This window comes from Salmo trutta, chromosome 39 (genome assembly GCF_901001165.1).
Source record: "Salmo trutta chromosome 39, fSalTru1.1, whole genome shotgun sequence".
Classification (NCBI taxonomy): Eukaryota; Metazoa; Chordata; class Actinopteri; order Salmoniformes; family Salmonidae; genus Salmo; species Salmo trutta.
The window spans coordinates 18,745,819-18,817,907 of record NC_042995.1 but is presented as its reverse complement, the minus strand read 5'-3'; the positions used below and the strand labels follow the sequence as shown (position 1 = coordinate 18,817,907).

The following is a 72,089-nucleotide window of genomic DNA, read 5'->3' as shown; positions in this document are numbered from 1 at the left end:
AGATGCCAGACGTGGAGATCCGGGCTTTTCCCTGGCCATGGCAGAACACTGACATTCCTGTCTTGCAGGAAATCATGCACAGAACGAGCAGTATGGCTGGTGGCATTGTCATTTTATTTATTTCACCTTTATTTAACCAGGTAGGCAAGTTGAGAACAAGTTCTCATTTACAATTGCGACCTGGCCAAGATAAAGCAAAGCAGTTCGACACATACAACAACACAGAGTTACACATGGAGTAAAACAAATATACAGTCAATAATACAGTAGAAAAATAAGTCTATATACATAATGTGAGCAAATGAGGTGAGGTAAGGGAGGTAAAGGCAAAAAAGGCCATGGTGGCGAAGTAAATACAATACAGCAAGTAAAACACTGGAATGGTAGATTTGTAGTGGAAGAAAGTGCAAAGTTGAAATATAAATAATGGGGTGCATAGGAGCAAAATAAATAACTACAGTAGGGGAAGAGGTAGTTGTTTGGGCTAAATTATAGAAGGGCTATGTACAGGTGCAGTGATCTGCTCTGACAGCTGGTGCTTAAAGCTAGTGAGGGAGATAAGTGTTAACAGTTTCAGAGATTTTTTGTAGTTCGTTCCAGTCATTGGCAGCAGAGAACTGGAAGGAGAGACGTCCAAAGGAGGAATTGGCTTTGGGGGTGACCAGAGAGATATACCTGCTGGGGCGTGTGCTACAGGTGGGTGCTGCTATGGTGACCAGTGAGCTGAGATAAGGGGGAACTTTACCTAGCAGGGTCTTGTAGATGACCTGGAGCCAGTGGGTTTGGCGACGAGTATGAAGCGAGGGCCAGCCAACGAGAGCATACAGGTCGCAGTGGTGGGTAGTATATGGGGCTTTGGTGACAAAACGGATGGCACTGTGATAGACTGCATCCAGTTTATTGAGTAGGGTATTGGAGGCTATTTTGTAAATGACATCGCCAAAGTCGAGGATTGGTAGGATGGTCAGTTTTGCGAGGGTATGTTTGGCAGCATGAGTGAAGGATGCTTTGTTGTGAAATAGGAAGCCAATTCTAGATTTAACTTTGGATTGGAGATGTTTGATGTGAGTCTGGAAGGAGAGCTTACAGTCTAACCAGACACCTAGGTATTTGTAGTTGTCCACATATTCTAAGTCAGAACCGTCCAGAGTAGTTGGACGGGCGGGCAGGTGCGGGCAGCGATCAGTTGAAGAGCATGCATTTAGTTTTACTTGTATTTAAGAGCAGTTGGAGGCCACGGAAGGAGAGTTGTATGGCATTGAAGCTCGTCTGGAGGGTTGTTAACAGTGTCCAAAGAAGGGCCAGAAGTATACAGAATGGTGTCGTCTGCGTAGAGGTGGATCAGAGACTCACCAGCAGCAAGAGCAACATCATTGACGTATACAGAGAAAAGAGTTGGCCCAAGAATTGAACCCTTGGTCGGTAATCTGTTTGTTGACTTGGCTTTGGAAGACCTTAGAAAGGCAGGGTAGGATAGATATGGGTCTGTAGCAGTTTGGGTCAAGAGTGTCCCCTCCTGTGAAGAGGGGGATGACAGCAGCTGCTTTGGAATCTCAGACGACACGAAAGAGAGGTTGAGCAGGCTTGTAATAGGGCTTGCAACAATTTCGGCATATCATTTTAGAAAGAAAGGGTCCAGATTGTCTAGCCCGGCTGATTTGTAGGGGTCCAGATTTTGCAGCTCTTTCAGAACATCAGCTGACTGGATTTGGCTTGGGCGAGTAGCTGTGGGGGGTGCAGTGCTGTTGACCGCGGTAGGGGTAGCCAGGTGGAAAGCATGGCCAGCCGTAGAAAAATGCTTACTGAAATTCTCAATTATAGTGGATTTATCAGAAGTGACAGAGTTTCCTATCCTCAGTGCAGTGGGCAGCTGGGAGGTGATGTTCTTATTCTCCATGGACTTTACAGTGTCCCAGAACTTTTTTGAGTTTGTGTTGCAGGAAGCAAATTTCTGCTTGAAAATGCTAGCATTGGCTTTTCTAACTGCCTGTGTATATTGGTTTCTAACTTCCCTGAAAAGTTGCATATCACGGGGGCTGTTTGATGCTAATGCAGAACGCCACAGGATGTTTTTGTGTTGGTTAAGGGCAGTCAGGTCTGGAGAGAACCAAGGGCTATATCTGTTCCTGGTTCTAAATTTCTTGAATGGGGCATGCTTATTTAAGATGGTGAGGAAGGCATTTAAAAAAAAAACCAGGCACCCTCTACTGACGGGATGAGGTCAATTTCTTTCCAGGATACCCGGGCCAGGTCAATTAGAAAGGCTTGCTCGCTGAAATGTTTCAGGGAGCATTTGACAGTGATGAGTGGAGGTCGTTTGACCGCTGACCCATTACGGATGCAGGCAATGAGGCAGTGATCGCTGAGATCTTGGTTGAAAACAGCAGAGGTGTATTTAGAGGGCAAGTTGGTTAGGATGATATCTATGAGGGTGCCCGTGTTTACGGCTTTGGGGTGGTACCTGGTAGGTTCATTGATCATTTGTGTGAGATTGAGGGCATCAAGCTTAGATTGTAGGATGGCTGGGGTGTTAAGCATGTCCCAGTTTAGGTCACCTAGCAGCATGAGCTCTGAAGATAGATGGGGGGGGGGCAATCAGTTCACATATGGTGTCCAGAGCACAGCTGGGGGCAGAGGGTGGTCTATAGCAGGCGGCAACAGTGAGAGACTTGTTTTTAGAGAGATGGATTTTTAAAAGTATTAGTTCAAATTGTTTGGGTACAGACCTGGATAGTAGGACAGAACTCTGCAGGCTATCTCTGCAGTAGATTGCAACGCCGCCCCCTTTGGCCATTCTATCTTGTCTGAAAATGTTGTAGTTAGGGATGAAGTTTTCAGAGTTTTTGGTGGACTTCCTAAGCCAGGATTCAGACACGGCTAGGACATCCGGGTTGACAGAGTGTGCTAAAGCAGTGAATAAAACAAACTTAGGGAGAAGGCTTCTAATGTTAACATGCATGAAACCAAGGCTATTACGGTTACAGAAGTCATCAAAAGAGAGTGCCTGGGGAATAGGAGTGGAGCTAGGCACTGCAGGGCCTGGATTCACTTCTACATCACCAGAGGAACAGAGGAGGAGGAGGATAAGGGTACAGCTAAAAGCTATGAGAATTGGTCGTCTATGACGTCCAGAATAGAGAGTAAAAGCAGCCGGTTTCTGGGGGCGATAAAATAGCATCAAGGTATAATGTACAGACAAAGGTATGGTAGGATGTGAATACAGTGGAGGTAAACCTAGGCATTGAGTGATGATGAGAGAGATATTGTCTCTAGAAACATCATTGAAACCAGAAGATGTCATAGCATGTGTGGGTGGTGGAACTGAAAGGTTGGATAAGGTATAATGAGCAGGGCTTGAGGCTCTACAGTGAAATAAGCCAATAAACACTAACCAGAACAGCAATGGACAAGGCATATTGACATTAAGGAGAGGCATGCTTAGCCGAGTGATCATAAGGGTCCCGTGAGATTCAGACAGTTAGCCGGGCCATACGTAGCAAGCTGGCAGAAGATGGAGGGAGGTCTGTTTTTAGCCACCTCGTGCATTTCCGTCTGTAGATTAGTGGGGTTCCGTGTGGTAGGGGGGGACCAGTCCAATTGGCAAAATAGTTATAGTGTCCCAAGAAAATTGTCCGATAGACCTATTCAGATAGCAGCCGATAAGACAGCTAACGATTAGCGGGCCACAGATGGGCGTTCAGGTTACGTCGCGACGGAGGGGCCAGTTGGATAACTCCCTCGGGCAGATAACGTCGGTAGTCCAGTTGTGAAGGCCTGATGGGGCTCCGCATCGGCAGTAAAACGGGTCCGGATAGGTGATTGTAACCCAGGAGTGGCTGATGGAACTCTTCAGCTGGCTAGCTCCGGAATAATTGATGTTAACACCGGGACCGACGTTAGCCAATAGTCACTCGGGTAGCAGCTCGCTAGCTGCAAGATCCAGGTGTAAATGTCCAGAGCCTTCGGTAGAAATCCGGGAATATGGAGAGAAAATAGGTCCGGTATGCTCTGGTCTGAGTTGCGCTGTACAAAACTGGCGATAGCTTTTCGAGCTAAGGGATAGCTGACGACCGCCAACCGTGGCTAGCTGACCGCCAACTATGGCTAGCTGAACTCCAACGTTAGCCAGTGAACTGGCCAACCGCTGGCTAGCTTCTGTTGTGGATTTCAGATTTGAGGTAAATAATCTTTTTTTTTTTTTTTTAATTGGTGAGGCGGGTTGCAGGAGAGTGTTTTGAGGTTGAGTTTTTAGATTTTTTTTTTTAGAAAAAGATATGCGAAGAAAAGATGTAAATACATATACACACACACACACACACACACACACACACACACACACATACATACATACATACATACATACATACATACACACACACACACACACACACACGGGACACGACAAGACGAAGGACAAAGACGTCTGACTGCTACGCCATCTTGGATCACATAGTCATGCTGGAGGGTCATGTCAGGATGAGCCTGCAGGAAGGCTACCGCATGGGGGACGAGGATGTCTTCCCTGTAACGCACAGCGTTGAGATTGCATGCAATGACAACAAGCTCAGTCTGGTGATGCTGTGACACACTGTTTCAGACCATCCCGGACCCTCCACCTCTAAATCAATCTCGCTCCACAGTGCAGGCCTCAAATGTAACGCTCATTCCTTCGACGATAAACGCGAATCCGACCATCACCCCTGGTGAGACAAAACCGCGACTCGTCAGTGAAGAGCACCTTTTGCCAGTCCTGTCTGGTCCAACGACGGTGGGTTTGTGCCCAAAGGCGACGTTGTTGCCGGTGATGTCTGGTGAGGGCCTGCCTTACAACAGGCCTACAAACCCTCAGTCCAGCCTCTCTCAGCCTATTGCGGACAGTCTGAGCACTGATGGAGGGATTGTGCATTCCTGGTGTAACTCAGGCAGTTGTTGCCATCCTGTACCTGTCCCGCAGGTGTAATGTTCGGATGTACCGATCCTGTGAAGGTGTTGTTACATGTGGTCTGCCACTGTGAGGACGATCAGCTGTCCGTCCTGTCTCCCTGTAGCGCCGTCTTAGGCTTCTCACAGTACGGACATTGCAATTTATTGCCCTGGCTACATCTGCAGTCCTCATGCCTCTTTGCAGCATGCCTAAGGCACGTTCACGCAGATGAGCAGGGACCCTGGGCATCTTTCTTTTGGTGTTTTTCAGAACCAGTAGAATGGCCTCTTTAGTGTCCTAAGTTTTCAGAACTGTGACCTTAATTGCCTACTGTCTGTAAGCTGTTAGTGTCTTAACAACCGTTCCACACGTGCATGTTCATTAATTGTTTATTATTCATTGAACAAGCATGGGAAACAGTGTTTAAACCCTTTACAATGAAGATTTGTAAAGTTATTTGGATTTTTACGAATTATCTTTGAAAGACAGGATCCTGAAAAAGGGACGTTTACTACCGTCATTGGTTATTAATTAAGAGTCTATTGACACACCCATGCGTAAATCTAAGTAACATAAAAAAAACTATCCCCAACAAAATCCCTCAGTTTAGACTAGAGATTTTTGCATGGGCTGCGTCTCAATACACCGCATCCTCCTATGACGCCCTTCTACATCTGCAGTTGAAGGTGGTCGAGCTTTTTTTATATCTCCTAGACATAGGACAGACACTTCAAAACCTTATTTCTTTTTCCCATTTATGAATGTGTTATTCAATGCGTTTCAATGGGCTATAGGACTAATGGCCAAATTCAATATTTTATCAAATAATGTTCATCTTTTGGGGATACCTAAAGGGATCCAAAAATTCCAAATCAAACAGCTAAATGATCCATGGTATGATCACATTAAAACAATTCCATATGTTAGCTTAGCTTGAGAGAGACAGCGGTAGAGGAGAGGGGAGAAGGAGAAGAGAGGCCAGGCAGGCTGTGTTTGGACCGGTTCCTTGCCTGAGGGATGATACATTTCCCGGCTGTCTTCCAGCCATCAGGCTCTGTTTAATGTTTCCTTCCTCCATGCCAGAAAGATGTATTTTGGAGATGATTCCAAATCATGCTTGACATTTCAACATTGCACCGATGACAGGGCGGCAGCCAAAACTGCTTATTTAGTGTGTCAATAGGTTAAAAGAACTACACAGCTTTAACTTGCAACAAGCATGTATGAACAACCAAACATTTCTACAGCTGCTGTCTGAGCACTGTCTAATGTAAAAACGGATAAAATAACCAATCAAAACTAATCAAAAATAGACCTCAACTAATAAGGATAACTGTGCTGGAAGAATATGCCAATATTTCAAAACACATTGAGATGTGAGGTATTTGGAGTCGTGAATGATTTAGCCCTGTGAAGCGCTCCAATATGGGCCTTCAGCACCAGAGGACGTAGCTTAGGGACAAGACTTTGTGAGACACAATCACATCCAGCTGTTCTGCTGTTATGTTGATGGATGATTTTTTGGGAAGCATATGTATCCATTTACTAGTGAAAGAGTTAGGAAAAATAGATCAAACTTACAAATATGCTCTCTATCTGCTCTACCCCTCTCTGTCACTTTGTTAGGATAGGAACAAACGTGAAGAAGAGAATGAGAGTAAATAAATATCACTAAATATGGCCAGATTTCAAACTATGCAGTAAGCAAAAAACGGTGTATCTACTGAACAAAAATATAAAACGCACTCATGTTTCATGAGCTGAAATAAATAATCCCAGAAATGTCGCAAAAAAGCTTATTTCTCTAAAATATTGTGCACAAATTTGTTTACATCCCTGTTAGTGAGCATTTTTCCTTTGCCAAGATAATCTATCCACCTGACAGGTGTGGCATATCAAGAAGCTGATTAAACAGCATGATCATTACACAGGTGCACCTTGTGCTGTGGACAATAAAAGGCCACTCTAAAATGTGCTGTTTTGTCACACAACACAATGCCACAGATGTCTGAAGTTTTGAGGGAGCGTGCAATTGGCATGCTGACTGCAGGAATGTCCACCACTCTTGCTGTTGCCAGAGAATTTAATGCTAATTTCTCTACCATAAGCCGCTTCCAACGTCGTTTTATAGAATTTGGAAGTACGTCCAACCGGCCTCACAACCGCAGACCACGTGTATGGCGTTGTGTGGGCGAGCGATGCAGATGTCAACGTTGGGAACAGAGTGCCCCATGGTGGCGGTGGGGTTATGGTATGGGCAGGCATAAACTACGGACAATGAACACAATTGTATTTTATCGTTGGCAATTTCAGACCGTGACGAGATCCTGAGGCCCATTGTCATGCCATTCATCCACCGCCATCACCTCATGTTTCAGCATTATAATGCACAGACCCATGTCGCAAGGGTCTGTACACAATTCCTGGAAGCTGAAAATGTCCCAGCTCTTCCACTGATTTCCTTATATGAACTGTAACTCAGTAAAATCATAGAAATTGTTGCATGTTTAGTTTAGATTTTTGTTCAGTATTTTTTTTATCCACCAACCTCTGCATAGTGATACTACCTGGGTGGTGAATCCTTGTAGGGAACATATGTCATGTAATTGAAATCCAGACCCTTCTTAGGTCATTAACCCCTTGGCTATTGGCCCAGACATACGCTACCTCTCAAATTAAAGTGGTTCCTGCTCCATGCTCCCACTAAAATACCCCTGTCATTAAGGTCATTTGCTAGCGCAGTCCTCCATCTCAGGTATTCTATCACAACTGGCTGTCTCTGCATTCATCCACCAATAGGAGACGCTAAGTCATAATGAGTGCACCACTATAGGCTGCCATCCCCAGAGAGAGAGACAAGACGCTGAAGTCAAAATCAGTCGCTGACTGTCACCTAGTCTTCATGATGCGCTCATTCAGTGGTTAAGTCAAGTATAGCGTTGACGGTACATGTACTTGTTAGCACCTCTCAACAAGGCAGTGTCACAAGGCAATGCTAAACTGATGACAGGTGCCATTGACAATCTGACGTAACAACAATGTTTAAAGTGTCGTCAGAACGGACCTCCGCTTGTCATTAAGGGGCGGGGGGGGTATGCTCGGAGGAGAGACTAGTCTTTTACTTGGTGGTCAGGCGTCCAGGCGGGGCTCCTGTTTACGACCGCCCGCTGGTGAGAGGTTAACACTAAAGCGTGTTGTTAGGGCTCTAGCATTGTGCTAATGACAGAGCAGAGGTACCTCACAGCACTTTTGTCCTAAGGCTTGAATTTGAATTTTCGGAACGTAAATCGTTTTTGTAAAAGGGTTTAATTCAATTAACTTATTCTCAATCACTCGTAATGAGGAATGATTTCGAGTTAATTACCTTCCATGCCTAATGGGCGTCTATGGTAAGACTGTGATATGGTTGAGTCATTGTGGCCGACTGGACCCCCTCTCCCCAGTCAAACATGAGTCATCGTTAGCATCTGCTGAACAACACAGAAACATAAATGGTAAACACAGATGTACAAACATCCATTACAGTAAATAACAGGACATGAGCTGCACTGTGCAGCAGGTGGAAGATGTGATATTCCCAGACGAATACACACACACACACACACACACACACACACACACACACACACACACACACACCCACCCTTTCCTGGGATGTCAGGGAGAGTGTAAGTGTCTCAAATGGCACCCTATTCTCTATATAGTGCACTACTCTTGACCCAAGCCCTATGGGCCCTGGTCAAAAGTAGTGTACTATATAGGGAATAGGGTGCCACTTGAAAAACAGCCGCAGAGTCTCAGTGGAGTCTCTCTGATCATAAGGGATTCATTAGTCAGTTATTACAGAGGCTGCTCCACTCTGCTGTGCGTCTCTGGAGCAGTCTTGGATGTCATCACCCAGCAGGCAACACAAGGAGGTCCAGACAACACATGAGTCACTTTCCACTGTAAACACTAATGACTTTCTTGAAATAGGGCACCTTTAAAATGGTACCTTGGTGCCTGTAGATCGTACATAAGACCAAACTATACCTTTTAGATGAATTTGGATGAATGAGAGCCTTTAAGAGAGGGGATAATGAAGCTCCAGAATCGATGACTGCTGTGCGGTTTAAAGTGTTCATGCACACACACAACTCAATTTCAATGTCGGGTAGATACAGACTAGGCCGGTGAACTTATAGACAAATTACCAACCGACGGAAACACTCCGAAAAGTTACATTTGTCTGATGACTTGAAATAGTGGTAGCTAACACTTCTAAGGACAGCTAAGAGCTATTGAATCATAGACAAGATTAAAGGTTTTGATACTCCAATAGCATTTGGCCAACCAGACAACAGTCAGTCACATCACTTACGTATTGTCTACATTTACATACCAATGTGGAAATAGAAAATGACATCCTACGCCGAATTACAAATCTAACCCTGGCTCCTACCACCCCAAGTACTCTGGTATATCTGAAACGACAATTCCACCTAGCCTATCAGAAAGCAAAGTATAGCAATTACCAAATTCACCGCATCCTCCTTTGACGCCCTTCTACATCTGCAGTTGAAGGTGGTCGAGCTTTTTTTATATCTCCTAGACATAGGACAGACACTTCAAAACCTTATTTCTTTTTCCCATTTATGAATGTGTTATTCAATGCGTTTCAATGGGCTATAGGACTAATGGCCAAATTCAATATTTTATCAAATAATGTTCATCATCTTTTGGGGATACCTAAAGGGATCCAAAAATTCCAAATCAAACAGCTAAATGATCCATGGTATGATCACATTAAAACAATTCCATATGTTAGCTTAGCTTGAGAGAGACAGCGGTAGAGGAGAGGGGAGAAGGAGAAGAGAGGCCAGGCAGGCTGTGTTTGGACCGGTTCCTTGCCTGAGGGATGATACATTTCCCGGCTGTCTTCCAGCCATCAGGCTCTGTTTAATGTTTCCTTCCTCCATGCCAGAAAGATGTATTTTGGAGATGATTCCAAATCATGCTTGACATTTCAACATTGCACCGATGACAGGGCGGCAGCCAAAACTGCTTATTTAGTGTGTCAATAGGTTAAAAGAACTACACAGCTTTAACTTGCAACAAGCATGTATGAACAACCAAACATTTCTACAGCTGCTGTCTGAGCACTGTCTAATGTAAAAACGGATAAAATAACCAATCAAAACTAATCAAAAATAGACCTCAACTAATAAGGATAACTGTGCTGGAAGAATATGCCAATATTTCAAAACACATTGAGATGTGAGGTATTTGGAGTCGTGAATGATTTAGCCCTGTGAAGCGCTCCAATATGGGCCTTCAGCACCAGAGGACGTAGCTTAGGGACAAGACTTTGTGAGACACAATCACATCCAGCTGTTCTGCTGTTATGTTGATGGATGATTTTTTGGGAAGCATATGTATCCATTTACTAGTGAAAGAGTTAGGAAAAATAGATCAAACTTACAAATATGCTCTCTATCTGCTCTACCCCTCTCTGTCACTTTGTTAGGATAGGAACAAACGTGAAGAAGAGAATGAGAGTAAATAAATATCACTAAATATGGCCAGATTTCAAACTATGCAGTAAGCAAAAAACGGTGTATCTACTGAACAAAAATATAAAACGCACTCATGTTTCATGAGCTGAAATAAATAATCCCAGAAATGTCGCAAAAAAGCTTATTTCTCTAAAATATTGTGCACAAATTTGTTTACATCCCTGTTAGTGAGCATTTTTCCTTTGCCAAGATAATCTATCCACCTGACAGGTGTGGCATATCAAGAAGCTGATTAAACAGCATGATCATTACACAGGTGCACCTTGTGCTGTGGACAATAAAAGGCCACTCTAAAATGTGCTGTTTTGTCACACAACACAATGCCACAGATGTCTGAAGTTTTGAGGGAGCGTGCAATTGGCATGCTGACTGCAGGAATGTCCACCACTCTTGCTGTTGCCAGAGAATTTAATGCTAATTTCTCTACCATAAGCCGCTTCCAACGTCGTTTTATAGAATTTGGAAGTACGTCCAACCGGCCTCACAACCGCAGACCACGTGTATGGCGTTGTGTGGGCGAGCGATGCAGATGTCAACGTTGGGAACAGAGTGCCCCATGGTGGCGGTGGGGTTATGGTATGGGCAGGCATAAACTACGGACAATGAACACAATTGTATTTTATCGTTGGCAATTTCAGACCGTGACGAGATCCTGAGGCCCATTGTCATGCCATTCATCCACCGCCATCACCTCATGTTTCAGCATTATAATGCACAGACCCATGTCGCAAGGGTCTGTACACAATTCCTGGAAGCTGAAAATGTCCCAGCTCTTCCACTGATTTCCTTATATGAACTGTAACTCAGTAAAATCATAGAAATTGTTGCATGTTTAGTTTAGATTTTTGTTCAGTATTTTTTTTATCCACCAACCTCTGCATAGTGATACTACCTGGGTGGTGAATCCTTGTAGGGAACATATGTCATGTAATTGAAATCCAGACCCTTCTTAGGTCATTAACCCCTTGGCTATTGGCCCAGACATACGCTACCTCTCAAATTAAAGTGGTTCCTGCTCCATGCTCCCACTAAAATACCCCTGTCATTAAGGTCATTTGCTAGCGCAGTCCTCCATCTCAGGTATTCTATCACAACTGGCTGTCTCTGCATTCATCCACCAATAGGAGACGCTAAGTCATAATGAGTGCACCACTATAGGCTGCCATCCCCAGAGAGAGAGACAAGACGCTGAAGTCAAAACCTATCAGTCGCTGACTGTCACCTAGTCTCCATGATGCGCTCATTCAGTGGTTAAGTCAAGTATAGCGTTGACGGTACATGTACTTGTTAGCACCTCTCAACAAGGCAGTGTCACAAGGCAATGCTAAACTGATGACAGGTGCCATTGACAATCTGACGTAACAACAATGTTTAAAGTGTCGTCAGAACGGACCTCCGCTTGTCATTAAGGGGCGGGGGGGGGGGGGATGCTCGGAGGAGAGACTAGTCTTTTACTTGGTGGTCAGGCGTCCAGGCGGGGCTCCTGTTTACGACCGCCCGCTGGTGAGAGGTTAACACTAAAGCGTGTTGTTAGGGCTCTAGCATTGTGCCAATGACAGAGCAGAGGTACCTCACAGCACTTTTGTCCTAAGGCTTGAATTTGAATTTTCGGAACGTAAATCGTTTTTGTAAAAGGGTTTAATTCAATTAACTTATTCTCAATCACTCGTAATGAGGAATGATTTCGAGTTAATTACCTTCCATGCCTAATGGGCGTCTATGGTAAGACTGTGATATGGTTGAGTCATTGTGGCCGACTGGACCCCCTCTCCCCAGTCAAACATGAGTCATCGTTAGCATCTGCTGAACAACACAGAAACATAAATGGTAAACACAGATGTACAAACATCCATTACAGTAAATAACAGGACATGAGCTGCACTGTGCAGCAGGTGGAAGATGTGATATTCCCAGACGAATACACACACACACACACACCCTTTCCTGGGATGTCAGGGAGAGTGTAAGTGTCTCAAATGGCACCCTATTCTCTATATAGTGCACTACTCTTGACCCAAGCCCTATGGGCCCTGGTCAAAAGTAGTGTACTATATAGGGAATAGGGTGCCACTTGAAAAACAGCCGCAGAGTCTCAGTGGAGTCTCTCTGATCATAAGGGATTCATTAGTCAGTTATTACAGAGGCTGCTCCACTCTGCTGTGCGTCTCTGGAGCAGTCTTGGATGTCATCACCCAGCAGGCAACACAAGGAGGTCCAGACAACACATGAGTCACTTTCCACTGTAAACACTAATGACTTTCTTGAAATAGGGCACCTTTAAAATGGTACCTTGGTGCCTGTAGATCGTACATAAGACCAAACTATACCTTTTAGATGAATTTGGATGAATGAGAGCCTTTAAGAGAGGGAATAATGAAGCTCCAGAATCGATGACTGCTGTGCGGTTTAAAGTGTTCATGCACACACACAACTCAATTTCAATGTCGGGTAGATACAGACTAGGCCGGTGAACTTATAGACAAATTACCAACCGACGGAAACACTCCGAAAAGTTACATTTGTCTGATGACTTGAAATAGTGGTAGCTAACACTTCTAAGGCCAGCTAAGAGCTATTGAATCATAGACAAGATTAAAGGTTTTGATACTCCAATAGCATTTGGCCAACCAGACAACAGTCAGTCACATCACTTACGTATTGTCTACATTTACATACCAATGTGGAAATAGAAAATGACATCCTACGCCGAATTACAAATCTAACCCTGGCTCCTACCACCCCAAGTACTCTGGTATATCTGAAACGACAATTCCACCTAGCCTATCAGAAAGCAAAGTATAGCAATTACCAAATTGTTAACACTATTAATACATTACAACCACACTTCTGAGAGGAAAGAGAATCAGTTGTTGAGTCAGTGGATAGGAGGTGTTTTTAATCCTGGTTGTGTGGATCTTTTAAACAGTATCTGAAGAAGTTAAATGCAATACTGCAACATTAACAATATGAAAAGGCCATACAAAGTTTGTAAGGTAGGCTGTTAAATAATAATAAAAAAAAAATCTATACACTTTGACAAAAGGCATTGGTAAAATGGTATTGGGTATAAAATATATGCTTGTATTGACCTAAAAGTACAGTATTTTTTCTTTCATATTTGTTTTCTTTTTGCTAATACATAAACATCTTACAAAAAAGGCAAAAGGCTGAGGATTGTAAAGCAAATTCCCTAGAAACACACTTCACACACAAACAAAATGATAAAATATGTAAAAAAACAACAATACAAACAGACCAAATAAACTCACACTGAGTTTTGTTCCATGATTGGTTAAGAAAATTACATAAAACATGACATACAAGCAATCAAATTGTTCAATTCAAATAATTTAAGTTGACTAAAGGGACACAAATGACTTAGTGTTACTAAGTACGTTTTCGAGAGACAGTTTGTGATTGTCTCATGACGTGTCTAGTCATGATGTGCTTTCTACTAGCCAGTGATATGATTGGTGGAGAGAAGACAAGAGTTTATTGGCTGCCTGAAGCAGATGGACAAGCATCTTGCTGAGACTACTTCCTGCTTGGCTATACATGAAACCAGCTGGAGATCTGTATTCTACAGTTCTTTAAAGTACGTGAAAGAGACCTAGAGACAAAGATAGACATACCAGTCAATATACAGGGTCATTTTTTGTTACTGTGTGAACAGCAAAATAGGACGAGGTGGACAGAAGAAAAAGACGGGAGGAACCAGATTCCACATATAGTAGCTAGCTACACTTCTTCCACACAACAATTATTCCACATATATTATTATTAACAGTCAACGTTTTCAACAGCACAGCTCAAGTATAAACAGTGTGTGCTCTATAAATAAAAGTTGAAAAAGTACCACTAGCTTGTCAGGAGAAAAGAAGAAGACGTATAGTATGTCACATCCAAGATCCTGAAGTAAGTAAGGCACCTTTTTACAAGTGCTTTCTGGTCTGGCCTTGATGCACACATGCAAGGATGTCTGGCCGATAGATAGCCAAGTACTTACAGCTCAAAATGACAAGTTTAACAGCCTCTTTGACTAGCGGCCAGTCAATAAAATGATATTACAAAGCTTGCTTGGCATGATATTGTAGTACGTTCCTGTACAAGTTTCATACTTTCTCATTGACAAATATCCAGTACAATCTACTAAGGATATAGTAACCACATATCTAAATTCCACTTAATGTACAGCTCAATACTGAGTCTACTGTACGCGTGATCATTTTTGGATCATAACCTTTGCTCGGTTGGTTGAGTCCTACAAGTTCCAACAAAGAAAACGGGAACCTTTTTGGCCCAACAAAATATAAAATTCCTGATTATTGCATTTTAAACATATTCATTTCAGTAACAATGCCCTTTGGTTCAAAGAGGACCATCATTTTATTTTTTGCATAACAGGAGAAGGCTCAGAGAAACAAAGAAACTGAGGATTGAGGTTTTTCGTTTTTTTCAAACGAAAGGAAATGAATGTTAGATAAATATCGTGGCGATATGATGGCGCTTTTAGTTCTTTTTAGGTCAATTCTGTCCTGCTCATCCACCCAATGTGGAACACTTCAATGTCTTCAAGCAAGATAACGTTCTGGGACTTGGACGCTTGGAAGTTCTCTTGTTGACCATACAATGGTGACATCTCAGGTGATTTACCAGTCTTTCTGTTATCCAGCAAGATCCAGAAGTCTATATTTTTATAACATCTAGAAGTTTGACTCACCTTTTCCAAGGTCTAAAAGTTCTTGAGTCTCTCTCTACAAGACCTAAATGTTTTCGAAAGTATTTCTGTCGTTACTTCCGCCTTTCTAGAAGTTCTTGAAGATTTCCAAGTCCTTTGCAGGCACAGGTGCATCTTTCTTCCACTCGTCCTCGGGGTAGGCATCAAAGTTAGACGTGTCACCTTCGTGGGACACCTTGGGAACTATGGGTGGCTGAGGAAACAAAAATAATGTGACGCTGAATACGTCAAAGAGCTAAAAAGCAGGTGTTTAAAAAAAAAAAGTACATCAACTCTAAATGGTGAGTTTAATGAAAACAGTATATCCTGAAAATAAAGTGTACGTTTACGTGTGTTCCCATTGATGTGTGTAATATAGCCAATGTGACAGACCTTCAGTTTTCTCAGAGGTACGCCATCCCAGTCTATAGACTTGAACCATCTGTGCTTTTTCACATCGTCTGCTCCGTTCTGCAAGAGAAGACATTGTGCATCAGAGCCGTCTGCGGGCGCTCTATTCAACACACACTGGAATCAAGATAAATAACGTTCTTCTCGTCTGGAATAAAGGGTTTGAAATAATAAGAAGAATTAGAGCAAAACACTTCATTCTTTCTAAACACTTTGTGGTGTCTGTGGTGATTCTCCCTGTATACTGGGAGTGTGTAGCTAGACCACTCCTTGAGTCAGCTAGCTAGTCAGCTAACTAGCGCATTTTCCTCACAAAACCCTTTGAGGCACAAGTTAATAACAGACCGTGTGGTGAATTATGTGTATTTAAATCATTGTGCTTACCAACAGTTTGTTTCATTGAAAAGAGACATCATATACTCCCACATGGACTCTTATGCCTTTGAACAGTATAATTTAAAACCCTCAGAACTCATCCTTCGATTGAACGTCAGTGCCAGATACATATATGATTCCAATGAATGAATCATAAAATTGCGGTAGACTACAGGGACGAGAAGTCTGAAACAGATAAACACTTGTTTTTTTTTCCCTTTCCATCTTTGGTGGCTGAGTAAAAGCCAGGCCTGCAGTGTTCCTGAGGCACACATACAAACTGTACACAATGGAGGCAAGCAAACAAGGAATAATCAGTCCGCCATGAGAGTTAAGATGTGCATGGCGCCTACTTTGGACCGCTCAGTGTCTAGTAGAAAATAAAGTGTCTAGTAAATATAAAATCCCTCCTGTTATGACGAAGAGCCAATGCATCACAGTGGTGTAAAAAGAAATTCATTGATTCAAGAGGAATTACAGATCACTCTACTGAGTGACACTGCGTCCCAAATGGAACCCTAATTCCCTACTTAGTGCACTACTTTCGACCAGAGCCCCCCTGGGCCCTGTTCAAAGGTAGTGCACTATAAAAAGGGAATACGGTGTTACCAAGAGACCGTGTTCATTGTGGAGGGAGACTCCAGTTCTCGCGGTGCAAAAACATTTCCTGTGCAGATGGCTTGTGCATACTGGCTTCACTCCTACTACTACAGTGGACAACCTGGCTACCAAAAGGGAGCATCTTTTCAGCAAGATAGAACTGATATTTGCATAGAATGTCCAGTCGTTTTAATGGCAGGACTAAGTAATGAACCAGTACACCATGTGATTAACTACTAAACTGACTCACTGACAGTGCAGGGGAAACATGTTTCTCTGTGATCCACCCTAAACCCCTGCTGCCCCCTCCCACGCCTTTAAAGGGTGCAAACTACCTCTACAGCAACTTCCTCTGCGTATTCAACTAATTGGAACCAAATGCAGACATTCAGTCACTCCCTAGGCCCTTTCCTGTCTCAGTGTTGAGACCGTGACGTCAAACTGCAAAAGACTCACTCCACAACCTGCCCGAGTCAACAAAATACTTTCAAATTGGTTTAATTAGTGCTGTGTATCTGTTCTTGTGTAATGTTTTAGTATAGCTTGGGACAATAAACCTTTCTAAAGCTCAATAATTATTGGATCTTGAAACTCACCTTCATATTGCCTAACCTCCTGGCTCGGTCAATGACGAGGAACTTCTTGATGAGATCTCTGGAAAACAACAGAAAGACAGTCAGGGAGACAGATTGTTAGTGTGAACTCATTGTGACTGTCTCCAGACAGCAGTGTGTGTGTGTGTGTGTGTGTGTGTGTGTGTGTGTGTGTTCAGACAGCAGATCGACTGCAGGTCTGCAGTTTCAGTCAGAAGTCAAGAGGTCTGTCTCTCCGTCCAAAAGCTGACAAGATAGATGAGCTTGGCTATTGGAACAACAGATAAACTGACAGACTCAAAGGTGCCATGGGGTAACAGAGAGGTACATCCTGTGTGTGTGTGTGTGTGTGTGTGTGTGTGTGTGTGTGTGTGTGTGTGTGTGTGTGTGTGTGTGTGTGTGTGAGGTACATCCAGACAGAAACATCCTCTCTCGCTCTTTCCCGCTCCCTCTTTAAATTGAGGGAAAGTGACAGGTTTTAAAGTTAAAGTTTTCACAACTCTGAAGATGCTGACGTTGGGATACTTTAGGGATGAATTCGGGATGATTCACAATGCCTTTAAAAATGACAGTGTATGTTTTCCGATGATATGCGGCCGGCGCTGACAGAGTGAGCTTTTCAATAAAGCTGCCGTATCTCACAACCAACGAGCTGCCAGCGCAGACGGAAATATACCGGCCGAATATCGAGTCTGCATTTTAGTGTCTTAAACCCTCCCAAGTAACATCAACTTCACAATTCTACAGCCTCCGCTCTCATTCAGTGGCTCTCTGTTACAGTTCCTAGGGCAAGGACTGAAATGGGGAAACACCCCGCCCCGCCCAGAAGAAGAATACATAATAACAATCCTACTCCTATAATACTCCTTGGTTCTGGAACGAACTACAAAATACTTTAAAACTGGAGGACAGTGTCTGAGTTTAAAGCTCTGGTCAAAGAAAAGGTCACTGACCATTGTAATTGTACGTACACCACTGGCTACTTCCTGCTGACCTCTTGCTAGGTCTCCCTCACAAAAGACATTTCTAACATCAATGTTTTTTCCCCCCTGGTTAAATAAAAACATGGTCATGAAGCCTGAGTTATGAAACGTTGATGGGAAATACAACTTCCCTTAACTCCAATTGATTGCCCAATCTGAGACAGTTCTGTCTTAAGCAATATGTAAGCGATAAACAATGTCACTGTACATTTCTATGGAAATATAGCACACAGCAGAGTTTTATTCTGGATCAAAATGGGGTGGTGGGAATGGCAGGGGCGTGGCCAATGGTGAAGTCACCAACCAACATTTTAGTGGAATTCTACACATTTTGCCTTTTGGTGGAGATCATTATTTATCTATTATTTAAAGCACATTTCCTGCAAATCTACACATTTTGCCATGACTTATGCATGTCTTTATGCTATCGGAGTGACTCAAACCTAACAAAATCTACGGGGCCCAACGCCATGACAAAGGCCCATTATCTTTTCTTCATAGTTTATATCTGGTTTTAGTTGTTTAAGTTTTGTTTCTTTCTTTCTGTTTGGACTATGGCGGACCCCCGAGACTTTTCTATGCAGAAAGCCCTGCACAGTAAATACAGTATATTCTGAATGGCATATTTATAAAAAATAAATAAAAATAACTAGGCAAGTCAGTTAAGAACACATTCAATGACGGCCTACCGGAGAGCAGTGGGTTAACTGCCTTGTTCAGGGGCAGAACGACAGATTTTTACCTTGTCAGCTCGGGGATTTGATCCAGCAACCTTTCGGTTACTGGCGCAACGCTCTAACCACTAGGCTACCTGCCGCCCCCTATTTGAATGGCATATAACACTTTACAACAAGTTGGTCTTACACCTGTTCAGTAACACTGTAACACGTCTTCTCTGCGATAGAAAAGAGTTACTGCAATGGACAGACAAACACGGACAGGGCCAGAGACAGAAAACTCAGGTTCTACCCATCAGTTCTGATGGATGGGAGTGGGTCAAAGTGACAGTGATATAGCTGGAGGGAATATTTTAAAAAAGAAAACCCTTCTGTCTGTCTGGGGCCAAAAGATAGATGGCTTAAGTGTTTGGGGCTCTATTGTTAGTGTGTTATGTAGCAGCGGGACTGTGTGTGCGCGTGCGTTAGGTAACACTGTATGTGTGTGGCCTCTCCCAGGTATCCGGCTGGGCCAGTGTGTCAGGGCTGATTGAGTGCAGCCCAGGTCCTCCTCTCCTTCTAAAGCCGGTAATCTCCTAACGTTACTCCAGCCTCCAGCTGTTCTGAGGAGCAGTGTGATGGTTGTGACGGTTTTAAAGGACGAGTTCCAACTCAGCAGAGTGTGTCATTAGCGAGGGCCCGCATCCGACATTCAGCGTAGCTATCTCTTCATCTTCTGCACGGGAGGCTGATTGACCCTGACCCTGCCGTTTGGGAGGATGGTTACACTGTGTGACGCAGCCGTTAGCGCGCACACGCACATTGTCTGCGTGCGCAGGCAGGCACACACATGCGGTGGTCACACACACACGCACGCACTGGAGAGATAGGTTAAATATTGGTTTTGGTACATTCCTAGATGCACATACACAACTAAAGGTATTCACAATGCAGCCCTACCAAATTCCAATTGTCAGGTCCTAATCATGAGTATTGGTAATGCATTTCCAAAACACACTATGTTTTGCTTGCTGTTTGGGGTTTTAGGCTGGGTTTCTGTACAGCACTTTGAGATTTCAGCTGATGTACGAAGGGCTATATAAATAAATTTGATTTGATTTTGATTTGATTTATGGGTAGAGAGAGTGGAGGTGGATGCGGTTGTGTTTCCAATAACAGTCTGGAGGACTTATCTCAGGAACATTTTATTTCCTGCACGTCAAGACCTAAAATCTAAAAATCAGATTGAAATGTGATGTGAAAATCAACATCCATACATTCTCCTCACAAGTCAAAATGTTATAAGATGGCTTATCATATATTATGTATCATAATGGAATACGTTTGTGCCGAGGTAGTGGTAGACTTGAGACTTTCCCTCCATTATTTCACCCACAATCCCCTGTGTGTGTGTGTGTGTGTGTGTGTGTGTACACAACCTACTTTACATAAAAATCCAGATGCCGCGGGAATTCCAGCTTCCCGGCGAGGATCTTCTGATAAATGCCAAAGGGATTGTCATCAAAAAACGGTGGGTACCTGGAGGGAAAAATAAAAGAACATGTCAGAAAACCATGTCATCTCTCCTCAACCGGTGATTACTTGTAAATTCCTTCAAAATGTTTGTTCCTATTGGCAAACACTAATAACATGAAATCAACGTGTAAAAATGGAATCAGAAACCAGGTTTCCATCCAACCTATTTATGGGAGTCAAGCACCTCGGATTAAAATGTCACGGCAGGCATGATGGAAACAGCAAGTTTGCCGGTAAACTTTTGAATTTTTTTTATACGGACATTTGTCCGCCAAGAAAAATACACTACAAAATGGGGATCTTTTTGTCTATGTAAAATTGATAATGCGAGAAATGGCAGTAGAAATGCCTTTCATGCGCAAATATTGACAACCATTATATTGAAGTAAACTTAGTGTCACACAATTATATTTTGTGTGGTCCTGCATAGCCCAATTGGAAGAGCATGGGGCGCTTGTAATGCCAGGGTTGTGGGTTTGATTCCCACAGAGGATCAGTATGAAAACGTACTGTAAGTCACTACTGTAAGTCGCTCTGGATCGTCTGCTAAATGATGTAAAACGTCCTCCCGCTACGACATGGGAAAGCATGCAGTTTATTAGGTTACGGATGAAATAAGTTGTGATGAACATCACAGGGTGGTGAAAGTGCACGCTGATGAGCATGATGGTGACGTGATGATCAATGCATGGCTGCTGTTTGACAAATCACCTCGCTTTTCGATCCATAATAATCTCATAAATGTAGGTAGCCTACCCACACTGTATCTGAGAGCTGTTGACTAGGGGCCAGGTGCCAAGACCAGAGTGGGCACATTTGCTATATAAAACACCATTTTTTTTGTGACAAAACCATCAGTAGAGTTGAAAATGCGATGGAAACCCATTTACTAGTATTTATTTTTCGGTACATGGGAATTTAACCGCAAACGTTTTTTGATAAAAGCACAGCTTTTTATGCGCAACAAATCATTTTTGATTGAAACATCTGTGGTGGGAAAATGCACATATTTTTATGCAGATTTTTGATGGATGGAAACCTAGCTATAAAACAGGAAATTGAAAGGAGAGCAGTAAAGTAAACGACAACACAACGCAGTGAAACACATGACCCTACAGTTTAAATAACTCATCTGGTGACCTGTGTGTGCTGTTTGACTCTGTGCGTGTGTCTGCGCACATGTATGTGTGTGAACACACTCGCCTACACGTCTCCGTGTAGTACAAAGCTTCAGCTCCTCAGACCAATCGGCTGCATTCTGGTGACTCAGATGGTTTAATGGTGAGCCCTTTCCCAGCACTGCTCCAGCCTGGACAAACCATTAACCGTGCAGGCTGCTTTACATAAATGGGCCAGGCCAGCCTAGCTAAACGCATTACACATGCAGCAGAGAGCCGGATAATCACACCAGTTTGTCACAGGGGCTGCCGAGCTGAGCCAGTCAAAATGGAGACAGAAACCTCGACTGCGGAATGGAGGCCTGGAGGCTGTAAGATGTGTAACACAGACCAATATTCTTTCATGTAAAGGTCAGAGAATTGTGTAATAGATTAATTCAAGTCAGACGGTCAGACGAAAGCCAGATAAGGCCACAATCAAAACAAGAACGGCATCAGTGGATGACGGCACACATCAGTCAAAACCTGTCAATAGACTGAAATGACTAAGACGGACAGGATAAGGAAGGGAGAAATAATGCCCGGTAATGCTTTTTGGTCATGGCCTGAGATCAGAATAAAGTCCTTGAGAAAAGCTGGTTTCCAAGGGGAATGTAATGTCTTTAGCAGGGACAGGTCTCTGCAGTGAATGTCAGAGCAGAAGGGAGGGGGGGAAAAGAGGAAGAGTCAGGGCGTTGGTAGAATACGAGGGGAGCCAAAGGATGAATCAACGGAGAGCTGCTTTCCTGATGGGTCCTCCTCTTACTGGATGGTAAAGAGGGAGGCCAAGTGCAGGCTACCCACCCCGCTCCCCCAGGCACCCCCGCCAGCCTGCCGGTAGATTAGTCTAGGTCCCCAGTGATGAACAGTGAGAGACTAGAGACTCGGCTCCTCTTATGTAACACTAACCTACGGTTTACGTAACACCTGAGGTGTCGCCAAGATTCCACAGGGAAGGAGGACGGGGAGAGGAACGGGGAGAGGAACGGATGGAGGAAATGGTGAAAACAGGATAAATCAAAACAGGGAACTACTAACATGTTTAGCAGTAGGAGTTAGGATCGTCTGTATGCAGGAGTAGGTGTTTAGGAGTAGATTTAAACTAGCACAGCTACAGTAACAATCGACAAGAACACTCATCTTCCACATATTGCAGAGAAAACAGAAATTAAAACGGTTTCTGGTTAGCTTGGAACTGGAATAGGCTACATTGACCAGAGAAGAAGATGTGATGTGCGTGGGGGGGAGGACCACACACACACACACACACACACACACACACACAGGGCGGTTTTCATTAAGGAGAGCAGGCTCCCCCTCCAGGAAGGATTAGATACAGGATGATACAAGCCTACTGGACTGTCTGTGTGTGTCAGTGTGTGTGTGTGTAAGATACAGGCGGACTGGGCTGGACTGAGTGTGTGTGGAGCTCAGTGCACAGGTGACCTCGTCATGATTATTCCCAGAAGTCAGGACCCTGGGGCGGATGGATGTCTGAGTGTGTAAACCTACCACACCACGGAACTTTCAGTAGCCCCCCCCCCCCTCTACATCCTTCCACTACGGAAGATACAGGACCTTTGACAAAACAGTTACCCGGCAGGCAACCTTTAGGGCGTGTCGTTCTGAAGCGATCTTTTGTCTCCTGGAGCGCTGAGTGCACACTTCAAAGACCAGTGTGACGGATGCTAAGGAGAAGGTCAAATTTTTCTTCACTAGAAGCCCAAGGCCACTGAATTCCCCACTGGCACATGAATATACTAGGGTGATGTGAGGAGGCACGTACAGAAAGACTTTTGATTCGCTCACAACTTCACTACCACGCACGTTTCTATATTCATACAGATTTAATCAATACGGTAAATACCAAAAATAATTTAGCAAATAAAAAAATGAAAATAAATCGAGTTCATGTTACAGATGATATTTTCCCAACTGTTCAGCCATGTAGTGAAGAAAAGCAGAGTGATTGTTTTAAAACGTCTAGCTGCTAAATACTAGGTCTATCAATGTTCATTTTATTCAAAAGGCATAGATATGAAGTCAAATCTCTGATTTTACAACAAACAATACACACCCAAACCCATCCTGTGTACTGTCCTGAGGTTCTAATAACTAGTGCCCTCTAGCGGCGGCTAATTCACATGCTAGGCAGTGGTTCCCAAACTTTATTTGGTTACTGTACCACCAACTGAATTTTGCTCGGCCTGGAGTACCCCTGATTTACCCCCTCATGAGTATTTTACCAGTAGGCCTATGGACTCATGAGTCTTCTCAAGTACCCCCCTGCGGATAGGCCAAGTACCCCCCTGCGGATAGGCCAAGTACCCCCCTGCGGATAGGCCAAGTACCCCCCTGCGGATAGGCCAAGTACCCCCCTGCGGAGAGGCCAGGTACCCCCCTGCGGAGAGGCCAGGTACCCCCCTGCGGAGAGGCCAAGTACCCCCCTGCGGAGAGGCCAAGTACCCCCCTGCGGATAGGCCAAGTACCCCCCTGCGGATAGGCCAAGTACCCCCCTGCGGATAGGTCAAGTACCCCCCTGCGGATAGGCCAAGTACCCCCCTGCGGATAGGCCAAGTACCCCTGGTTGGGAACCTCTGTGATAGTGTACTGAACATAACACTATTAGAGCCCTTCTCTCTTGCTTCCATGGATTGTATGAGCCAATGCATTGTCTATGTAATATTATAAACTGGGTGGTTCGAGCCCTGAATGCTGATTTGCTGACAGCTGTGGTATATCAGACTGTATACCACGGGTGTGACAAAACCCGTGGTATATTTTTACTACTCTAATTACGTTGGTAACAAGTTTATGATAGCAATAAGCCACCTCAGGGGTTCGTGATATATGGACAATATACCACGGCTAAGAGCTGTATCCAGGCACTCCGCGTTGTGTTGTGCCCAAGAACAGCCCTTAGCCGTGGTATATTGGACATATACCACACCCCCTCGTGCCTTATTGCTTAATAATATGGCACTTGGCAGACACTTTGATCGACTCACAGTTCAGTGAGTGCATACATAGGCTAAATATGTAGGGTGTAGCCTATGTGACGCCTGCAGAAATGCATGTGGATTATAAGCAAAAAGCAAGCACTTAACTCATGTGTAGGCTGGGCTATGTAGAACAAATCATTTAACTTGGTTTCCTCGTCTCAAAGAGGAGCGGAAGAGCAGCCGGCCACATGAGTGATGCTATATGTTGCTAGCAGACATCCACTCAGTCAGTGAATCATTCATTCAAGGCCAGTGTACTCTACAGAAGCACTGCTGAAATAAGATTTCTATAGACATCAGGCCGCAGATGTACCATAGCTAAACGACCCGGCGGCACTGTCTGTCTTCCAAATGGCACCCAATTCCCTATGTAGTGCACTACTTTTGACCAGGATTCTGTTCAAAAGTAGTGCGCTACATAGGGAATAGGGTGCCATTTGGAACACAGACCAGGCGTCGTTAAGCTGTGGTACAACTACAGCCTGTCCATAGAAATCCTATTTCAGCAGTGCTTCTGTAGGCCTTGAATTAATGAGTGACTGAGCGGGGTTCTCAAACGAGAGAGCATAGCTTAAAGCCACCAGAGTTTGTTATTATGAAACCTTGGTCTCCACAGATCACACACAGGTGGGAATGTGTCAGAATAAGTTACCTTTGACCTTTCTTCAATCTGTAACCTTCCTTTCATCCTTAAGACCGTCCACCTCTGTCATCACAGAAACACAAGGCAGACTGGTCTTGGAATTAAGCCCACTACAGAGTGACGTAACCTCATAAGGTCAACTCTCTGAATAACAGCACACTTGTCTCTCCATTGACTCGCCACAGACATTCTGCTGGATACTAACCACTGTCCATAGAGGATAGCCACTCTTCATACATACTACTACACTAGCAAGGGATCAATTCTATTTCAATTCAGGAAGTAAACTGGAATTCCGATTCCAATAAAATCAATGAGAATTGGAATGTTAGTTTACTTTCTGAATATAAATGAAATTAACCCCAACCCCTGCTACTACCACACAGTCATCTTGTCCTCTGGTGGACTGGGGCCCCCTGGTGTTCAACCCTGCCCTGTCAGGAGACATTACAGTATTCAGTTAAACCCCTGCCCAGTCAGGACTCATGACCCTAGTGTTCAGCTCAAAACCAGTCCTTCCCATTCAGTCAGAGGACAGGACACGACTACTCACCCAGCCAGCATCTCAAAGACGAGGATCCCCAGGGCCCACCAGTCCACCGCCCGGCCATGACCTTTGCTCTGGATGACCTCTGGGGCCAGGTACTCTGGGGTTCCACACAGAGTCCACGTCCTGAATGGAGCGATGGAGAGAGACCGAAGGAGAAAGAGACATTAAAGAGAAACAATATTAGGTTTGAACTATTTACATTAGAGATGTTATGTTACTACAACAGAACACAGGAACATGCACACATGTACAACGTTTATTTTGGATGTGTAGCCAATAATAACTGACGGACGATCCTTCCAAGCCTAGGTTTCCCCAAGGGTCACCCTGTACGCAGCACACACTGCACATTCCAATGAGTTTACCCTAGAGAAGAGACTTCTGTTACATACAGGGAAAGATAACCCCAGTCTTGTTAAAGTAATCACCCTGCTGTTTATAGTAGTGTCCTGTATGTAGGTCGCTCTCACAATAGTATCAGCTGTCAGTCGACTGGTCCTTCAGTCAGTGGTAGTGTAGCCGACGCAGGCTGATCTCACAGTAGTATGTACACTGACGTGGTGTAACTAATACAGCGTGTGTAGCCTCACAGTACTAACGGGTGGTATATGGATCCAGCAGAGTGACGGAGCTTTAGTTTGCTGGAAGTATTGGTTCTGGTTGTGTTATTGGTAGATCAATGTCTTTGGTTCAATAGTACAGCTGATTAACACTGTTCGGAGGACATATACAACCCTGGATCACTATTCTCAGGCAAGCAGGGAGGGTATCTGAAGTGGGGAACAGAATATGACACAACAAATGGTCATTTTTAATCAGATTTATTTTTATGTTCTGAAGAAGGAAAAAAACTGGCCCTTTTGAAAATAACTTGGTCAGTTGCCGTGGTGATGGTTCATTTGTATGCAAATGGTTACTCTGTTTAAGGAGCAGGCTCGAGGTCCCTGATTTCATTTCGTACATTTCCACCATTGGTATAGATTTTGATGTGAACGACAACAGGACACCGGTTGCAATGCGGAAAACGCAGCTTGCGTTGTAGTTGTATATTTCTTTGTGGCATGCAAACTTTATCTGATAGGCATATCTACCTCAGACTCAATAGTACTCTCTGGACAGAGTGCTGCTCTACGACTGGCAAAGCTAGTCTAATAAACCGGTAACCTCCGAGCACATCCTAGAACCAAAGCGGGTCCATTCTGCCATTAGGTGGCACTGTGGAAGCATCAACAGTGTGGCGTGGTACCGTTTCACCTTCTAAAGTGATCACGCGCACAGGCAAGCACGCGCACAGACGAGGAACACCACCAGCCAACTCGCTCATTCGTTTGTTCTTCACACCCACGCTGCATTCGAGGCAATTCCTTTTGCCTTCCATTTCATTAAGTGGGTCACAAGTTGCACATCAGAGACACATCTACTCCAAATATGTTTCACTCTCCCGGCCAGAGAAAATGTAATCTTAGTCCATTTTGTTTACATGTCAGTGGGTCAGGTTTGTGTTCAGCGAGGCTCCCTGCAAAACACTAGTGCTACTGCAGTATCACTACACTACTGCGGTGCTGCAGCTTTCCAATCCTATACGGAGGTTACCGAAGAGGACTAGCTACTTGGAACGCTAATATAAAAACAAAATAACGGCAATTTCCATCTCATCTTTGCATTCTTTCTCATGATTTTGGATTCCATCTTAGATAGAGCGAGGATTCCCCCCATACACTCTGTGAATATTATATGGATGTGTAAAATGACAACTTCAGGAAGGATATCTATATCCCTACTGTACCAATCAGTTCAACTTCAGGAAGGATATCTATATCCCTACTGTACCAATCAGTTCAACTTCAGGAAGGATATCTATATCCCTACTGTACCAATCAGGCAAATGTGTCTGTATGGCTACAATTCCTAAACGTGTTATAGTCTTACAATGAGACAGAAAAACAAACAGCATTCACTCCCACAATTAACATGGCAGTCTAATAATATCCTGGTAATGACTTGTTAGGGGGCCTAATGACTAACAATTAAGGATGTCCTAGCTGTGCAGTACACCTGCTCCCAGATGGGATGATACCTGTGGGGACGAACAGCTCATACTGGGACGCTGCTCTGCGGCTGACCCAGTGCTGCTTCTAGTCTCAAGGGTGTGTGTGTGGTCTCAGGGAAGTTGGAAACGTAATAACACAGTCCAAAGACACATTTCCGTTTCTCGAAGGACAATAAAGTTGGACTCTACGGCATTACATCGTACCTGTCCGAGAGCTTCTTAGCGAAGCCGAAGTCCGTGAGGCGGATGTGTCCCTCGCTGTCCAGCAGTATATTCTCCGGCTTCAGGTCTCGGTAGACGATCTCTTTGGAGTGGAGGTACTCGATGGCACACACGATCTCCGTGGAGTAGAAGAGGCCCGTGGTGTTGCTGAAGCGCCCGCGGCTACGGAGGTAACTGAACAGCTCCCCGCCTTGAACGTAGTCCATCAGCATGTATAGTAAACGATCGTCATGGTGGGTCCAGAACCTGGGAGGTATAAACAGGAAATAAACACACCGGTACATTTGAACAAGGTGACTCTAGCCAAACGCAAATATTGGTCGGGTAACAGTGGTTGGATGTAGAGAGTTAGACCACACGGTAGTCTGGTCAGTGTTTGCTCAGCTTACAGTATGTGGCATGGGCCTTGTCAAAACGGTTGTGGAGGACAAGTGGAAAGTGGCCCTGTGTGGCTTAGTCGGTAGGAGCGCGGTGCTAGCAAGACCAAGGTCGTGGGTTTCAACACACCTAATCACATACATATTCTAGAAACGTATACACTCACTGTAGGGGAGGTCACCTTGGATAAAGACTTCTGCTTAAAGGCATATATTATTTATATATTAAATCCACTTCCAACAGATCTGTGGCTGACGATGGCGGTGGTGTTGAGGTGATCAGACAATAACAGTCTGATGAGGAAGGGGAGGTGGACTTCGATCAGGACTTCCTTCTCTTGATGTTATGACAGCCATGTTAGGCTATGTTTTGTTACGTTATGTGTTGTTGAGGTGATCAGACACTCACAGTCTGATGAGGAAGGGGTGGTTGACTTCGGTCAGGACTTCCTTCTCGTTGTGGACGTGCTGCTCCTGCTTCAGCCGGATCACGTCGGGGATCTTCATAGCCTTCAGAGCGTAGAACGCCCTGCTCTTCTTGTCTTTCACCAGGAACACCCTGCCAAAAGTCCCTGTGCCTGAAGCAACGAGAGAGAGAGGAACAGTCATTAGACAAGGCGTTAAGTTCTCTCTCAGGTCATAGAGCAACATTCAATTCAGAATATTTCTGCTACAAATCAACCACCATTATTTTTTTGTAAGTAAGCATTCACTGTAAGGTCTACACCTGTTGTATTCGGCATATGTGACAAATAACATTTGATAATCAGGAATAGATCTCTGGATCAAGTTATTTCATGAAATCAGAATGCCATATTTATTTTTGACATTCAATTCTCTCTGACATGTCTTCCACCAATTAAAGAGGTTGAACCTGGAAGAACTGTCCAAGATTCCTGGAGTTATCTTCTCACTCTTTCACAAGTCTGAGCTCATTGTTTCGGTCAACAATTCAGATTGTTTCTCTATTCCCATCCCCAGGTCAAGAGGAGTACAAAATAACACCCTATGTCTAGTCATATTTCACTGAGAGTAAGGAGAGAGGGAGTAGACAAACAGAGAGAACCGAGAGATGGACTCACAATCCCCCGATAGAGTCATGGAATGTTGGCTTCTAGCACGTTTGGCCTTACCTCGTACAAGGGATCTTTGTCCTTCCCTGTTCTCAGTCTCCATAGTAATCTAATAGGAGCAAGCAAACAAAGCCCAAACCCTTCCTTTGTCTTCTTCATCAAATCATAAGACAGAGGTTAGATAACTGTACAACTATACCTGAAAACATTGCGCCTCAAGGCAGATATGTTCTTGTAAGGTCAGCACAATCAGATGGATATTCTACGGATGTTTGTCCTCTCCTAGTGGGCCTTGTACTACTTATCTAGAGATTCCCAACAAGCAGGCTTCAGGCATACACTACTAAAGCACAAAAACAGCAAGAGAAAATCTTTTGGCAAACATAGTGAGCACCTTGCTCAATATAAGTGAACTAATAATGACATGTGTGTAGTCTTTAGGCAACAGCTCAATCAATATTTTGTTTGTATTCAGAAGGAATCTGCTGCAGAAGCCAACCGTCTAGGGAGGTTAGGCCTAGTACCTGTCGGCACAGTAAAGACATACGGTAATGTACTTTTCCAATCACCGTTTGTTGCTCCCTCAAGTAGCCTAATCTTCTTGTGGACGCAGAAAACTGACATTTTTCTTCCGCTGATTTTGTAGCTCCTGTTGCATTTTTAGATGTGTGCATGTACAGTTGAAGTCGGAAGTTTACATACACCTTAGCCAAATACATTTAAACTCAGTTTTTCACAATTCCTGACATTTAATCTGAGTAAAAATTCCCTGTCTTAGGTCACCACTTTATTTTAAGAATGTGAAATGTCAGAATAATAGTAGAGAGAATGATTTATTTCAGCTTTTATTTCTTTCAACACATTCCCAGTTTACATACACTCAATGAGTATTTGGTAGCATTGCCTTTAAATTGTTTAACTTGGGTCAAACGTTTTGGGTAGCCTTCCACAAGCTTCTCACAATAGGTTGGGTGAATTTTGGCCCATTCCTCCTGACAGAGCTGGTGTAACGGAGTCAGGTTTGTAGGTCTCCTTGCTCACACACGCCTTTTCAGTTCTGCCCACACATTTTCTATGGGATTGAGGTCAGGGCTTTGTGATGGCCACTCCAATACCTTGACTTTGTTGTCCTTAAGTCATTTTGCCACAACTTTGGAAGTATGCTTGGGGTCATTGTCTATTTGGAAGACTCATTTGCGATCAAGCTTTATCTTCCTGACTGATGTCTTGAGATGTTGCTTCAATATATCCAGATAATTTTCCTTCCTCAAGATGCCATCTATTTTGTGAAGTGCACCAGTCCCTCATGCAGCAAAGCACCCCCACAACATGATGCTGCCACCCCTGTGCTTCACGGTTGGGATGGTGTTCTTCGGCTTGCAAGCCTCCCCCTTTTTCCTCCAAACATAACGATGGTCATTATGGCCAAACAGTTCTATTTTTGTTTCATCAGAACAGAGGACATTTCTCCAAAAAGTACAATCTTTGTCCCCATGTGCAGTTGCAAACCGTAGTCTGGCTTTTTTATGGCGGTTTTGGAGCAGTGGCTTCTTCCTTGCTGAGCGGCCTTTCAGGTTATGTCGATATAGGACTTGTTTCACTGTGGATATAGATACTTTTGTACCCGTTTCCTCCAGCATCTTCACAAGGCCCTTTGCTGTTGTTCTGGGATTGATTTGCACTTTTCGCACCAAAGTACGTTAATCTCTAGGAGACAGAACGCGTCTCCTTCCTGAGCGGTATGACGGCTGCATGGTCCCATGGTGTTTATACTTGCGTACTATTGTTTGTACAGATGAACGTGGTAGCTTCAGGCATTTGGAAATTGCTCCCAAGGATGAACCAGACTTGTGGAGGTCTACAGTTGTTTTTCTGAGGTCTTTGCTAATTTCTTTTGATTTTCCCATGATGTCAAGCAAAGAGGCACTGAGTTTGAAGGTAGGCCTTGAAATATATCCACAGGTACACCTCCAATTGACTCAAATGATGTCAATTCACCCATCAGAAGCTTCTAAAGCCATGACATAGTTTTCGGGAGTTTTCCAAGCTGTTTAAAGGCACAGTCAACTTAGTGTATGTAAACTTCTGACCCACTGGAATTGTGATACAGTGAATTATAAGTGAAATAATCTGTCTGTAAACAATTGTAAAAATTACTTGTGTCATGCACAAAGTAGATGTTCTAACCAACTTGACAAAACTATAGTTTGTTAACAAGAAATTTGTAGAGTGGTTGAAAAATGAGTTTTAATGACTCCAACCTAAGTGCAAGTAAACTTCCGACTTCAATTGTATATACTATTTTCATTATATTGAGTGATTACCACCAGAAATGTCCCGTGATTTAATTTGGCAATGTGACATAGGTTTTCCCCTGCAAGTGGGTCAAGCCTGGTTTGTCCTTCTCTCTCCAATACAGCAACGCCTGAGGCAAAGGGATATGCACCAAATACTGCACTGGATACTTGCATGGTGTACTGAATAGTGTTTCCCAAAAAAATTTAAACAGCTAGGCTTTATGATAATAAATGGCACAAAATGGATGTTTCTCTCAACACCAATGTGAGGTATTTTGCATGGAAGCAAACCAGAGGTCTAGCTCACTAGGAAAAGTGAAGGGGAAATGACTGACCTATTTCTGCTCCACAACTGAACTGAATCAATTAGAGTGAGAAACAGTGACACCTCTTTTCCCAGCGACACTTAAGGTGTGCTATTTGGTCAGATTCTTGGTTTGCTGGATGCTAGCCTACATGTATTTGAATAGAATACAGAATGCTTCTTGTTCTAATTTTGTGGGAGCAGACATAGATAGCCCCGTGTTTTTATTTGATTTGACGGAACAAGGCCAGACGTGGACTGATAAGAGCCTAGCTTGTTGATGCTACTCAATGCACTTGGCCAGTGGCCACGTATCTTGATGTAGGCTTTGGCCCCACCATTTTTGCCTCATCAACAAAAAACGTTTCCTATGCATGAAAGACGGGCAAAATGCCTGTAATGACTGTAAGCTTCAAATGTCACGTGAGAGCAAGGTGCCTCATTATTTCAATGACCATTAGACAAAAGCAGTCCTCAAGACATACAACTGATTTGTCATAAGAAGTAAATCCCTCTCATCATCATGTAACAAAAGGTTTTGCAAATTGGATGATTTTATCTTCGGCCTATAAGCTTCATCCTTTCCCTGATCGTGTGGGCTTAGAATGATGGGAATTCTCTATTAGCTAAGTGTCCTCCTTGTCATGAATCAAATATGAGAGCGCTGTAAAAGATGAAGTGGTTTTCGTGATCAGTAGCCTGTGTTCGGTGTTGAAGTAGCGCATGTTGTTTAACATTCTTGGTTTCTGGCATTAGACTCACCACAGAGGACTCCACCCATGTGAAAAAAACACACTGTTCAACAGCTGAGCCTGCTGACACATTACCCATGCAATGAAAGGACTTACATGCCCATACAAGAGTGAGCAGAGCCAAACGCGAACTTTGACATTCCTTTGACATTCACAGGGCACTGCTCACAATAACAGGAACATCTGACACCTGCATTACTAATAAAGCCATTTCCTTTATTATTTTTTTTTACAAATAATATATACTCATCCTCTCTGAACTAGTCGAAAGGGTTTCAATGTTGCAAAATTCTGATGATGAGGGAAGTAAACGTTTCCTCCATTAAGCTTTCACTTCTCAAGCTGGTTATTTCATGTTTGCAACGTGGCCATTTCTCCTGCTTGATCCCTGAGACGTACACAGATATTTCCCCTATTGTCATGTCAAGAAAATGTTGACCATCCCAGCAACTGTGTGGGATGATGAATTCCTCAATGATTGGGCCACAGGGTGGACTTTAAACCTATGGGTGGGCATGACTGAAATGGAGAACGTCTTTGTCCCCATCCGGCTGACAGATGAAGTAGCAGACCGCTATCTTCTGACTCCATAGTTGAATGATGTTTCATGTTCAGCACATCACCACGTCATGATCTCATATCCCATGGAATGGCTGATCACATAGTCGCCTTGGCTTTCATTGCTTGTGCTGTTGTGCACGAGCCAAACATGTACCAGTAGTAGTAGCCTATGCCCTATATAGCCTAGTTGATAGGCAGGATGGTGTGAGAAGCCCTGTGATAGACAGACCAGTTTCACCAGTGTGTGTACTGCAACATACTGGCTTGCTGCCTAAACTTACCAACTGTGGCAATGGTGTCCAGGTCATCGAGTGAGTATGTCCTGTTGTTCAACGTTAACGATGCTGCTCCGGCCAATAACATGGGACTGCTCGCGCAGGTCTTGGCACTCTCACGAATGGAGTTGCTTTCATTAATTATCCCAACCTTTGCCGATGCCATTTTCCGTATGCATCCAAATGTAGCTATGCTAGCAATCACTTTAGCCAGCTAGTTAGCTACCAAACCGGTTTCGCCGAGGATAGATAGCCAATGACGGCTACAGTAGCCAATTCTCAAGATCAGTATCCGCCTTATTCCCTAATACCAACTATGGTTTTAAATCAAATGTTGCTACTTCCCTTGGACAAGCGAGCATCTTGTCTTGATAGCTAGAAAACAGGTGACGATCGTATCCTTGCGGAATCGCATGATGTATCTCGAGCGGTCACTGCTGTCAAATGCAGAAGCTAGCTAGCCATAGCAAACAGAGTAGCTAGCAATATATAGCGAACACAAAAGAAAACCATCCCATCGCTAGCGACTGAATGAATGACCAACCACCTATAGCTAGCTAATGTCAAACTACAAACGGATGCTGCCCATTTCCGCTTGAGCAGCTAGGGGGTCTCGTGTTATCTCGCTAGTTTAACTCCCGTCATAGGAAGCTAGTTGGCTAGCAAGAAAGATATGAGACATTTAAATTATTTACTTCTCTGCTTCGTTCGCATGCAGAACCTCACCCAGTTCAACAACACACATACAGCGCAAAGGAGAGGTGGGGAATGCTTTGTGTTGACAAAAAAACGACCAATGAGTAAACACCCCATGTGCATATTGACCAATGGTATGATTAAAGGGGCGGAGACCCGTTTGACAGACAGCTGGAAAACAGCCGTAACTGTTCTTTCCACATGTACAGTTTGAAGACATGCCAATCAAATGAAACACGGTCTGCTTTCCACTGTGAGATTGAATTGATACAGACAGTAAAGAGTGCCAGTACACAGCACCAGCTAAATGTAGCCTAATATCAAATGGCAAGGTTTTAGATAGCGGACTGAACTCTACTCTCTCTGTAAACCCTTGATACAGTAAAACCTGAAAGCTCTGAGTAATGGGGTGTGTATTATTTACTCATGGGCTGTGGCGGGGAGGGTGGGGATGAGATGCTGGGGTGTGGAGAGAGACTGGTGGAGTGCCTCACTGCCTTCTCAATTTTCAGAGGAAAACCCAAGACATGTTTGCTAATGACCTACTGTCAAAATACCCAAATGAGAACAACTGTTTCCGGGCTTCAGATTACTTTTCACTTGACACATGGCACACTAAGGGGCCTGGCTCAGGCTGGCTAACACACACACACACACACACACACACACACACACACACACACACACACACACACACACACACACACACACACACACACACACACACACACACACACACACACACACAGTTATGTATGATACACCTCTACCCACAAGTATCATAGGAGCAATAAGTGTCTGCACCTACTTTTTCCCCACATAAAAAATACTACTGTTTACTATAGAACACTACAGTTTAATATAAAATACTACTGGAGGCTGAAGAAATTTGGCTTGTCACCTAAAATCCTCACAAACTTTTAAAGATAGACAATTGAGAGCATCCTGTCAGGCTGTATCGCCGCCTGGTACGGCAACTGCACCACCCACAACCGCAAGGTTCTCCAGAGGGTGGTGCTGTCTGCACAACACATCACCGGGGGCAAACTACCTGCCCTCCAGGACACCTACAGCACCCGATGTCACAGGAAGGCCAAAAAGATAATCAAGGATAACAACTACCCGAGCCATGGCCTGTTCACAATGCTGCCATCCAGAAGGCGAGGTCAGTACAGGTGCATCAAAGCTTGGACAGAGAAACTGAAAAACATCTTCTATCTCAAGGCCATCAGACTGTTAAACAGCCATCACTAACACAGAGAGAGGCTGCTGCCTACATACAGACTTGAAATCATTGGCCACTTTAATAAATGGATTACTAGTCACTTTAATAATGACACTTTAATAATGTTTACATATCTTGCATCACTCATCTCATATGTATGTATATATTCTTATTCCATTCCTTTACTTAGATTTGTGTGTATTAGGTAGTTGTTGTGGAATTGTTAGATTACATGTTAGATATTGCTGCACTGTTGGAACTAGAAGCACAAGCCTTTCACTACACTTACAATAACATCTGCTAACCATGTGTATGTGACCAATAACATTTGATTTGATTTACAGTTTACTATAGAATACTACAGTTTACTGTAGAATACTACAGTTTACTATATAATGCTACAGTTTACTATAGAATACTACAGTACTTCCTATATAATTCTATAGTAAACTGTAGTATACTGTAGAATACTATAGTAAATACTACAGTAATGTCTGCAAAAACACTACACTTTTTACCTGTAGTAAATACTACACTATTAAATGTGCATATGCCAATTCCCCTCCTCCATATTGCAATTTGTGTCACCCGAAAGTGAGAAACCCCCAGTCAAGTATAGACCATATATTGTTTCCTATAGGTTATAGACAAGTGCAGAAGCTCTGAACTATCCATTTAGACCACAGTTCTACCTACATCTTATGGAAAATGTGCTCTTTTAGTATTTATCCAGGATGTTTTCTGAAATAGAAAGCATTTAAAAATATATATATTTACAAAAAAGGTAATATGTGTTTTTAATTCTGGTGCGGCTTTGCACTCACAAGCTTGTTAGCTTGCTATCTCAAGTTCTAGAATCTAGACCAACTTAGTAGACATCGAACTAGAACATACAGTAGATCTATCTAGACCACCTATTTATTTCAAAAGCAATCACAAACAACATTTTCTATGTAAATGTAAATGTTTATTTTTGGAGAGGGGAGAAGAGGCGATACATTTATTAAACATAAGAATGAGTGTGAGTTTTTGTCACAACCCTGCTTGTGGGAAGTGACAAAAGAGCTCTTATAGGACCAGGGCACAAGTAATAGTATAATAATAATCAATAATTTAGCTCTTTATTTAACCATCTTACATTTAAAACCTTATTTGTTCATTGAAAATTGTGAATAACTCACCACAGGTTAATGAGAAGGTTGTGCTTGAACGGATGCACTTAACTCTGCAATGTTGGGTTATATTGGAGAGAGTCTCAGTCTTAATCACTTTCCACACACAGTCTGTGCCTGTATTTAGTTGTCATGCTAGTGAGGGCCGAGAATCCACTCTCACATAGGTAAGTGGTTGCAAAGGGCATCAGTATCTTAACAGTGTGATTTGCCAAGGCAGGATACTCTGAGTGCAGTCCAATCCAGAAATCTGGCTGTGGCTTCTGATTAAATTAAATTTTCTCAGAACTGCTTGTTGCAATTTCGATGAGGCTCCTTTGTTCAGATATCAGTAAGTGGACTAGAGGCAGGGCATGAAAGGGATAACGAATCCAGTTGTTTGTGTCATCCATTTCAGGAAAGTACCTGCGTTATTGCGCACCCAACTCACTCAGGTGCTTCGCTATATCACGTTTGACATTGTCTGTAAGCTTGAGGTCATTTGCACACAAAAAATCATTCAATGATGGAAAGACCTGTGTGTTGTCCATGTTAATGCAGACAGAGAAGAGCTCCAACTTCTTAACCATAGCCTCAATTTTGTTCCACACATTGAATATAGTTGCGCAGAGTAATGTAATCCTAGATTCAGATCATTCAGGTGAGAAAACACATCACCCAGATAGGCCAGTCGTGTGAGAAACTCGTCATCATGCAAGTGGTCAGACAAGTGAAAATTATGGTCAGTAAAGAAAACTTTAGGCTCGTCTCTCAATTAAAAAAACATGTCAATACTTTGCCCCTTGATAACTAGTGCAGTTCTGTATGTTATAAAAGCGTTACATGGTCGCTGCCCATATCATTGCATAGTGCAGAAAATAGACAATAGTTCAGAGGCCTTGCTTTAACAAAGTTAACCATTTTCACTGTAGTGTCCAAAACGTTTTTCAAGCTGTCAGGCATTCCTTTGGCAGCAAGAGCCTCTCAGTGGATGCTGCAGTGTACCCAAGTGGCGTCGGGAGCTTGCACGCACGTTACGACTCCACTATGTCTCCCTGTCATGGCTTTTGCACCATCAGTAGAGATACCAACACATCTTGACCACCAAAGCCCATTTGATGTCACAAAGCTGTCCAGTACTTTAAAAATACCCTCTCCTGTTGTCCTGGTTTCCAGTGGTTTGCAGAAGAAGATGTCTTCCTTAATTGACCCCCCATAAACGTAACGGACATATACCAGGAGCTGTGCCAGGCCCGCCAAGTGTGTTGACTCATCCAGCTGTGACACCATGCCCAAAATGAACTTGCACGTGCGCCATTGTGCGCAAATTGATTTTGTCCCCTCACACCAAATGCGATCACGACACGCAGGTTGAAATACCAAAACATTCTCTGAACCAATTACATTAATTTGGGGACAGGTCGAAAAGCATTAAACATTTATGGCAATTTAGCTAGCTAGCTTGCAGTTGCTAGCTAATTTGTCCTATTTAGCTAGCTTGCTGTTGCTAGTTAATTTGTCCTGGGATATAAACGATGAGTTGTTATTTTACCTGAAATGCACAAGGTCCTGTACTCCGACAATTAATCCACACATAAAACGGTCAACCGAATTGTTTCTAGTCATCTCTTCTCCTTCCAGGCCTTTTCATCTTTGGACTTTTTATGGCGATTGGCATTTAACTTTCATAATAATGTGTATTACCCACGACCGACCGACCTCAGTTAATCTTTCAATTACCCACGTCGGTATAACCAATGAGGAGATGGTACATCGGTATCTGCTTCTATAAACCAATGAGGAGATGGGAGAGGCAGAACATGCACTGCGTTCAGAGTCACAAATAGAACTGACTTCTATTTTAGCGCTTGGCAACGCAGACGCTCGTTGGCATGTGTGACAGTACCCCCCCCTTGATGCGCGGCTCCAGCAGCGCGCCGACGCCGGCCTCGGGGACGACCCAGAGGGCGAGGCGCAGGGCGATCCGGAGGGAGACCATGGGACTCCCGCAGCATTGAAGGGTGCAACACGTCCTCCACCGGAACCCAGCACCTCTCCTCCAGACCGTACCCCTCTCACTCCACGAGGTACTGAAGGCCCCTCGCCCGACGCCTCGAATCCAGTATAGAGCGAACGGAGTACGCCAGGGCCCCCTCGATGTCCAGAGGGGGCGGAGGAACCTCCCGCACCTCAGACTCCTGGAGCGGGCCAACCACTACCGGCCTGAGGAGAGACACATGGAACGAGGGGTTAATACGGTAATCAGGGGGAAGCTGTAACCTATAACAAACCTCGTTCACTCTCCTCAGGACTTTAAATGGCCCCACAAACCACGGACCCAGCTTCCGGCAGGGCAGGCGGCGTGGCAGGTTTCGGGTCGAGAGCCAGACCCGGTCCCCCAGTGCGAGGAGTGGCGGAGCGAGTTCTGAGCCATCTCGGCCCAGGGCACGAACGCTGCCCACTCCCCCGGCTGATCCTGGCAATACGACCGCAGAAACCTGCCCACATCCTGGTTCACTCTCTCCACCTGCCCATTAAACCTCCGCGGCGGCGGCCAGGGTCCGAAAATCCCTGGCGAACTTCTGGGCTCTCCTCGTCCCCTGCCTCAGATGGAAGAGACATTCACCCCCCCTTCACCCGGTCCGAGTGGGATTCGTCTCACCCTTCCCCAGGAGTATGACGGGACGGTTGCACGCTGCCAAGGCTTCCTGTTGCAGCTCGACCTCTACCTGGCAACCGTCCACCTGGATCCTTCAGGTCGTGAGAAGGTGTCTGCCCTCGTCTCGTGCCTCTCTGGGAAAGCCTTGGAGTGGGCCAACGCCGTGTGGGGAGAAGGGAGATGCGTCACTGGACCATTTCGAGGATTTCACCCGTCGCTTCCGGGCAGTCTTCGACCATCCACCCGAGGGTAAAGCGGCAGGTGAAATCCTCGAAATGGTCCAGCACCGCATCTCCAGTCAACATGTGCAGAAGTACTTACAATAAACAATCTCACACAAAGACATGGGGGGAACAGAGGGTTAAATACACAACAAGTAATTGAGGGTATTGAAACCAGGTGTGAGGAAAAACAAGACAAAATACATGGAAAATGAAAAGTGGATCGATGATGGCTAGAAGACCGGCGACGCTGACCACCGAGCGCCGCCCGAACAAGGAGAGGACCCAACTTCGGTAGAAGTCGTGACACATTACTGTATTCATTATGACACATTAGTGTGTTTGCATTGGTGTAGTAAAAGCAACAATGTAACAACAATTGCATCATAAAAGTACATGGTGAGGTCATGCTGGAGCTAACAGAGAGACCCTGTCATCATAGAGTAATTTTCACCCTTCAGGGACTGGAAATATACAGCGCATAGCAAGACAGCACACTGTGTTATTGTATAACAACAATGACATGTTGACTGGGCTCTGGAATGGAGAGCGGAATGCTACAGTAGGTAGCCTTCATACATGCAAGCATAGACAGGAATTTTATAGATAAACAAACACAGTGTAAAACTTTATAGGATCAAAAACTGGTGGAAAAATACAAGTAGGGTAAAGGAACGACCTTGCATGTCTAGAAAGGGAGCTAACCAGCAGGAAAATGATCTCCTGTACTGTCACGATTGAGGTTTGTAAAAACACTCCTGCAAGTACAAGGAAGCAGAGGAGAACCACTTCACCCGATAACTGTAGTTGTTAGAGATATCTTCACCTGATGAATCTTATTAAGAGAGGAACACATGTTGACAACAGTCTGTTACAGTCAACAGTAGTGAACTGCATCTAAGGTAACTAGAGAGAGCTGGGATCTCCCTTCTCTTCAGGGCCTAATATCCTGCAGGGAATAGAGCTTTTTTCCAAAACAAAAGGTCACCATACAGTAGAACAGGGGCTGCATATACAAATCATCTTAGAGTAAGAGTGCTGATTTGGGATCAGTTTTTCATAACTAATAAGATTGCATGAACAGGGGGACCTGATCCTAGATCAGCACTCCTACTCTGACCAACACTAGCACTAAGAACAACTTGTGGGTTTGTATTGAAAGCTCCCATAAATACCCATAAGATTCACTATAATATTCCTAAAGTGATTTTTAGGACAGCCACCAGTGTTTAAAATGACTGCAATTATCCCTCCTCTCTCAAATCCCTCTCACTGATAATATAGCCAATCGAATGTGTCGTTTGTCATCTTAAACTAGCTTGCTGTAAGTCTGTGTGTGAGTCTGTGTGTGTGAGTCTTTGTGCGTGAGTCTTTGTGTGTGTGATTGGGAATGTGTGTGTGTGAGCGAGAGAGATTAAGCGTCTTATGAGAGTGTCTCCTGGATTCTTCAGACTTGGTTGTGTCTGGAAGAAGTCATATGTTAGTTTAGTTATGTAACTTGTGTTGTTGTTAATACTGTTGCCCCCTAGATGGAATATTAGAAACTGCAGTAATGTGCTGCTCTTTTCATCCAATATAATCAAGCATTGATCTGAGTCAAAAATGTCCAACTATATGTCTGTATTGGCCGCAGTGTTAGAGTTACCTGCAGCACTTCTACCTCTAGTTCACCTTGCCTGCTCCCCCATAAGACACCAGTCTGTCTGTAGAAACAATGCGTACCAAACCAGTCTGTCTTCTTATCTCCCCATAGACCTCCTGAGGTTATGATTGGTTGCTGCAACCAGTGGCTGGAACTGATAGAATGGAGAAAGCTTCATGCACTCTCTCTGACTGTATATGCTCTAGTCAGAAGGAAAGAGTCCCATATGGTGTATTTCAAGCTTCGTAAGACATCTTATTCATGTGATTATGTGTAATATGCAACGTCAGATCCCTCATATTTGTGTGTGTGTGTGTGTGTGTGTATGTGTGTGTGTGTCATACATAGCATCACCTTGCAACATTCACTCCTTTCACTTGTAGTAAATTCAACCAAATTATCATTGACGGTTCAACCTCAGTAGACTAAGTAGTCAGTGAGGCTGATATGTACGTTACAGCCAAAAGGTCTTCTACCATTGAAGGTTAATGGGTAATAAACATTTGCCAATGGACTGGTGCTGGGTGCTCAGTGTGTGCAGAAGGTAAAGATGTTGACTTTACTACACTGGCTCACGTAGAGTTCAACATTTGCTTATAACCAAGGGTTTAGGATGAGCATTCGTATTGAAGGTTGAAGTCCAGGCCACAAGTCTGGCCACATTAGCTTTTGACCTTCCAAATGCACTTTACAATGTAGGCTGATGACATTTGCATAACATAGCCTATTCACTGTGAACTGATCAAACACAGTGCATTCCAACTTCTATATTCATATGCTATAAGAGCAGGAGACAATAGAACGTACACGTCCCTTTAATCAAAACACAATGCAAAATCATAAACATTTTGTCTCAGTTCTTCCCTTACGTATGCTTGGTTACTACAGTACCACACCTCCCCACTTCTCTCCCTCTGCCGTGCCCACTATGTGGGTGTGGCAGTGGCAACTCTGCTCTCTGTCTGCAATAGACTGCAGACAAACACCAACACAGTGACATAGGCTACAGCTCAACACGTCGTCCCCACAGTGACTGTACGTACATACCCCAATCAGAAGCCATGGATTACAGGCAACATTTGCACTGAGCTAAAGGGTACAGCTGCCGCTTTCAAGGTGCGGGACTCTAACCCGGAAGCTTATAAGAAATCCTGCTACGCCCTGCGATGAAACATCAAGCAGGCAAAGCGTCAATACAGGGCTAAGATTGAATCGTACTACACCGGTTCTGACGCTAGTCTTTGTGGCAGGGCTTGCAAACTATTACAGACTACAAAGGGAAACACAGCCGCGAGCTGCCCAGTGACATGAGCCTACCAGACGAGCTAAATCACTTCTATGCTCGCTTCGAGTCATAGCCGACGTGAGTAAGACCTTTAAACAGATCAACAATTCACAAGGCTGCGGGGCCAGACCGATTGCCAGGGCATGTGCTGACCAAATGGCAGGTGTCTTCACTGACATTTTCAACATGTCCCTGATTGAGTCTATAATACCAACATGTTTCAAGCAGACCACCATAGTCCCTGTGCCCAAGAACACAAAGGCAACCTGCCTAAATGACTACAGACCCGTAGCACTCACGTCCGTAGCCATGAAGTGCTTTGAAAGGCTGGTAATGGCTCACATCAACACCATTATCCCAGAAACCCTAGACCCACTCCAATTTGCATACCACCCAAACAGATCCACAGATTACTTAATCTCTATTGCACTCCACACTGCCCTTTCCCACCTGGACAAAAGGAACACCTATGTGAGAATGCTATTCATTGACTACAGCTCAGCGTTCAACACCATAGTACCCTCAAAGCTCATCACTAAGCTAAGGATCCTGGGACTAAACACCTCCCTCTGCAATTGGATCCTGGACTTCCTGACGGGCTGTCTCCAGGTGGTGAGGGTAGGTACAACACATCTGCAACGCTGATCCTCAACACTGGAGCCCCCCAGGAGTGCGTGCTCAGTCCCCTGTACTTCCTTTTCACCCACGACTCTATGGCCAGGCACGACTCCAACACCATCATTAAGTTTGCAGACGACACAACAGTGGTAGGCCTGATCACCGACAACGACGAGACAGCCTATAGGGAGGAGGTCAGAGACCTGGCCGGGTGGTGCCAGAATAACAACCTATCCCTCAACGTAACCAAGACTAAGGAGATGATTGTGGACTACAGGAAAAAGAGGACCGAGCACGCCCCCATTCTCATCGATGGGGCTGTAGTGGAGCAGGTTGAAAGCCTCAAGTTTATTGGTGTCCACATCACCAACAAACTATCATGGTCAAAACACACCAAGACAGTCGTGAAGAGGGCACCACAAAGCCTATTCCCCCTCAGGAAACTAAAAAGATTTGGCATAGGTCCTCAGATCCTCAAAAGTTTCTACAACTGCAACATCGAGAGCATCCTGACTGGTTGCATCACTGCCTGGTACGGCAACTGCTCGGCCTCCGACCGCAAGGCACTACAGAGGGTAGTGCGTACGGCCCGGTGCATCACTGGGGCTAAGCTGCCTGCCATCCAGGACCTCTACACCAGGCAGTGTCAGAGGAAGGCCCTCAAATTGTCAAAGACCCCAGCCACAGACTGTTCTCTCTACTACCGCATGGCAAGCGGTACAGGAGTGCCAAGTCTAGGACAAAAAAGCTTCTCAACAGTTTTTACACCCAAGCCATAAGACTCCTTAACAGGTAATCAAATGGCTACCCGGACAATTTGCATTGTGTGTCCCCCCAACCCCTCTTTTACGCTGCTGCTACTCTCTGTTTATCATATATGCATAGTCACTTTAACTATACATTCATGTACATACTACCTCAGTTGGCCCAACCAACCAGTGCCCTCACACATTGGCTAACCGGGCTATCTGCATTGTGTCCCGCCACCCACCAACCCCTCTTTTACGCTACTGCTACTCTCTGTTCATCATATATGCATAGTCACTTTAACCATATCTACATTTACATATTACCTCAATCAGCCCAACTAACTGGTTCCTGTATGTAGCCTCGCTACTGTTATAGCCTCGCTACTGTATATAGCCTCGCTACTGTTATTTTTCACTGTCTTTTTACTGTTGTTTTTATTTCTTTACTTACCTATTGTTCACCTAATACCTTTTTTTGCACTGTTGGTTAGAGCCTGTAAGTAAGCATTTCACTGTAAGGTCTACACCTGTTGTATTCGGCGCACGTGACAAATAAACTTTGATTTTATTTGATAGTTGGAAACACTGACAGGCTCACTGCCACCAGGAACTCAAATTGCAGCATGTTACACAATGATGGCCTGTGTTTCTGTCACTCTGTAGACACAACATGACTGGGGTGTCAGGGCTGCATAGAGAGAGCTCCGCAGCTGTATGGCTGGTGTTTGAAATGGGGAAAGACACTGAGGTATTGTAGAAAACTTTGCACCACAGTATTGTGACATGAGAAAATGGAGACCATCTGACCTTATGGCAAACACACGTATGCACGCTTGCATGCATGCACCGGCACCCACAAACAGACCGACACAGACAGACAGATGCACGCACGCACTCATACATGTGCTCACATACACGTGTACACACACACGTACGTACAAACAAACAAAAAACAGATATATTGTCATAAAACACTATGAGCAAACAAAATTGATAGGCATATCTTCAAACAAGATACTTCTAGTTTTAATGAAAAAAATCCAAGATGCATCAATAAACAGAGTCATAAAGCTGGGATAGAAGGCTTCGGAGACTGTGTCCCTATTCGCTATTTAGTGCACTACTTTTGACCAGGGTCTGTAGAATATGGTACCAATTTGGACGCAGTCACAGACACATATGCTCTTCAGAGCACACAAGTGCAGCGCAGACGACCTCTCGAGACTGGCATTACTGATAAGCCTGAGCGTTTGATGGGTAAACGGTCTTCCTGCCTTTATCAATCTCAAACAGAGAGCTTTTTTCCCTCCATTATTTGGTGGCAGGTCTAACTGATAAGATGTAGACCCCAGAGTGCCCTGAAAGACTTTCCACTGACCAGCGTCCACCGAGACAAAATGTAACTGAAAAGCTAAGAGGGGAGCAGGACGCATGCCTTGTGTGTATGTCCTGCTACTTTGTATGACTTCCTTATTCTAGATTATTGAATTCTACTCAGCCTCTGATGCTTGTTCTAAGTGATAGGGAGCGTTATGGGTTATGGGCCTTGATGTTATTTTTTTAATCCTTAATCTCCCATGGAAGAGACACTTCGATAAAATTGACCTATGTTTGTACAAAATCTATTTGTCAAAGAATAACAAGTCTTTGTCATGACTACTGTGCTTATCAGCTTCATTGTGTGTCATTGAGATACCAAGTTATAAACTGTTTGATAATGGAAACAGGAGTAAAATAAAAATAAAATAAAACTTTATTTGTCACATGCGCCAAATGCAACATGTGTAGACCTTACTGTGAAATGCTTACTTACAAGCCCTTAGTAGGCAAAAATACAGTTTCACTGTACACAAACAAACTCCTTTTTTGGTTCTCCATAAAGGAGAGAGACCTAAACTGCCCTCTCGGTAACTAGCATCTGCTTTCTGTAACGAAACAGAATCTTATACTCGAGTTGTAACCTCAATCTCATTTACGGTGTAGTGTTTTTATAATATAAAACAACACAAGTTCCTATTTACAATGACGGCCTACACCGGCCAAACCCAGACGACACTGGGCCAATTGTGCGCTGCCCTATGGGACTCCCAATCACGGCCGGTTGGGATACAGCCTGGATTCAAACCAGGGTGTCTGTAGTGACAAATATAGCACTGATATGCTGTGTTTTAGACCACTGCGCCACTCGGGAGCCCAAAAGTATGAGTGTCAAAACCCACAAAACCTACCACACAAGGCAAAACATACGTGTTTGGGCAAAGCCTACGTGTCAACAGTATGTAAATTGACCATACTAAATTATCATTGTAATTGTGCACATATTGATGTTAGACATGGACCTACCCCAATGCTCTGTTGCTGATGACTGGGATGAATGCAGGAGCAGATTTCAGGAGCAGGACAAGACACCCTCTCTTTGACTGATGACTGATATGAGGGCATGTACGTGATAGGCCTATCTGGCTATATGATTATGATGGGCATAATGCTTCTTGATATTGTCACATTGTGTAAATATATGGGTCATTATAGTGTTATGACCATATGAAAGGTTAGGACAAGTTATGTCAGCTGTTATGACATGATTATGGGTGTCAAGTAAAGTGTTTACTGGGTGTCAAGTAAAGTGTTCCCACTAATTGTGATAAAATAAGAGACAATCAGCCTCCCGAGTGGCGCAGTGGTCTAAGGCACTGCATCGCAGTGTTGCGGCGTCACTACAGCCTGGGGTTTGATCCCAGGCTGTGTCACAACCTACCGTGACTGGGAGTACCAAAGGGCGGCGCACAATTGGCCAAGCATCGTCCGGGTTAGGGGAGGCTTTGGCCGGGGGGGCTATACTTGGCTCATCGCACTCTTGTGGCGGGCCGGGTGCCTCCAGGCTGACTTTGGTCATCAGTTGAACGGTGTTTCCTCTGACACATTGGTGCAGCTGGCTTCTGGGTTAAGCGAGTGGGTGTTAAGAAGCGAGCGTTGGCGAGTCATGTTTCAGAGGGCGCAGAGGACTTGACCTTCACCTTTCCTGAGCCCGTTGGGTAGCTGCAGTGATGAGACAAGATTGTAATCATGAAATTGGGGAAAAAAGGGGGTACAATTTAAAAATGTATATATAAGAGACAATCTCCAGAAAATGTAACAGTGAAAAAGACTTGTTTGTCAGACTGTGCCTGTCTTACTAGACCACAAAGGCACTGACATCATTCCACGCAGAAGTAGGCTAACCAGTCTCTCTCTTTCTCTCTAACCATGACAAAGGCAAAGAATAACGTCTCTCTGTCTGTCTCTGCTATTTCTTGGGGTGGGGAGTAATTGACTACATGTAATCAGTTGCATGTAATGCGATTACAAAAAACAGTAACTGTAATCAGTTACGTTACGTTAAAATATTGTCATCAGATTACAGATACTTCTGAAAAACTAGATGATTTCCTCTTGGATTACTTTTAAGTTCAGAAAGGATGTTTGCAAAAAAACACATCACCTTTCTGTTTTCTCAGTGTCATTCAATTCAGCATTGAATAAGCCACAAGTTTAGGTTTGTTCCACCTGAGCGAGTCTGACCACAAGTCAGAGACCACTATGATGACACACCAAATGTGTTTGATGTATCCTTTTTGTCTTCTTCTAATGTCTTTTAACAGAAAAGTAATTTGAAAGTAACTGAAAGTAATCAGATTACTTTTGATAATCCAAAAGTTACATTATTGATTACAATTTTGGACAGGTAACTGTAAATGATAACATTTTGAAAGTAACTTACCCAACCCAACTGACAGTACGTTTATATGCTAGCTTTCTGTGAAATGGATGGAGTATGTTATGAAGGAAGGCTTACATAATATCTTCTGAGGCTCTGTATTTTAGCTAAACATAGCAAAACACCTTTGGCTATATGGCTGAGCTCTGTCTGCTTTAATAAACAGCCTGATGTTGCCTTTGAAAGCTCTGTAATGCTGCGCCCATCAATGAGACACTTCCCCCAGATAACCAGTTGGGGGCACTGTGGAACTGTCTCTGCTCCACACAGCATGCAGCCCCCTGTTGATTTTACTTTGCAGTGATGGTATAAATTAAACATTAAACATTGAAGCTAGTGAGAGAGGAGGGGGAGTGAAATAGCAAGACACGGAGAGAGAGGAGAGAGAGAAAGAACAAGACATGGAAAGAGACGAGGGAGCTAGAGAGAGAGAAATTGAGAGATAGAGTGTGCAAGAGGGTGTTAATGTACCAAAGTAAGAGTGATGCGCTACATACCTTGAGAGCCAGATCTACACTGAGTGTACAAAGAACATCTTCCTATTTAGTTGCACCCCCCCACCCTTTTGCCCAAAGAACAGCCTCAATTTGTCGTGGCATTGACTCTACAAGGTGCCGGAAGCGTTCCGCAGTGATGCTGGCCAATGTTGACTCCAATGCTTTCCACAGTTGTGTAAAGTTGGCTGGATGTCCTTTGGGTGGTGGACCATTCTTGATACACACAGGAAAGTGTTGAGTGTGAGTAACCCAGCAGCAGTTCTTGACACAAACCTGTGCGCCTGTTACCTCCTACCATAAATCTTTTGTCTTGCCCATTCACCCTCCTGAATGGCACACATACACAATCCATGTCTCAATTGTGTCAAGGATTGAAGTGGATTTAAAAAGTGACATCAGTAAGGGATCATAGCTTGGTCAGTCTACATCATGGAAAGAGCAGGTGTTCTTCACCTCTATGGGATCGGTGTCCCTTAACCGGGACGGTTGTTGCTAACGTGCGCTAATGTGACTAGAATGACGTTGTAAGTAACAGCCAACTTTCCAGGACATAGACATGTCTTATATGGGCAGGAAGCTTAAATTCTCGTTAATCTAACTGCACTGTCCAATTTACAGCATCTATTACAATGAAAAATGCCATGCTATTGTTTGAGGAGAGTGCACAACAACAAAACAACTTTATCACGGCAACTGGTTTGATACATTCACCTCTGAAGGGAAATAATGTACTTACATTCAGTAATCTTGCTCTGATTTGTCATCCTGAGGGTCCCAGAGATAAAAGATAGCATAGTTTTGTTTGATAAAATCAATTTTATATTCAAATGTAGGAACTGGGTTCTACAGTTTGAACACCTGCTGTCTTCATTTAATATAACAGGCTGTTAAAATTAGATATTGGTGCACAATTTCTACTTAAAAGATTCAATGGACGCAACAAGGCACTCTTTCGTGGAATAATCCGGCTAGTATGCAGCTCTCTTTATCACAACATTCCACATCCACCACGTCCAGGATCACATACCGCATACCACATTCATTGCTGATTTGTTCCAGAAAATGCAAACGATTTTGGCACCAACCAAGTTGTACCAGATACATATTATACAATGCAAGATAAATCCCAAATCGAAGCAATCTGGGATAACGTTAAATTCTCTTTACATCCAAATAACCTTCAGTGAACCTGATTTGATCGGCAGTAAGATCAAGCCTGTCTTCCCACAGTCTGTAAAGCCAAGACAACGTGGACATATTTATATACAAAAATATTCAATAAAATGTATTCAGGTCTTTTCATTGAAATAATACAGTAATAAACCAAACAAATAATTGATCAAATGTACAACAGATGTGTGATACAACTGAGCTTCACACACAGCGAAAATGTCAGGAGCGGTGGTGGTGATTGAGGTGGCAGTGACTCGGTGAGGCAGCTCGGTGACATTGTGGATGGATTAATGCAGTGCTGGGAGGCACGCAGCCCCCTTTTGCTATCATGACCTTGCCGACTGACTGCCATTCCACTCGGCCCTCGGAGGGGTTATTGCTTCTTAGGTAGGGCCTTAGCCGTGTCTGTCAGACCCAAATCCTGCTTCCTTCCTGGGCTGCTTCATGTAGCTGTCTGTCTGTCAGACTCTGGGGATCGGAGAGAGCACGTTGTAGTGCTCTATGACAGAAGACTGTTTGGATTGACTGAAACTTGGCCAGCAGAACATTGATGTGACATGTCATCCTGGAATGATAGATTCAACCTTGATTAAAGCGACAATCTGTCATGTCCTGACCATAGAGAGTCCTTATTTTCTATGGTAGAGTAGGTCAGGGTGTGACTGGGGGGTTAGTCTAGTTTATTATTTCTATGTGGTGTTCTAGGTTTGTTTTTCTATGTTGGTGATTGTGTAGGATTCCCAATTAGAGGCAGCTGGTAATCGTTGTCTCTAATTGGGGATCATACTAAGTAGCATGTTTTTCCACCTGTGGGTTATGGGATATCGTTTATGTGTAGTTGCATTGTCGTCACGTTTCGTTTATTCTTAGTTTTTTGTATTTTACTTAGTTTCACTATATATTAAAGATGTGGAACGCTACTCACTCTGCGCCTTGGTCGATTTCTAACAACGAACGTGACACAATCTTGGATTTGTTTTTTTCAGCAAAATGCCAGGCCCACCATATACAGCTAAGGTTAGGGACTCTGTTCAAACAAACCTTTAGGAAAGGAAAGGCCTTTACCTCCTTGAGGGAATCTGCCACACTGGAAAGGTTTGAAGGACTGTCTTACAACAATTGTAGAGAGGGGACCAAAGCCCAGTGTGGTAAGTGTTCATTATATTTATTTAAACAATGAAAACACTAGAACAAAGAAACAAACCGAAAAGCCAAACAGTTCCGCCAGGTAACGAATACAAAACAGAAAATAACTATCCACAAAACACAGGTGGGAAAAGGCTGCCTAAGTATGATTCCTAATCAGAGACAACGATAGACAGCTGCCTCTGATTAGGAACCATACTCGGCCCAACACAAAGAAATACAAAACATAGAATGCCCACCCCACACCCTGACCTAACAAAAAGAGAAATAAACCGTCTCTCTCAGGTCAGGGCGTGACAGGCTGGTCTGGTGACACACATTGAAAGTGCCTGACTATATGAAAAAGCAGTGCTTTTGCTTTGAAAGTCCTGCTCACAAAATGGCGCTAATAGGCCTACCATATTTTGACACAACATGAGATAGCGCTTAAACACTTGACACGAATACCCAATTAAGATCAGTTAGAAAGCACGTAGTATTGCCTTTTACAACAAATATATAACAAAATGGTCTACTCTATGATAGCCTTGTTTTAAGTACGCAATTACATGGACGCCTCACAACCGCCTTCCCTCTCTTCGGTGCATCGTTTAAACCAGCCCCCATAGTCAAGGCCATTTGTTCGGCATAACGATAGCTTTGAACTTGCAGGGAAATGTTATGCAAAAATCTTCTGCTTTGAAGCGGAGCAAAGTGCTCTTATTGAACAATTAGCATAGTTATTCTGGTCCTAATCATCCAGAGACTACAGTTGGCAAGAGGGGGTTTAAAATAGAATAAAAAATATATTTTACATGCTGCGTCTTAATACCTGATTACATGCCCTAAGGCAAATGCATTGATTACTGTGGTGTTCCCAAAATTACCCTATGGGGGGAATTGACTATCTCTCTAAAATCTCTTTTAGGTGTTCCTGTAGAGCAGTGGTTTTCAAACTTTTTATAGTCCCGTACCCCTTCAAACATTCAACCTCCAGCGAGGTACCCATTAAACATAAGAATGAGTGTGAGTTTCAGTCACAAACCGGCTCGTGGGAAGTGACAAAGAGCTCTTATAGGACCAGGGTGCAAACAATAATATAATAATAATCAATAGTTTTGCTCTTTATTTAACCATCTTACATATGAAAACGTATTTGTTCATCGAAAATTGTGAATAACTCACCACAGGTTAATGAGAAGGGGGTGCTTGAAAGGATGCACATAACTCTGCAATGTTGCGTTGTATTGGAGAGAGTCTCAGTCTTAAATAATTCTCCACACACAGTCTGTGCCTGTATTTAGTTTTCATGCTAGTGAGGGCCGAGAATCCACTCTCACATAAACTCAGCAAAAAAAGAAACGTCCTCTCACTGTCAACTGCGTTTATTTTCAGCAAACTTAACATGTGTAAATATTTGTATGAACATAACAAGATTCAACAACTGAGACATAAACTGAACAAGTTCCACAGACATGTGACTAACAGAAATGGAATAATGTGTCCCTGAACAAAGGGGGGGAGGGGTCAAAAGTAACAGTCAGTATCTGGTGTGGCCACCAGCTGCCTTAAGTACTGCAGTGCATCTCCTGCTCATGGACTGCATCAGATTTGCCAGTTCTTGCTGTGAGATGATACCCCACTCTTCCACCAAGGCACCTGCAAGTTCTCAGACATTTCTTGGGGGGGAATGGCCCTAGCCCTCACATGTCCCAGACGTGCTCAATGGGATTGAGATCCGGGCTTTTCCCTGGCCATGGCAGAACACTGACATTCCTGTCTTGCAGGAAATCATGCACAGAACGAGCAGTATGGCTGGTGGCATTGTCATGCTGGAGGGTCATGTCAGGATGAGCCTGCAGGAAGGGTACCACATGAGGGAGGAGGATGTCTTCCCTGTAACACACAGCGTTGAGATTGCCTGCAATGACAACAAGCTCAGTCCGATGATGCTGTGACACACTGCCCCAGACCACGACGGACCCTCCACCTCCAAATTGATCCCGCTCCAGAGTACAAGCCTCGGTGTAACGCTCATTCCTTCGACGATAAACGCGAATCCGACCATCACCACTGGTGAGACAAAACTGCAACTCGTCAGTGAGGAGCACTTTTTGCCAGTCCTGTCTGGTGCAGAGATGGTGGGTTTGTGCCCATAGGCGACGTTGTTGCCGGTGATGTCTGGTGAGGACCTGCCTTACAACAGGCCTACAAACCCTCAGTCCAGCCTCTCTCAGCCTATTGCGGACAGTCTGAGCACTGATGGAGGGATTGTGCGTTCCTGGTGTAACTCGGGCAGTTGTTGTTGCCATCCTGTACCTGTCCCGCAGGTGTGATATTCGGATGGACCGATCCTGTGCAGGTGTTGTTACACGTGGTCTGCCACTGCGAGGACAATCAGCTGTCCGTCAATTTATTGCCCTGTCCTCATGCCTCCTTGCAGCATGCCTAAGGCACGTTCACGCAGATGAGCACGGACTCTGGGCATCTTTCTTTTGGTGTTTTTCAGAGTCAGTAGAAAGGCCTCTTTTGTGTCCTAAGTTTTCATAACTGTGACCTTAATTGCCTACCGTCTGTAAGCTGTTAGTGTCTTAACGACCGTTCCACAGGTGCATGTTCACTAATTGTTTATGGTTCATTGAACAAGCATGGGAAACAGTGTTTAAACCCTTTAAAATGAAGATCTGTGAAGTTTATTTTTTAAGAATTATCTTTGAAAGACAGGGTCCTGAAAAAGGGACGTTTCTTTTTTTGCTGACTTTAGGTAAGTGGTTGCAAAGTGCATCAGTGTCTTAACAGCGCGATTTGCCAAGGCAGAATACTGAGTGCAGCCCAATCCAGAAATCTGGCAGTAGCTTCTGATTAAATTCAATTTTCTCAGAACCGCTTGTTGCAATTTTGATGAGGCTCTCTTGTTCAGATATCGGTAAGTGGACTGGGGGCAGTGCATGAAAGGGATAAAGAATCCAGTTGTTTGTGTCATCCTTTTCGGGAAAGTACCTGCGTAATTGCTCACTCATCTCACTCAGGTGCTTCGCTATATCACATTTGACATTGTCTGTAAGCTTGAGTTCATTTGCACACAAAAAAAACATACAATGATGGAAAGACCTGTGTGTTGTCCTTGTTAATGCAGACAGAGAAGAGCTCCAACTTCTTAATCATAGCCTCAATTTTGTCCAGCACATTGAATATAGTTGCGGAGAGACCCTGTAATCCTAGATTCAGATCATTCAGTCGAGAAAACACATCACCCAGATAGGCCAGTCGTGTGAGAAACTCGTCATCATGCAAGTGGTCAGACAAGTAAAAATTATGGTCAGTAAAGAAAACTTTAGGCTCGTCTCTCAATTTATTATATTTTTTACAATACTTTGCCCCTTGATAACCAGCGCACTTCTGTATGTTGTAAAAGCGTTACATGGTCGCTGCCCATATCATTGCATTGTGCAGAAAATACACGAGAGTTCAGGGGCCTTGCTTTAACAAAGTTAACAATTTTCACTGTAGTATCCAAAACATCTTTCAAGATGTCAGGCATTCCCTTGGCAGCAAGAGCCTCTCGGTGGATGCTGCAGTGTACCCAAGTGGCGTCGGGAGCAACTGCTTGCACGCGCGTTACCACTCCACTATGTCTCCCTGTCATGCCTTTTGCATCATCAGTACAGATACCAACATGAGCAGCAGCTACGTTTGGCTACATACGGACCGTTAGTGGCATTCCCGCGAGACAGTAACGGTTAATGTGATTGGATGTTAATTATTTGACTAGGCTACCTGTATTTGACATTGTGTTGTTATTTTGCTGAACACTAGATGGTTTCATTTTATTTTGGGCAGTGAAATGAGGCTACACGGGCGAGAAAAAAACCTCACCCAAATGTATAGCCCTGTTGGAAAATCTAAATGGACTGTTTGAAAATGTGTATCACATTTTTATTTGGCGTACCGCCGACGGCATTTTACGTACCCCCAGTTTGGGAATTCCTGCTGTAGAGCGACTAGTTAGAATAAAGCCTTGCTCGTTGCACATCACTGTGGGAGAGAGTGGGTTCCACTATACTTTTGGATGTAATCTCATCTTTATTGAAAACAGTCACAGAAAATTGGGTGCATATTAACTTGTATTTATGTGTAAAACAGCGGTTATTAGGCTACTAGTGGATATTATCTAATTTGACTATAAAAAAAACTAAACAAGACAATACTCCCACAACAGTATTTACCAAATTACAGTTCAATACTGCATGATGGCTGACTGCCTTGGTGGATAAATGACTGCTATAGAAAAGAGGGAATTAGAGATCGGAGAAGGAGGATGTTAGCGAGTCCTCTCACTACAGCTGTTATAGATAGGGGGGATAGGAGTCGGGATGTTAATATGTCCCGTGTGGCTCAGTTGGTAGAGGATGGCAAATGCAACACCAGGGTTATGGGATAGATTCCCACGGGGGACCAGTACAAAAAAAATATAAAAATGTATGTCACTCTGGATAAGAGCATCTGCAAAACAACTAAAATGTAAAAACAAATGTTGATGTTAGTCCTCTCTTTCATTTTAATTTGTTTATGCGTTCCATATAAATGAGTTTTTTTTTCTTCTTCTTCGTACCCCTTCTCTGAGAGTGACTCATACAAGCCCTAGATCATTTTTAGAACACCACAACCCATTAGCGTCGTGGAAAGCTACGCCCACCTGTCATTGACTGGCTAAAGAAGCACAGACATTCAGAAAGGTCTTTCGAGTAGAGTGAGCTTTCAGATGCGTATTGACTACAGATGGTGTGTAAGTGGATGGTGGACAGTCAGTCAGATTGTAAGAGAATACCCAGGGCCGTGATTATCAGAGCTCTGCTGCTGATGCAACCAAGTTCACGTGTTCTGTTTTTATGAGTGCTAAGCTATTGCTGAGGATGACCTTGAGGGGGGCAGAAAAGTGTGTGTGTGTGTGTATATATATGTATGTATATATATATATATGTGTATATGTATGTGTTTATATATATGTATATATATACACATATATATGTGCGTGCATGTGTGGCAGTGTGTGTCCAGTTTTAACAGCTTCTATCTATCCTCTTTTACATAAGCCTGCCATGTTTGGACTACATACTCTTGTAGTCACGGCAACACAGGCAAACCGATGAGAAGTGCAGGCAGAATCCCTCATCATCTTTGGAGAGACATTTCAAAAACATATGTTGTTTTTCTACACTCTTAGAAAAAGGGGCTCCAAAAGGGTTCTGTGGGTGTCCCCATAGGAGAACCCTTTTTGGTTCCAGGTAGAACTCTTTTGGGTCCCAATGTAGAACCCTCTGTGGAAAGGGTTCTACATGGAACTCAAAAGGGGTTGTTCAAAGGGTTATCCTATGGGGACAGCCGATGAACCCTTTTTGGTTCTAGATAAAACCTTTTATTCTAAGTGTTTACATGCTCTTCTATTAACCTATCATTGTTCTTTCAGGTTACCAAGGACAAGGTCTACAGTATTGGGCTGAGCCATTGTCAGTTATCTGGGTGCCTTAAGTCAACTGTATTGTTAGCAGAGCCGTACAAACAGCCATTGAAATTGTACCATTTGAAAAATCTGTTTACAATTCACATGTTCTTCATTTAGACAACTCGTCATAGAGACGTAGTGTTGTAAAATTGACAGTTAATGTCTCTCCCTCCGGTCCAGTGACCTGTGATAGCTCCGTTTCATCTTCACTACATAAAGCCTGATGTTCACGAACAGTTAACTTATCAGAGCGTATCTCCTGTAACTGAGATTAATTACAAGAGGTCCCTCGTCATCAAAACTAGCGAGCTCAAGTCATAAGTGATACATCAGCTATATATATGCCAAATACGGCACAGCCATGACAGCATAAATCTCTCTTGTTTCCTCTGTACTACTTTCTTTCGCTGCAGCAGATGGAAAACAAGTCTTGCGACGCAGTCAGTAATCGTGTTGTCTGCCTCTGTGCTGGTGTGCCAGAGCCTGGTGCTCACACAGAGGGAGATGTACCTTCAATTATTGATTGCAGCTATTACCGACCAAACCTCTGCTGGGTTCTTTTGGAACCAACATGGGATAAACAGGCCGCAACCTCCAAAAGGACCCACAAGACCAGTTTGTTGTTTTTGAAGACATTAGCATTGTAGATTTGACCTCGGGGAGCCACCCTAACACCTGTCTAGTGATGCATTAGCACCTTGAAACAACATTTCTTTTCAGAAGACAGCTACATTTTAATGGGTTTCTCACTCAAAGGCAAGTAGCTAGGTGCCAGGGCTCAGACTCAAGGTCATGCATGTGTTCAGTAGTCCATTTTATTCTTTTAGTTTGTATGCAGAAAATATATATGCTCCAGCAAACACAGGCCTAGTGGCATCAGGTATGGCTTTTCTTCTTTTGCTAACATAGGAAGCAAACGCTCCATTTTAAATGCTCCATTTTAGGCAATATTTTATACCTTTTTTACTGTCCTACTCCTAGTTGCAAGGGTTTGTTTAAATAATGGTAGGAGATAGACCGTAGCAATTTAGAAGCTCTCTGTCACGGTTGTCGTCGGTGAAGGAGGACCAAAACGCAGCAGGTATGTGCAGGCTCATCTTGATTTTTAATTACTCTCAAAATGAACGTACAAAAAAGAACAAAACACGAACGATCAACAAAAACCAGTCTGGTAAGGCACAAGGCGAAACACAGAACAATCACCCACCAATACCAAACACAAACACACCCTACTATATGGGACTCTCAATCAAAGGCAGATAGACAACACCTGCCTTCAACTGAGAGTCCCAACCCCAATTAACCAAACATAGACATACACTCACTAGACTCCACATAGAAATACCTAAACATAAACCACCACCCGGAATTACTAACTCAAACACCCTTTTAACAAAACACACCACCCTGAACCACATAAAACAAATACCCTCTGCCACGTCCTGACCAAACTACAAAACAATTAACCTTATACTGGCCAGGACGTGACACTCTCGTAGAGGACAATGAATGATTTATTTATGATCAAACAAATTAGTTTCTTTGAATGCCAAACGACAACAGTTCCAGTCCATGGTGTCGCCTGTATTTTTTATTTTGCAGTTTATTATAGCTTAAGAGCTTCAATCTAGGATTTTTTTAAAGGATGGGCTGGCCTGCCTGCTCTGCCCTGCATCCTCTGATGAACGGTGAATTACAGGTTCCCATAGGCTACCGTACCATCTGTTGTTCAGTCGTGGAGTGGAATGGGGGATGGGGACTGTACTACATTTTGCATGCCATCAGTTCAGGTCCAGCATAGCACACACACCCAACTCCAGTATGCCTATTAGGTGTGCACCGTGGTGTGAAACAAGCTTTTGCACCTGTCGAAGTGATGCTCCCCTCCATCTCCAACACCCCCCTGGGACGCGCCAAGGTGAGAGAGTCTCTCAGAGTCCCCCGGGAGTGAGCTCGCTCACAAAGAAAACATTTGGAACACACTTGGAACAGACGTGTAAGTTCTTTCTTTCTACTGCTTCTCCCCGCCTCCTTTGCCACCACCAGTACGTTGTACTCCTCTAGCCTACCACTTCCGTGAGTCAAGCTGTTTTTTTCTATGTCTAGGCTACCGGAGCAAGGTACACCCAGACTAGCCCACAACCAAGCTTATCTTGCTGTCATGATACACCACATATCTCTGACCCTGATACCATCTTTGACTTGTTTAATCATTGAAAACTAAAGGCAAGATGGTTCAAAAGGAATACCGGAAGGGTCGGTCCCCTCCAATCCATTTATCTTTTTCTTCTCGCCAGACTGCTGGAGTAATGAGGCATATTAGTGGCTGTTCCAGATTAAAGGAGAACACTCAGAGAGCATTTAAGATCCCTATCTCATTGACGAAGGTTTGGGAGAAGTGTTGAGCCCAGATCTGGGATCAGAGATAAAGCTTCAGCTTTGATCTGGGGACAGGTCTGCTCTGTCTAATCTCTGGCACCAGTCGTGGAAGGAGTTAGCCATTTGTGACCACCCCCACTCACAACACAAGATTCACGCCATTTTCCACTATACTGGGAATAACATTGCTAGCAAGAAGACATCAAGAAAGATGGACTTTGCTGGTAGTTACAGTAATTATTGTTTAACCCCACAACGTCTGTTACGCTCTAGTATATTATGAGACTGATCTGACAGAGCTGTCTAAACGTGCCGTATCATTATTAGTGATTTGTGTGGTTTTTACCTGACCTGAGGCCATGATATTTATCTATCAGATCCTACCTTTGGTCCTTTTAATTACTATATGTTGCAGTCTCATTAGACCCAAACGATCTCACACACCACCGCACATTTGTATGCACACTTAGACACATTATTGAGTGGGATAGGGTAACACTGTCATCCTAATTAGGAATCAGAGTGCACCAAATGACACACTATTCCATTTGTAGTGCGCTACTTTTGGCCAGGGCACATTGAGGTCTGGTCAAAAGTGGTGCACTATATATAGGGAATAGGTTGCCATTTGGGACACAGCCAGTGGCAAGAAGCCTTCAAAGTATTATAGATTTTTGTAAATCGCTGCCGAGTCTTTTGATTTCGGGGCTTGTCAAAAAATGCTGCAGAGGAAGTTTCCCCCCTACCGTTGAGCACGGACAAATCCTGTGAACGATGATCGAAGAAGAGCTCATTTATGCAAATAGTCAGTGGAATGCCTCACCTTAATTACTGTGATTGAACCAGTCAGCGAATCTTCTCTCTTCACCGTCTTTTTTTTTGTGTGAGACCAGTGAAATATATTTACACGGAGTTAATGGCAGGCCCTAAGACAGATCAGTGAAGGGTATTATTAACCTGTAGGCTTCCAACTAATCATATCACTGGTCTAACTGCACCTTTTTCGACACACTCAGGATATGCATCCCAAATTGCAGCCTATCCCCCATAGGGCTCTGGTCAAAATAAGTGTACTATATAGGAAGTAGGGGGCCATTTGGGATGCAAACGTGGTCTTTTAACCCTCACACGTAGGACATGCCTTGTTTTACTACATCTGACATCACATGCACCTGTCCTATTTTGAAGGCTATTCCCTGTAACCTACACTTGCACTCAGTGAATACTCACAAATCCATTTAAATTCAGCCCAGTTCAAATTCACGATCACACTCCCTCACACTGCCCCCACATCCTAGAGTCCTAGCTAGCACTCACAATAATGGCAGTCTGTCTGACACTTCAGTACACAGGATACACACACGAGTGCACACACACGCATGCACGCACACACGCACACATACATTGCAAAGGGAGGATATATTACTGGAAATGTTCAAAGTTGAACAGTAAACTACCAGAATTTTGGTAGCTTTCAAGTTTTTGGGAGGAATTTTATAAGATGACATTTAATGACAGTTTTTGGTACAGATTATCACAGGTGTCTGTAATTATCTCTGTCCCTCTGTGTAGCCTATCACGTGACAATAAAGAAAGTAATAAAATAAGACGATAAAAAGCTGTAAAACATTATCCTAAATATAAACCATCAACTTAATGAATACCATTGGTGTTAATATGAAGGTTTCAGCATGACATATCCTTTATATTTTGTTTACATACTTTTATTTATTTGTCTATGCCAATATGTGTCATATGCGTTGTATGTAGACCAAAACGCAGCGGGTATGTGAATGCTCATCTTCCTTTTATTGAAGAAAAACCAAACACTTACACACAACAACCACCGAAACCAGTCCTGTAAGGTGCTCAGACTATACACGGAAACAACCACCCACAAACACAAGAGAAAATTAACCCACTTAAATATGGCCTCCAATTAGAGGCAACGACAACCAGCTGCCTCTAATTGGAGATCGTTCCAAAACCCCAACATAGAAATAGAAAACCCAGATAAACACATAGAAATAGAAAATATAGAACATACACCAAAAACCCAGAAACACACAAAACAAACACCCCCTGCCATGCCCTGACCAAACTACAATAACAAACAACCCCTTTTACTGGTCAGGACGTGACAGTATGTCTTTGTTAATGTTTTGACACCAAACTGGTGGCAGTTGTAAAAAGGTCAATAGTTGGAAAAGTTGCAGAGTTAATTCAATATAATGCCATTGCTGATTAGATGCTTTAAAAAAAAAATGAATTAGGCTATTTTCAATATAACAAATGAATGAATATATATGAATGCATTTTTTTTATTCAAGTATACTTTACCAAAGTTACCATAGATTACAATAATCATTACATGAAAATGAAAGTAACTTTGGTAAATTACCGCTAGCTTTGAACCCCTACACACACACACACACACACACACACACACACACAAGCTCAAGGATAAAGGCACTGCAGGACTGTGAGTCTCTGAGTCATGGTGGGGAGGACTCCTCTGACTGTCGAGGTGTTACACTAATGAGTTTGAAAGGGTGTGTGTTACTGTGGGGTGTGTGTTACTGTGTCATACCTCAGAGAGTTGGTACAGAAGCTAAAGCTGTCAGTTCAGACAGCTTTTTACTTTCTACCATTTCCACAATGGCTGCCTTCACTGGACATCACCCAGGAAATGTATTTTGAACTCAACCTGTCTTGGCATATAGTAGGATGTGTGTGTGTGTGTGTTCGCACCCAATAAACATATAATCTGTGCTTCTATGAATTTCGACATTCAATTGTGTTTTCACAAGGGTAAATCAATGAATCATATGTACACACATTTTCTCCAAAGTGCCACTGCATTAGGTTTATCTTTTTTGACGTCGGTATGCGTTGGTAAGAAACACTCCGGCAGGCAGCGAGCCTTCACTTAAATCCTCCTGACGTTCAGGCAAACAGGAAATTAATCCAGATTATCAATATTGCCATTGACGGCTCAGGAGAGACCTGTCGTATAATATACTGTATATGCTTTTTCCCTGCTGATGCCGCCCGCCACCTAAACACACACACACACACACACACACACACACACACACCATGCAGCAGCAGCAGCGTTGTGTAAAGTTGACAGCGTGTTTTTCCCGGATGATGTGGCAGACAGATTGCACTCACTGCTGTAAATAGAAGGTGGAATAGTGCAGCCAAAGCAGGCCTGACAGCCAGACCATCTCATCTCACTGTGTGGTTAAAAACACAAACACATCCAGGCACCACCGGTTAATATCAGCAATACATAACAATGTAGCGTTTCAGACCAAATCCACTCACTTCTCCTCAAAATAGTGCAACTGCAGTTGTATTGGAAGCATGTCCACCACAACTCAGATTGTAAGTGTTGTGGTTGAATGACGTACGTTAAATTTGAAGTTACCGTACCTTTGGAGAGCAAACTCATCTCGTATGCTAAGTGGGCTATTATGGGGTGTTTTCCACGTGGGCTGCGGCGTGATGAGAAATTGTGGCTGACACATTGTAACGACATGACAGAAACTATCATTACGATACTTCCTGTGATAAATTAGTGCTGAAAGCACAACCAACAGAAACAAAAGCCTGCATGTCCATAGATTTTTTTTTTATTGGCTCTCAAGATCTTAGGAGTAAAAATCTGTTCAAAACCATGGGGAGTATGGTGTGGGGGAGGAGGAGGGGTGGCAGGGAGGATGGAGTTGAGGGTTGGAGGAGGAGAAGGTTTGTGGAGGAGTAGGATGCTGTGCTATCTTGGCAACCTCTGAGATCACAAGCTAGTGAGGCCTTGGTAGACCTGTGTGCCCGACTGTGTTTCAGTTATACCTACAGTATGTCTCATGGGACGGGCTTCCTATTGAAGGACAAGAACAAAGTAGAGGAAGGACAAGGAAAGGGATATAGCCTTTCTCTTTCTACTTATCTCTATATCTGCTTCTCTCTCTCTCTCCTTCCCACTCTCTTTTTTTCAAATTGATATTATATAATGGTATTGATCGTGTCTGTGGCAATTCAGTATCCAGTCACGTAACGATCGGCTGAATATATAATCAGGTAAATAAATCATTATTACTAGACTGATTTGGCTAATACGAAGTGTCTGGTTTATTTAGTTCTCATTCTATTGTATTACTTTAGACATCAGAAAAGATGACTTGCACTTTCTTCTAATTGGTCCACCATTCCTGTTCTGTTATTTGTGTTGCCCTTGCAGACGACAGTATTGGCAGTAACCAAACTAACAGGTGTTGTCAAGGCTGTGGGTAACTGGTGAAAGGAGTCAGGCGCAGGAGAGCTGAGATGCGTGGACAAGGTAATTAATACAAGATAACACCAGTATAAACACAATACTACGGTGCGGAAAAAATACCGGTACCACGAAAATAAACGGGCGTAATAACAAAACCCGGCAACAAAATACCAGCCGTCAGTAACAGCCTGAACAATAGAACAAACACGCACACAAACATGGGGGAAACCAGAGGGTTAAATAATGAACATGTAATGGGGGAATTGAAACCAGGTGTGTAGAAAACAAAGACAAAACAAATGGAAAATGAAAAGTGGATTGGCAATGGCTAGAAGGCCGGAGACGTCGACCGCCGAGCGCCGCTCGAACAAGGAGAGGGACCAACTCCGGCAGAAGTTGTGAAAGGTGTAGACCATTTCTATTTGGAAATATATAATCTCTAGTTTTGCCACTGATACAACAAAGGATGTTTCTTGCATCAGATAGGGTACAAAATAGTATGTATCCAAGGAAGTCATATATTGAGCAAAACAAAGACCATAGTGTTGCATTTAGTAATTGATTGGCACTCCTTTTGGTCAGATTTAGTAAAAACAAAAAATGAAACAGCAAAGAATAAATAGAACTAAAGTCAAGACTATCTTTTGTAGTCTGTGGATTAAACACTTGTTTTTGGATACTGCAAGCTTTCCCTCTGCCTTTCTGAGAAGGAGCTGTGCAACTGAAATCCTCATTCCCTGGTATCTCCATCCTCTCCTGAATGAAGAGCAGATCCTTCAGCCTGCCAGGAGATGAAGAGATCAGTGGAGACATTTCAGAGGAGTGAGCATCCAGGAGCCCTACAGGTGCAATTAAATCAGGAGGGGTGTAGAGGCGAATGATAATGTATGGGGTTTGCATATAGAGTATTACAGTATAATTGGATATATTTATATGTTTATATTCTTATTCCATTCCTTTACTTAGATTTGTGTGTATTAGGTAGTTGCTGTGGAATTGTTAGATATTACTTAGATATTGCTGCACTGTCAGAACTAGAAGCACAAGCATTTCGCTACACTCCCAACAATGTACCAAAGTTAGAGTGAGGTTACATAGAAGGATAACATAGATTGGTTCTGTGTCCATGGCCATATAGATCAAACTTATGGCAACTATAAATGCAACTGAGATTCCTAGAGATTCCTGTATTATTGACAGAACTTCATTTATTCTGTTTCTACAGATCTTGCAGTGGAAGGGAAACCCTAGGGAGAAGAGTCCTTCATGTACTACATCATTCAGCTATGCAATGTTCTTGACTCAGATGATCTGTCATCAAATATCTAATCATTGCCTCTTAATTCAGAGGGTTCATGAAATATGCATTGCGGCAACTTTGGAATGGAGAGTGAAATGGTGCTCACTGTTTGGCTTGAAATCTGGGCCAGATTCCTACAGCCGTCTCGGCAAGAGTCAAAATATTGAGCCTGCCTGCCTGACCAATGGACGTACTGTACATGGTACCGACACACATCAGAACAGCTGTCCTTCCTTCCTTCCTTCCTTCCTTCCTTCCTTCCTTCCTTCCTTCCTTCCTTCCTTCCTTCCTTCCTTCCTTCCTTCCTTCCTTCCTTCCTTCCTTCCTTCCTTCCTTCAGTCAGTTTGTTTGTAACACACACACACATACGCACGCACTCACACACAATATTGTGTGCAGTGCGATGACATTTAATAAGGCACTGCTGGACTGACCTCCACTGATGGGCTGTAGCATACATTCCTGAATTAGCTGTCCACCGACTGTAAATACGAACCTCTCCAAAGTCCGAGGAGGGATTATTTATCCATTCTCCGGGGTTGTGCCCCCAACTGGCACCCTATTCCCTACATAGTGCACTACTTTTGACCAAAGCCCATATGGCCCTGGTCAAAAGTAGTGCACTATATAGGGAATAGGGTGCCGTTCGGGATGCGGCCAGGTGTTACATGGCCCAGGGCCCAGAATATGGATGCTAAATGTTGCTTCTGCTTTATTGTTGACTGATGCATAGTCACCACCATGCGCAGCAATCTGCAGTAAGCAGTGGTGTCTCACTTTATAGATGGCCCACTAGCTAATATATTTTACAATGTTCTCACTCAGTACTCTGAGGTTGTACAGAACATATCAAATTGAATTTGCAAAGCGTGGCTGGTAATTGGTTTCGTTCTACGTGCATCTATGCCTCATACAAATGTATCAAACTGCCAATGGCACCCAACTGTGATATTGCATGAAAACATGGGTATGAAGCTTTAATATTGCTACATAGTTCAAGGGAAAATATCCCCAATTGACTCAAATTGTGATTGTTAGATCCCTAATTCATTAGGCTCTTGTAAGTTAAGGAGGACGAGGATAACGATGTACCATTCTGAAAAAGAAACAGTGTTTGAATGCTAGACGTAATGGCAGGGTAACAGCTATACCAAACAGAGGTACATTGATTTAACATAAGGAGCTTGGTGTTATCAATTAGTGGGTAGATCACTGGTATAAATAGCGGTTTGGAAATTCCAATTCTAATGTACAGGCCTATTTCTTGCCTATTGAGAATAGTGTGAGTAAGGCTTTGCTAGTCACATTTCATCTTGAGATCCTCCATTAAATGTTAATGTGAGAGAGGGTTTGAGAATTCATTGGCGCTGGTAATATTGCATGTTCTATGATATGCTTTCCCTGTGATCTGCTCATGAAAATGTATAACTTACTCAGTCATGGGAGAGCTAACTGGATGATCATATTCATGTGCTTGCATGAATGTTAAATACATTGGAAATGTGTAGTGTTAGGGTGCTTGGAGCGTTGCCTCTAAGTGATTGAAGAACCACCATGGCAGATTGTAATGACTTTTTATCTTAAAAGAGATTTTTATGTTTTGTTTTTGTTGTGGAATTGCCTGTGCTTCAAAACCGAGCTTCGAGTCTAGAAAGTGTTTGTTTTTGTCACGTCCTGGCCAGTATAAGGGTTAATTGGTATTGTAGTTTGGTCAGGACGTGGCAGAGGGTATTTGTTTTATGTGGTTCAGGGTGGTGTTTTGGGAAAAGGGCGTTTGATTTAGTATTTCCGGGTTTTTTGGTTTATGATCTATGTTTAGGTAATTATATGTCTAGTCTAGGTAGTCTGTGTTTCTATGGTTGATTTATTGGGGTTGGGACTCTCAATTGAAGGCAGGTGTTTTCTCTTTGCCTTTGATTGAGAGTCCCATATATTAGGGTGTGTTTGTGATTTGTGGGAGATTGTTTTTGCCTTGCGTGTTGTTGTGAGCCTGCAAAACTGTCATTTGTCGTGCTTATTGTTTTCTTGTTTTTCGTGTTCAACGTTCTTTAATAAATTAAGAAAATGAACGTCAACTCTACTGCGTATTGGTCCACACTATCAGACGACGATTTCGCTATATCATCGGATGATGAAGTGCGTGACAGTTTTTTTGCGTACTGTATAAAAGCGATCCTGTATCGAAATCAAAACATTCATATGATACATTAATTAGATACATATCCCAACAGTTATCATCAGCTAGTTACGTGTGTCTCAAATGATTTAGCAAACTAACAGTGGGTGATGATATGATATATTACTCACTGATATCTACACAGATAGGCTTTTTCATCACACCTCAAGATGAGACCGCAGGACCAGAATAGACTTTAGAAGGCAATTGGACTGGCGATCACAACTAGAGCAACTGGCAGGCTATTTGCTATTCCATCTGTGAAGAGGAACTAATAAAGAGAATAGTTTGGGAATAGGGAAGCACTTTAGAAGACCTGGTCCCTCAAACGAAACAACCTGCCCACAGTGTAAGTGAAGCTGGTTTAAAGTTCAGTATAGGTCGATAGCTAGCACAGTGCGAAATTACCTCCTCTTGCCACTGGCTCGCCTTGCACCACACACTGATATGTCACTTAGAAGTTAGCTGAAGGGAAGGGGAGGGCCAGGAAGAATCCTGGACCCGCTTGGAGATCCCCCACACTCGTGTAATAAAGCCTCCTGACATTCAGCGCTTCTAAAGGAAGGCAGGGAGAGCATGAGAGTTCTTTTCGTAAAGTGCCACTGAGATTGAATGTCTGTCTGGACAGCACAGAGAGAGCCAAGTCAGTTACTGGAGGACTCTGGGGAGAAACGTTTTTATCGATTCCAGCCATCCTCCTCTTCTCCTGACTGAAACCATGGGAGAATGAGAGGGAGCTGAGAAGAGAGAGAGAAGAGAGAGAGAAGAGAGAGAGAAGAGAGAGCGATGCCACCTCAGCTCAAAGTATTGTAAATATTGTGGTTTTCAATGGTGTCTGCTTAGACTATACTAACTCAATAGCAGTGTATTGCTGTCATTTAATCTCTTACCAGGTGGTCATGGGATGCCACTATGACAGGAAACACAGTACAACGTTTCCCTCGTGAATTTTTGTTTCTTTCTATAAATATGTTGTTGGGAATGTATAAAAAAATGATATACAGTGCTCCACCTAACGTGGGTAATTGAGGATCTGTAATATATTGAACTAAAACTATCCAGTAAACCTAAGCCTTTTGTTTATAATATTAGTAAGAACTTTATCTGTATATCACTTTTCATACAGCAGTTCAAAGCGCTCTCTACACACTGAAAAATATCACTAGACCAAAATGTACAAAATATATTTCAAAATACACAAGCAGATGCTAATTGTATAACGTGGGTGGAAGTAAGATAAGTGGCACATCAGTGAAAACATCAGCCACACGACACAGTGTGAGGGAGATACAGGAGCATCACGCTTATTCATTACAGTAGCACTATCACATAAGCCCATTGTGTTCTACTCTTTGTTTTAGAGGGAACTGTTCATATGGTACATTGTCAGTTAGGACAACTGTTAACAATTACATTCATCTTCAAGCCTTAATAAGGTAATGGCAATGGACTGTTCTATAAATCTTACCATTGTGTAGAAAACGGTTAAAGCCAAGTGCAGTGGACAATGCTTACATCCTGACATTATTTCTGAATTGAAATGGTGCCATTAATCAGTTTCTTTTGAACTTGCAGTACAAATTAATTAACCGTGACCTTCAGAAACACAGCACATAAGGAGTGGGTCTAGTGTGTAAGGGGGGGTGTCCCAAATGGCACCCTATTCCCTTTATAGTGCACTACTTTTGATCAGGGCCCTGGTCAGAAGTAGTGCACTATAAATGAAATAGTGTGCCTTTTGGGACAAACACTAAGTGTTTTCTGGGCCTCTCACCAGTAGCATCTGTTCTTGATAATAGGCTACTATATAATTCACTATTAGCAGAGTGCCCAGTGTACAGGGTGACAACCAGAGACCAACACTCATGTACTGTCACGCCCTGATCTGTTTCACCTGTCCTTGTGCTTGTCTCCACCCCCCTCCAAGTGTCGCCCAACCTTCCCAATTATCCCCTGTGTATTTATACCTGTGTTCTCTGTCTGTTTGTTGCCAGTTTGTCTCGTTCGTTCAAGCTTACCAGTGGTTTTCCTGTCAGCTCCTATCGTTTCCCAGCCTCTCTTTCCTCGTCCTCCTGGTTTTTGACCTTTGCCTGTCCTGACCCTGTACCCGCCCACCTGACCTCTCTGTCCGACCTTGAGCCTGCCTGCCGTCCTGTACCTTTGCACCACCTCTGGATTACTGAACTCTGCCTGACCCTGACCCTGACCCTGAGTCCGCCTGCTGTCCTGTACCTTTGCCTTACCCTGGATTTTTGACCCTTGCCTGCCTTGACCTGTCGTTGCCTGCCCCTATTGCTACAATAAACATTGTTACTTCGACAGTCTGCATCTGGGACTTACCTTGATCCCTGATATGTACTACCTCTGCTCGGAATGTTAAATAAGGGCACAGGTTCCCCAGAATAAATGAAATGGGCACACACACACAGCAAGTCAAGTGTGTTTGTACGTGTCCCACACACACACGCACATAGGTAAGCAGGCAGGCACACACACAGAACTACATGCAAGGACACACACGATACACATGTTTTGATGCTTCTCTCAAAATAGACTCATACCCTACACCTTCAATATGTTGTGCTACATACGCAGACATCAGTAACATTCAAGCAAGAGAGAAAGAGAGAGCAGAGAGAGAGTGTGTGAGTGAGTGTGTGAGTGTGTGAGTGAGTGTGTGAGTGAGTGTGTGAGTGAGTGAGTGAGTGAGAGCAGAGAGAAAGAGACGGAGAGCAGAGACAGAGAGCAGAGACGGAGAGCAGAGACGGAGAGCAGAGACGGAGAGCAGAGACGGAGAGCAGAGAGGGAGAGTGTGTGAGTGAGTGAGTGAGTGAGTGAGTGAGTGAGTGAGTGAGTGAGTGAGTGAGTGAGTGAGTGAGTGAGAGCAGAGAGAAAGAGACGGAGAGCAGAGACAGAGAGCAGAGACAGAGAGCAGAGACGGAGAGCAGAGACGGAGAGCAGAGACGGAGAGCAGAGAGGGAGAGTGTGTGAGTGAGTGAGTGAGTGAATGAGTGAGTGAGTGAGTGAGTGAGAGCAGAGAGAAAGAGACGGAGACGGAGAGCAGAGACAGAGAGAGAGACGGAGAGCAGAGACAGAGAGAGAGACGGAGAGCAGAGAGGGAGAGCAGAGAGAGAGAGGGAAAGCAGAGATAGAGAGAAAAAGAGCGAGAGCTCTGTTCATGTTAATTGCTGCGGCTGGATGCTTGACAGTGACATATAGCCCAGTGTAGGTCAGACAGGCCTGGGAACTGGGATTGTTGATGGTAATTAGATAAGACCATTATTATTGTTATAATGCTCATGCAAAGGCCCTGTGGGACCACATACTGTACAGTCCAGCACTCACCATCATGCTTCAAATGACAGGCAGTATGCAGATGGACAGAGGAAGTGGGAGTGGAGGCCTGGAACGTTCATTTCCATCTCCTCACAATAAATACAACTCTTGTTGATTGGTAGGTGAAGGATACATCCCAAATAGCACCCTATTCCCTATATAATGCATTTCTTTTGAGCAGAGCCCTATCAGCCCCCGGTCAAAAGTAGTGCACCATAAAGGCAATAGGGTGCATTTTCATAACGTGTCGATGACTAGTCTTTCTGAGCCATAAATCCTAACACCTTGAATGCAAGAGGAACCGGCTTTATCCATGGATTGCTTGAGAGGCCTGGCTTTGTGTAAATGTATGTTCAAGTCTTAGTCTGGTGAGTGATGATGGGTTGATGTTGTCCTTATGTATCTTTCATGCCATTTCTCAAGGAGAGCCTTCACAACTCAACATTCCCCTTGAGTTTATTTTATGGTCCTATTAATCACCCTTTCTCGCTCGCGCTCTCTCTCTCTCTCTCTCTCTCTCTCTCTTTCTCTCTCTTGCTCTCTTTCTCTCTCTCTCCCTCTCTCTCCTAGTCCCTCTCCCTTTCTCTCTCTCTCTCTCTCTTGCTCTCTCTCTCTCTCTCTCTCTCTCTCTCTCTCTCTCTCTCTCTCCTGGTCCCTCTCCCTCTCTCTTTCTCTGTCTACGTCCACCCTTAATCACATGGACACACACACACATATTTACAAACACACACACACACGTATACACAATTACATGGCACGCACATATACACACACCCACACACACCTCTACTATGCCTTTGAAACGCTATTAATATACAGTTGTCGGGGGGGGTCACATTGGCAAGCCATGTGGAGCGACAGGTCAGAAATTCTACTTCTACTAAGCCTTTGTGCCCTGGCGGCTGGCAAGGAAAGTATACTATAGAATAGATTATATTTAGGGTGGAAAAAAATACACTCTCATTGTCATGTAATCTGACTAACACAAGTTCCCTTTACTCCAGGCATTAGCCATCTGTCATATTTCCAAATCCCCCTATGCTTTTTTAAAGTAATTCATTAAATCTAGTGGTTTAAACACTTTGTAAGTGTCATGCTGTTTGTTCAATAGTTAAATTTAGTTTTTTTCTTCAGTTCTCTCTTTCTCTCTTCCATTTTCTCTTTCTTTTATTTTGGCCCCCTTAGCCAATGAAATGATCCACTTATGACAAGACAATTCATCTCTCTGATAAAAGATGCAGCAACAAAGATCGGACTCTGTAATGTCTATTTACTGAAGTGTACATAAGTGAACTCGCGTTACCAGACTGATACATTTAGCTATGGTAGATGTAATGAGGCAGATGGATAGCAGATGAGGTTTTGTAGTTCCAGTTATTAAACAGTGGGAATGAAATACATGGTACTCAGCTAATTTAATAGATTCTTTAAAAAAAAATGTTAAAAATACATTTAGTTTATCTAACACATGGCTGGTCCACTATACCCCTGATCATTGTATCTGCACATTAGTGATTGCTCTTTACAGTAGAAGAAAATGATCACATCACTTATCATAAATAGTCTCTGACCAACACATTTCTGAGGGAACATTATGTTCAGTTGATGCAGTATATAGTGTATAATAATCAAAATGTCGGTTATTATTTGATCCCTTACCTTCCTTCAAACACAATTAACATAGCCTTGCCTTTTGAGTTTTGTTAATCGTTTCTAATTAGAACCATAAGATTATTATTCCTGCACACCAAATGGGGCTTAATTTAAACACATTACATTGTGTCCAAAAACCATGGGCTATTGTGATTTCTAAACAAAGCTTTTGAACATTTATTTCCAACAGGACATTGGTCTGCGGCCGGTGTGCTATTTATTTATTGTAAACAATAAAAGAGAGCGAGGGAAGTCAACATTTCACGGAGAGGCAAATAGTCAGGACAGATGCAATGACGTACGCTGGTGTGCCCAACAAAGATATGAATATTGGATCGGCGTGCTCAGGGGTCGATGCATGTCATCCGTGACAGGCACGTAAATCAAGTGGAATATCAAGCAGCCAGGGAATGTATCTGAAGAGCAGTGGACTGAAACCACTGTTTTTACTGTACAGAGTTAGCTGCAGTGGCCAGGTCTCTACGTGTCTCTCTCTCTTTCTCTCTGTCTCTTTCTCTTTCTCCCTTTCTGTCCTTCTCTGTTTCTCCCTCTCGCTTTCCCTCTTTCTTCCTCTCTTCCTCCCTCTTTCTCGGTCTTGCTCTAATTCTTTCTCTCACCTTAGACTTCCAATTAAGCAGCTTACCCCTGCATTTGTAGTACAGTACATACCCACTACCCACTCTCAATGACGTGAGTCAGATTGTACACCATGTTGCCTTGGCACAATTACAAGAGCCGCCATCTCTGTGTACCAGCAAGGACTCACAAGCTATTGGGACTCATCGTAGAAGCGATAACAATAATGTCAAGTGTGCTATTCCGACAGCCTCAATCTCTGAAAACAATCCGCATCACCCCAAGGGGGTTGTTACTCATGGAAATAATATCTTATACTTTTTCATGCAATATGTCTTTATTCACATTTTAGTATTTTGTTGAGAATGTATTCAGCCCACATGTACAATTGATAACTTCTCCCATTGCTTAAAACCAATAACGTCTTCTGGAATTCTGACCAATAGGGTTTAAGTGAGCCTTAGAAGCAGCGGTTT

At 43.5% G+C, this 72,089-nt stretch overlaps 1 protein-coding gene and 1 non-coding gene across 2 annotated transcripts; one reads left to right on the top strand and one right to left on the bottom strand.

The window, feature by feature from the left end:
- Nucleotides 1-13,349: 13,349 nt before the first annotated feature.
- Nucleotides 13,350-34,359, bottom strand: LOC115179196 (cAMP-dependent protein kinase catalytic subunit PRKX). Its single transcript, XM_029740566.1, has 8 exons — nt 33,620-34,359; nt 28,761-28,929; nt 27,957-28,220; nt 25,706-25,825; nt 20,258-20,353; nt 17,179-17,236; nt 15,590-15,667; nt 13,350-15,410 (listed from the first exon to the last, which is right to left on the bottom strand). Exons 1-8 carry the CDS (start codon nt 33,777-33,779, stop codon nt 15,285-15,287), a joined length of 1,071 nt encoding a protein of 356 aa, XP_029596426.1. The 5' UTR covers nt 33,780-34,359; the 3' UTR covers nt 13,350-15,284.
- Nucleotides 34,360-36,240: 1,881 nt separating this feature from the next.
- LOC115179885 (U7 small nuclear RNA) lies at nt 36,241-36,293 on the top strand. Its single transcript, XR_003873013.1, has one exon. It is a non-coding gene; the product is annotated as a U7 small nuclear RNA (small nuclear RNA).
- Nucleotides 36,294-72,089: the final 35,796 nt, after the last annotated feature.

Excerpts from the sequence above, each read along its gene's own strand:
- LOC115179196 (XM_029740566.1), bottom strand. The coding sequence starts at position 33,779 with ATGGCATCGGCAAAGGTTGGGATAATTAATGAAAGCAACTCCATTCGT. Across the intron at positions 28,221-28,760 it reads CACCCCTTCCTCATCAGACT|GTTCTGGACCCACCATGACG; the intron begins GTGAGTGTCTGA and ends TATACCTCCCAG. Across the intron at positions 17,237-20,257 it reads CATCTGGATTTTTATGTAAA|AGATCTCATCAAGAAGTTCC; the intron begins GTAGGTTGTGTA and ends GTTGTTTTCCAG.